A 54,363-nucleotide genomic window follows, 5' to 3' on the forward strand; every position below is an offset into this window, starting at 1 on the left:
CTCATTCTTTCTGATTGCTGAGTAATATTCCATTGTATATATGGACCACAACTTCTTAATCCAGTCATCTGTTGCAGGGCATCTCGGCTCCTTCCACGATTTAGCTATTGTGGACATTGCTGCTATGAACATTGGGGTGCATATGGCCCTTCTCTTCACTACGTCTGTATCTTTGGGGTAAAAACCCAGTAGTGCAATGGCTGGATCATAGGGTAGCTCAATTTTTAACTTTTTAAGGGACCTCCACACGGTTTTCCAGAGTGGCTGTACCAACTTGCATTCCCACCAACAATGTAGGAGGGATCCCCTTTCTCCACATCCTCTCCAACAATTGTTGTTTCTTGCCTTGTCAATTTTTGCCATTCTAACTGGCGTAAGGTGGTATCTCAGTGTGGTTTTGATTTGAATTTCCTTGATGGCTAATGATTTTGAACATTTTTTCATGTGTCTGTTAGCCATTTGTATGTCTTCATTGGAAAAGTGTCTGTTCATATCTTCTGCCCATTTTTTGATTTGTTTATTTGTTTCTCTAAAAGAGACTTTTAAAGTATCCCAACTGCACGCAGTGTGACGTCCTTGTTTGGATCTTGATTCAAATAAACTTTAAAGCAACACAAAACAAAACCAAAACCTAAGGGGCAGCTGGGTGGCTCAGTCGGTTAAGCATCTGACTCTTGATCTCAGCTCAGGTCTTGATCTTGGGGCCGTGAGCTCAAGCCCCGAGTTGGGCTTGATGCTGGGGGTGGAACCTAGTTTAAAAAAAAATAGAAATTTGGGGCGCCTGGGTGGCACAGCGGTTAAGTGTCTGCCTTCGGCTCAGGGCGTGATCCCGGCGTTATGGGATCGAGCCCCACATCAGGCTCCTCCGCTATGAGCCTGCTTCTTCCTCTCCCACTCCCCCTGCTTGTGTTCCCTCTCTCGCTGGCTGTCTCTCTCTCTGTCAAATAAATAAATAAAATCTTTAAATATATATATATATAGAAATTAAAAAACAAACACCCAAAAAACCAACAAAGAAGGACATGTGTAGGATAATTGGGAAATGTGACCACTTGACTACTTGGTGATATTAAGAAATTGTTGATTGTGTGTGTGTGTGAGAATGGAATTGTGTGGGGCGAGGAGGTCAAAGGCAGGATATTTATACAGTGGACCCTTGAACCAGTCAAGGGTTAGAGGTGCCAACTCCACACAGTTGAAAATCCGTATATAATTTTTGAGTAACTATTGACAGCCTAGGTTTGACCAGGACTCTTACAGATAACAGGATCAATTAACGCATATTTGCATGTTATACTTATTATATACCTTATTCTTACAACAAAGTAGGCTAGAGAAAAGAAAATGTTAAGAAAATAGTAAGAGGGGGTGCCTGACTGGCTCAGTCGATAGAGCGCGCAACTCTTGGTCTCAGGGTTGTGAGTTCAAGCCCCACTTTGTGCATGGAGCCTACTTAAAAATAAATAAGTAATTAATTAATTTTTTAAAAATCATAAGAGGAAGTACATTTTATAGTACTCTATGGTAAAAAATCAACATGTAAGTGGACCCGTGGAGCTGAAAACCAAGTTGTTCAAAGGTCAACTGTATTTATAAAGGAGGGGAGGCAGGTCTTTCAACGTTGCAGCCAGAGTAGAATGGGGCAGAACTCCTGGTATATAATAGTTCAGGAGTGACGGGTACAGCCAGAGGAGGTTTGGAAGCAGCCCTGAAGAGTCAACAGGCTTGAAGGCATCCTATTTTGAGCTGTTGTTCCGACGTAGGACTATTCCTTGTGATGGTGGCTCGCTGAGTAACCTATTGTTCAGATAGATGGATTCTCAGGAAGTTCCTGAAAGAAACAATAGAGTTATTCACAACTTCATCCTTCTGGATAAAGTCCTATTCACCTAGTATGGCACAATAAGTTGTCTTGACGGAGACAGTAAACTAAAGTTTAGGATGGCTTCGGTCCTCAAACGCTGGGTGTTTTCTGCATCAATGATAGCATATGTATCTTTCCACAATTTGTCCTTGTCACTTAATAGAAGTTATTGCTACACCCCCGCCCGCCCCAGATCACCTGCTGCAGGTCATTCACAGTAGCAATGAACCGTGGTTTGTTTATGGACATTCACTTTGATTCTGCTTTTTCACAGCTGAAAACATGCTGCAATGAGCATCCTGCACCATGTTGTCTTGCCTCCTTCTGGGAGTGTTTCTCCAATACAGACAGCCAGAAGTGGAATCATTGGTTTGCAGAGAGCCACTTTATATTTTATTTTATTTCTTACTTTTTTAAAAAAAGATTTTATTTATTTATTTATTTGACAGAGAGAGACAGGCAGCGAGAGAGGGAACACAAGCAGGGGGAGTGGGAGAGGAAGAAGCAGGCTCATAGTGGAGGAGCCCGATGTGGGGCTCGATCCCAGAACACCGGGATCACGCCCTGAGCTGAAGGCAGACGCCTAACGACTGCGCTACTCAGGTGCCCCGAGAGCCACTTTATATTTTATTTAAATGTTCATAGCTACTGCCAGTTGTAATGGGGTATTAGTTATTTAATGCTGCTGCATAGCAAATTACTCCACAGCCAAGCTGCTTAAAATGACAGTAATCAACATTTATTATCTTTCACATTTTTTATGGGTCAGGAACTCAGGGGAGGTTTAGCCAGGTCCTGGTTCAGTGTCTCCTGAGGTTCCAGGCAGATGTGGGACTTCAGAAAACTATGGCCTGGCTGAGACGGGGGGATCTGCCTCCAGTGCAGCCCATGCATGGCTGGAAGTCAGTACTGGCTTTGACAGCGATCTCGGTTCCATGGAGGCCTCTCCTTAGGGCTGCTTGCGTGTCTTCATGACATAGTGGCTTGCTTCCTGCAGACTGAGCAAGACAGAAGCTGCAACACCTTTTGTGACCTGGCCTTGAAACCCACAGGCTTTTTCTTCTGCCCCATTCTGTTCCTTAGAAGTCACAGTCACTAAGTCCAGCCCACATTCAAGGGGAGGAGGTTGGGCTTTACCTTTGGAAGGGAAGAGAGTCAAAGAATTTGCAGATATATTTTCAAAACAATGTATGCTCCAAATTAGCTGTTCCGATTTACCTTCTCGTCAGCAATGTGTGTACATTTCCGTCCTCACCAACCAACACTGGATTTCGTCTTATTAATATTTGCCGTGCAGATGTTGACAAAGCTTGACCAAACTTTAGTCAGGTTCGTCTGAGCGCTCTTTTTTTTTTTTTTTCTTTAAAGATTTTATTTTATTTATTTATGTGACAGAGAGACAGCCAGCGAGAGAGGGAACACAGCAGGGGAGTGGGAGAGGAAGAAGCAGGCTCCCAGCGGAGGAGCCCGATGTGGGGACTCAATGTGGGACTCGATCCCAGAACGCCGGGATCACGCCCTGAGCCGAAGGCAGACGCTTAAGGACTGCGCTACCCAGGCGCCCCCGTCTGAGCGCTGTTCTCAACCAGGCCTCAACATTGGCCTGTCTAGGGGAGACCTATCAATCAGCGCTCCTGACTGCAGAGCGCCCCCCCCCCCCCCCCCCGCCTTTGATATCTAGTCAGGTTCCTCATCCTCCAGCTCCGATAAGACCCTTAGGACAGTTTAGCAAGAATCCCCCTCCCCTGAGGTCTAGTGTTAGTAAACTTACATCTGCTGATCCCCTCAGTCCGCTCTTTAGCTATAAATCCCCAGCTGTCTTTCTTGTATTCAGTGTTCAGCCGGATCTCTCTCCCTCTTGACATACCCCTGTTGCGATAGTCTTCCTGAATAGTCTTCCTTCCTGTTTTAACATGATTTTTTTCTTTAACAATGTATGAAAATGTGGTGTATTATTTGCATTTCCAGATGATTAATGAGATTGAACTTGACTTCTTTTGTTTATATCCACTGGGACCTCCTTTTCTGTGAGTTTCTAGTAAATATCTTTTACCAGATATTTAGCCGGTTGACTAATTATTGGTTTTTAGAAGTTCTTTATATATTCTGGATAATAGTCTTTTGTCTGTTGTATATGTCTTTATATCTTTATATATGTTGTAAAATTATTTTTTTTAAAGATTTTATTTATTTATGTGACAGAGAGACAGCCAGTGAGAGAAGGAACACAAGCAGGGGGAGTGGGAGAGGAAGAAGCAGGCTCCCAGCGGAGGAGCCTGATGTGGAACTCGATCCTGGAACGTCGGGATCACGCCCTGAGCCGAAGGCAGACGCTTAATGACTGTGCTACCCAGGCGTCCCATAAAATTATTTTTATATATGTTGTAAAATTATTCACTGATATATTGTATCATTTGCTTTTTTTTTTTTTTTACTTTCACTGATGTTGATGATTCTCTCAGGTATTAAATGATTTGTTTATTCTCTTTTGAGTATTATCTATTCATGTCCATTTCCACCTATCTAATGGAATCCTAATATCCTTTTTATTGTTTTGTATGAATTTTTAAAAAAGATTTTATTTCTTTATTTATTATATTTGAGAGAGAGAATGAGAAAGGGCACAAGCAGGGAGAGGGAGAAGCAGATTTCCTATTGAGCAGGGAAGCCTGATGTGGGGCTTGATTCCAGGACCCCAAGATCATGACCTAAGCTGAAGGCAGACGCTTAACCAACTGAGTCACCCAGGCACCCCTTGCATGAATTTTTTAATATAATATTTGTACTTGCTCTTGAGTTTGTTGCAAATGTTTCCTCAATTGTTTTTCATTTAGGATGTCTGTGATCAAATTGTGTAGCAGACAAGTGTGTTTGTATCTTCCATTGGGTTGAAGCTTGGAAAGTCTTCCATTATCTCTATCAATTCTTTAACCAGTCTCTCAGCTTCTTATTTCTCTCCAATTCCTTCTACTTTTATTTACTTAGAACCTATTGAGTGGTAGCTCTGTTTTAGGTTCTGGGAATATAGCCATAAAGGAGCGGGCAGAAGTTCGTATGCTCAGGGAACACAGGATCTCCTTGGAAGCAAACACATCCATGGGAGGACACCAGATGATCCTGCACACCATTGCACCTGGGCGTCCTCTTATCTTGCCACTCCCCTCCTCTAGAATTTTCCAGCCGGAAAGCTGCTGACTTGATCTGGATGTATTTTGAGGTGATGGTCCCTCTAGCTCTGAAGACTGGGGAATGTCCTGTCCTCTCAGTCCTGGCCAGCACCCCACCTTGCTCCTGGCCTTCTCCCCTTCACTCATCCTCATCCTCACCCTCCAGCTCCTTTCTCTTCCCTGAAGGTGCTCTCTTCATTCTCTCCTCTCAAGCTGTGGTCCCATCTGTCCTCATCTCAGAGGCTAGACCCACCCTGGCAGTCTTCTTGTCCTCCTCTCCTTTCTTACCTCAGTCACTGCAGGCTGGCTTCTGCCACTCCAAGGAAAGTGCTCCTGTGAACACACCAAAGGCCTCCCTGTAGCAGATCCAGGGGCTTTGCCTCCTCTCCCCTCTGGGGCCACCCTCACCCCTAGCCCCATTGGACCTTTGAGATTACTCCTCCCGTCTCCTCTGTGGGTTCCTGCTCTCTGGGTGTCCCCTGGAACACCAGTGCGCCTTGTACCCTGTCCTCAACTTGCTCTCCTTTTCCTCATACTTTTTTTTTTAAGAGATTTCTTTTAAAGATTTTATTTATTTATGTGACAGAGAGACAGCCAGCGAGAGAGGGAACACAAGCAGGGGGAGTGGGAGAGGAAGAAGCAGGCTCCCAGCGAGGAGCCTGATGTGGGGCTCGATCCCAGAACGCCGGGATCACGCCCTGAGCCGAAGGCAGACGCTTAACGACTGTGCTACCCAGGCGCCCCTCCTTTTCCTCATACTTGTTCTGGTTCAGTGCATCACCTCTGGCTGAAGTGTATGCTATGTCCGTGACTTTACCTCAAGCCGAAAAGGTCCTTAGCTGGACATCTGCTGTCTCTTTACCCTGCCTGGGGCCAAAGTGAGCCTTGCCTTCCCCCAAACCTGCTCTTCCTCCAATCTCCTTGTGATGGGGGTAGCCTCATTGTTCCCCATCATCTCTTGGGCTCACTCTTCCTCACCCATCACTCACGTGTAGTGGAGAACTTGCCTCCTTCTCAGGTTTCCAGCCAGCACCTCCCTGTCCCCACTCCCTGCCCACCTGAGGCTATAGCTTCACTGCTGCCCCCATACTCAGCCTCCTCCCACCCTCTAGTCCAGGCTGCAACCTGCTTTGGCATCTGCCAGGACTGGCGGAAGGCCGCCCTCAGAGCCACATCCACCCACACCTCCAGAGGTAGGGTCTGCTTTCCAGTGTTCCCTTCAGACTCAGAAACTTCTGGTGGCCTCGACTACTCACTTTGCAGGATCTCATCTCCATGCTTTTGCTGACACTGCCCTTCCTGGAATGCTTTCCCCATGCCCCAAAAGTTCTCATCCCTTATGTAGCTAGTCTGTCACTTCCTCCAGAGTCTTCTCAGAGGCTCATTCCTGTTGGAACCCCTGGTCCTGGAGTCTGGTCCTACTCTCCTGGCCCTTGTCTGGACCTAGGGCAGCTCTCTGGAATCAGCCAGGATAGTGCTTCTGTTTCATTTACTTTCTTCCTCATTTCCGTACACCTTTTTTAACCATGAGCCATCCCTAGCCACGTCCTTCCCCCACACTCCATAAACGCCTCTTATAAACAGCAGTGCAGGACAGCCCGACTTTATTGATCGGGAGACTCTGCTGGCTGGAACCTCTGGCTGGACACGGCAATTACAAATCAGCCTCGGAGGGCGGGATCCTCTTGCAGGTGAGGCGTAGGAAAATGAATACCAAGAGCCTCCTGGCGGACTTCTGGGTCCAGCCCTTTGGGATGGGAACTGGATTTACTCCAGAATCTCAGTAAACAGGAAAACACCCATTCACACTGGCAGTTTATTCCCTCTCCCCAACATCCAGCAGAGGGCAGGCGATCAGCAGAAGCACTGTGAGCTAATGGGACCGCGAGAGAGGGGCGGAATGAGTGAGTGAGTGAGAGAGCCAATGAATGAGGGAAGGAGTAGGTGAGAGAGGTAATGAGGAGGAAAGGAATAAAGGAGGGAAGGGATGGAAGGAATGAGTGAGTGAGGGAATGAATAAATGAGAGAACGAAGGAGAGGAAACGAGAGAAGGACGGAGGAAATCGATTTATAGGGCGCGACCCTTCCCAAAAGACACTGCTTCATTTATTCACTCATTCATTCGTTCAACCCGCCAGGTGCCAGGAGCTATGCCAGGTGTAGAGACGCACGGTCACCCAGGCGGCTGTAGCTCTTCTCCGCTGAGCCAAGACCAGAGCCGCGCCCACGGAAGAGCTGCTTCGGGCGGCGCCCCTCCCCCAGCCCCCCAGCGAGGCGCCCCCGGCCTCCGTCTACACCCGCCTGGCGCCTGCGCGGCGCGGACACGTGACTCGCCGAGGCCCCGCCCCGCGGCCGCCCGCCCGCCCCGCCCCCGCCTCCGGCGAGTGCGGCCTCGGCTTGCGGCGGCACCAGGTGAACTGCCAGGCGCGGGCCGGGCGGGCGGGATGGCAGCAAGCGCGGGTGGCGGGCAGCGGGCGGCGGGCGGCAGCGGGGCCCGGGCAAGCAGCTCTGGGAGCGCGGGAACGCAGGGGCGGGCGCGGGCGGGAGGCGCGGGAGTGGCGGCCTGAGGCGAGCCCGCGGCCTGACGTGGCGGGGGCGCGGCGGGCGGGACCCCCGGGCGCGGCTGGGCGGGGAGCTGGCGCTAGCAGAGATACTGGGCCTCGGCGCGGCTGCGGGGCCCGCGGGCCTCCTAGCCCTTGGGCTGGCCTGTCGCCCGTGGCGGGACTGAGCGCGGCCTTCCCAGCCGCGACCCTCTGTGCTGTGCGCGGGCGGGTCCTGCAACAGGCGGGTGGGGCGGGGCCGGGCTGCCACCACCTGGTGTGACCTTGGATCTTGGCCTTTGAGCCTCAGTTTCCCCAGCAGCTCACCGGGGCAGGGGGTCGGGGGACCCGCGGGCTGCAGCCGTGGGAGTCCAACCTCGCCAGCTCGCGCGGTTTCCAAAGAGAAGCTGGAGATCGCGCTGTCATTGCAAAATCTTCGGGTCCCGAAGCGTCGGCCGCGATTTCTGACTACTTCCAATGTTGGGCGGGCCGGAGTCTGGGGGTCGCCATCACCTTATGCCTAGGGTCCTTTTCGCGCCGGCCTTGGGCCGCAGGTTTGGCGCGCCAAGATGCCCCAACTCAAGCTTTCTGGATGGAAGACTCATTCCAGAGCTCATTCGAGTTGGCACTCTTGTGATGGCTCCCCATTCTGGAAATTAGTACCTGCTCCTTCCTCTCCTCTTCCCAACTGTCCCTTTTCCCTTTGTTGCAGACTTTGCTTCAGTGCTGCCAAGAATTTGGGTTCGTTGAAGGCAGACAATGTTTTGGGGCGCTTCAGAGGACTGAGGGGTGCCTGCTCAGTAAATGGTGTTGAGTTGAAAATTCTTCAAAAATACTTTTGACTTTGTCATCCATGAATTCACAGAAAATCATTTTACGTCCTTCAGTTTGTACCTACTTGGGACATAAAGCTTCCTTCCTGCTCCCCTCAAAAGCTTTGAACAGCACAGAATGGAGGGGCCTTGCTTGTGATGAGTAGAACAGAAATGTTATGGAGCTGGAGGGAACTCAATCTAGGGAAAGACTTCATGATAGAGTAATCCCTGTAAAATGAATAGGAGAAAGAAGGTGCCACCAAGTGAGCTCCCAAGAACATTCATGGGGAAGGAATCACAAAAGAAGTGTTGCATTTGACTTAATTCTTTATTTTTTGAAATTTTACTAATTACCAAAACGTAGTTGCACTGTGAAATGCTGTTTTTCATCTAAGCATTGGTGGGCTAGATAGTGGTTAGAACTAGGTTCTTTTTTTTTTTTTTTTTAAGATTTTATTTATTTATTTGACAGAGATAGAGACAGCCAGCGAGAGAGGGAACACAAGCAGGGGGAGTGGGAGAGGAAGAAGCGGGCTCATAGCGGAGGAGCCTGATGTGGGGCTCCATCCCATAACACCGGGATCACGCCCTGAGCCGAAGGCAGACGCTTAACTGCTGTGCCACCCAGGTGCCCCTGGAACTAGGTTCTCATACTTTGCTGGTGGGAGAATAAATTAGTATAACCTCTAATGGAGGGCAGTTTGGCAATATACATTCAAATGACAAACATTAAAATTAGTATGATCCAGCAGTTATGTATCTAGACAGTTTTCCTCAGATAACTGCTGCATATGTGGTATATCTAAATGATTTTCAGTGTGTAACTGTTTGCAAAAGCAAACAATTGGAGGAAACCCAGATGTCTCTGTGAAAAGGATTGGTTAAATAACGTGGTTATCCATACAGTGGACTGTGGGAAGGATATTAAGTTTTCATATCCAGAAGTTAACGAAGGGGGGAAATGGTGTAGATTTACAGATGTGCCTTTGAATCTGTAGATGTCCCCTACCAGAGAAGGTAGAATTGTAGTTTTCTTGTGGGAGAGGATCTGGTTGGGGCATAAGTGGAAGGAAAATTTAAGTTTCATAACCTACCTTTCTGTGCCTTTTGAATTTGAATGTGAACATATTAAAAAATAAGTTTGAGAATTTAGTTTTTAAATATTTCGTACTAACGGAAAAGTTACCACCTCTCTCTATCAGATCCTAATGTTTTGTCTTCTTTGTTTTTGTTTGTTTGTTTTGAAGAAATAAAACATTCCCTTTTTCCTTCCTGGAGAAAATCATGATCCTGAATTCCTTTAATGTGCCCATGCTATGTTCTACTGTAACGCCTATCTATAAGCAAAATTGGACGGTATTTTGTTGTGTGATTTCAAACTTTTTGTATTATATGTATTCTGCAGTGTGCTTTTTTTCCCCCTCTGCGTGGCTGTGAGATTTCTGCACATTGATGACCATAGCTTGAGCTCTAGTTTGCCCATTTTAACTGTTGTCTAGTATTCTGTTGGCTCACAGTGTTGCCGCATTCATTCCTCTGAGGATGGACATTTTGGTCGTGGCCGGTGCTTGCTTTATGAACAAGGCTCTGAAGCATGATCTTGAATATGTTGCACTCTGAACTGTGCTCTTGCAGAGCAGGGAATTGGTTCGTTTTCTTCACACCACTCTCAGCACCTAGCTTAGCTCCTTAAATTGTGCTTGATAAATGTGCTTTGCTTGCCCAAGGAGGCAGTCTTCTCCTACTGTATTCTGTACTCTATAGTAAGTGTAGCTGCCACGGGTTCCTTCCCAAAGGGGCAGAAGTGCTAATGTGGGTTGTGGACCCACCACTGATTGATGTCTGTTGGAGCAGTCAGTCCCCGCTGCCACCCTTAGAGAAGGAAGCCCTCTCGACTCCCTGGTGGTCATGGTGGTGAGGAGGAGGCTTAGATTTGGAGATAATGAGCTAAGTGCTCAGAGTCATGTGGTTACAAGCGGTACAAACAGTCATGGAGTTTTGCGATGTGGGTGAGATAAAGCCCTAACTGGTGAGTAGATAGGCCGGCTTCAGTGATGGAGCATGCCTGTTGTGTTCTTGATACAGTGACGGAGAAGTGATCGAACTAGACCTCGACCAATATGAGGTTATAAAGAGGTCTGGTGGGAGTCTGATGGTGTTTAGAGGATGACAGGTGTCCCTTTTGGTCTAAGGGCTAGTGACAGGGTACAGGGGAAAGGAACATTTGAGCCAGATCATGGGGAGACCTAAGCGGAAAGCAGTAGGGAGCCACTGCTTGGGAAGCCAGGCTTCTGGGCATTTGGGGACCCCCTGCGGCCTGAGCAGGGGAGCTGGGGGGGATGGGACAGGAGGACGAAAGCCAGTTGGGAGTGTCATTGCTGTGGTCTGACCCAGAGTGGTGGCCATGGAGAATAAGTGGATGGCATCTGAGATGGGAGAGAATGAATCAGAACTAGAGGGTCTGATAGACACAGGTATAAAAAGGAAAAGTGATCATTGAAACCATGAGGTTTCTAATGTGGAAATCGTGGCTGTATGGATAAGTAAACTAGACCAGTGGGGAAGGGTGTTGGCTGGATTAGGCATCAAGCTGGAGGTGCATTTGGGAATATAGGGTAGATTCTTGGGAAAGAGGGGTGGGCTGGGGTAGAGTGTGTTGGTTGAAGGGATCAGAAAAGAGAGCATTGACATGGGGCAGAGTTTCAAGTCAAGAGAGGTAGTTATTAGGGGGCTACCCCTTGGCCCCGGCTGTCTGTGTGTGAGCCAGTCCAGGGTGCGGACGAAGCAGTGGGTAGGTGGGTGAAGGTCCCAAATCAGGAGGCACACTGAGGGGCCAGCACAGAGAGGAATGGAGCATGTTGGATGGGAAGCAGCAGAGAGTCCAAAGCAGTCAGGTGTGCTCCTAAGCTGTTGTGGTGAGGACAGAGGCCTCTTCTTTTTGGCAAGGTTTTTTTGTTTGTTCGTTTGTTTAAATAGGCTCCACGCCCAGCGTGGAGCCCAATGCGGGGCTTGACCTCTCCACCCTGAAATCAAGACCTGAGCTGAGATCAAGAGTCAGGTGCTTAACCACCTGAGCCACCCAGGCGCCCCAGTTTGGCAAGTTTTATAGTAGAATCTGTTTTTCTCCCCTCCCCCCTTTTTAAAAAATTTTAAGTAGGCTCCACAGCCAGGATGGGACTTGAACTCACAACCCTGAGATTAAGAGTCCCATGCTCTACTGACTGAATTAGCGAGGTGCCCCTTTCATTTTTTTCTCTTAAAGATACAGTAGAGGGAATTGGAGAAGGAACTAATTTGGGAGAGGGGATAGTGGAATGCCATAGGTGGTGAAGGCAGATGTTCACAGGCAGTGTGGCAGGTGACACCTGGCTGGGTGACAGTGCTGTGGCTAGAGTGCTTAGCTAAGGCCCGGAGTGCAGTGCAGGACTGGCTCCCCCTGACTCAGAATGCATGGCCAAAGTGTGTTTAAGGTAGGTTTATTTTACCGATTGGGTTTCTGAGGCTTCAACTCAAATCATTGTGCATGTTTTGAATGTACTCAATTATTACAAAGTAACCTGGAGCTAAAAACATGCTGCAGATGATCTTGAATGCACCAGCTCTAGTTGAAATTACTGTGCTTGACTCTCAGAATCTTGGTAAAAGAAGACAGGTCCTGGACCCTCCCCTGGGTCTCTCTCTTTTTAATTTTTTATTTATTTTTAAGATTTTATTTATTTATTTATTTGACGAGGAGGGGAGAGAGAGAGAATAAGCAGGGGGAGTGGCAGAGGGAGAGGGAGAAGCAGGCTCCCCACTGAGCAGGGAGCCCAACTCAGGGCTCAATCCCAGGACCCTGGGATCATGACCTGAGCTCAAGGCAGACGCTTAACCGATTGAGCCACCCAGGCACCTCTTTCTCTCTCTTTTTTTTAAGTAAACTCTGTTCCCAGTGTGGGGCTCGAACTCACCACCTGGAGATTAAGAGTCGCATGCTCTACCAACTGAGCCAGCCAGGTTTTGTTTCGTTCTTTCTCAATGGGAGAGAGGAAGAGCTGTTGAGAACCTGGTCTGTGCTGGTGCTTTATATTCATCGTTTACCAATTTTAGATTTCCCCAACGGGCAGGGTGCTTTTATTTCCCTTTTTTCATTTGAGGAACCCGAGACTCAGGTTGGTCATGTGGTGAGTCCATGGGAGGGCCGGGGCCCCAACCAAGGTCAGTCTGTCTCCAGAACCCTTCTGTGTCCCAGAGACGTTAAAGGAGATAAAATTTAATGAAGAATTTTGGCGATGAAGGGACATAGGTCTTCAGGAGGGAGTCCCCAAGTCTGGGGAAGCAGTGGGAGGGGAGAGGGAATTTGTGGATTTTAGACCACAGGGAAAGCACAGGTGAGCTGGTGGGAGGAGCAGAAGCGCCGTGAGCAGCACGTGCCACTGGGCCAGTCTGTGCGCTGCGTGGTGTTGCTTCCCCGGCTTACTCCCTGTCCCCTCTGTCTTGCCAGCTGACAGCCGCAGCGGTGAGGTCTGGTGTGGTGGTCAGGATGGCGGAGGAGCAGGCGTTCACCCAGCTGTGCAAGTTGCCTGTGCAGCCCTCACACCCACATTGTGTCAACAACACCTACCGGAGTGCACAGCACTCCCAGGCCTTGCTCCGGGGGCTGCTGGCTCTCCGGGACAGCGGCATCCTCTTTGATGTTGTCCTGGTGGTGGAGGGGAGACACATTGAGGCCCATCGAATCTTGCTGGCTGCGTCCTGTGATTACTTCAGGTGAGTTACATGCACATGTTCTCACAAGTAAAGTAACACAGGTAATCCTCGTTCCACTAGGTGTTTGTGTTGGCACCACAGTGACCGGGTGGGAGGAACCAGTCGGAAGCTGCCAAGTCCCCTGCTCTCCCCGAGCTCCTCCCACTGCTTGTTGTAGTGACTCACCAACACTGAGCGGGACTGAGGGGTCTTTGAATCTGTTTTTCTTTTTTACTTTATTATTTTTTTAACATTTTATTTATTTGAGAGAGAGAGCGAGCGAGAGAGAGCAGAGCACAAGCCAGGGGAAGGGCAGAGGGAGAGGGAAGAGCAGACTCCCTGCTGAGCAGGGAGCCTGACACGGGGCTTGATCCCAGGGATCATGACCTGAGTTGAAGGCAGACGCTTAACTGACTGAGCCACCCAGGCACCCTTGAATCTGTTTTTCTTTCAGCTCTTCTGGGACATGTTCTCCCCCCCCCCTTTTTTTAAGTTTATTTACTTACTTATTTTTAAGTAATCTCTAGCCAGCGTGGGTGGGGCTGGAATTCACAACGCTGAGATCAAGAGTGGCATGCTCTTCCGGCCAGGCAAACCTTCCCCCGCTTTTTTCCTATTTTTTAAAAAGACAACACGCTTGACTTTACTTTTCCTTTTGGATTTTATAAAATGAATTTTCTGTATCTTGGTATAAAACAGATTTTCTTTCTATTTATTCTGGTTTCCCCAGCATTTCATTTTGAGAAATTTCAGATCTGTGGAAAGTTGAAAGAATAATATTACGAACACCTGAATACCAGTTGTTACCATTTTACCATATTTCCTTTCTCTTCACACACAAAGACATATACACGCCTTTTTTAAGATATTGGCGCTTTATGCCTTAGTCTTTCAGTGCCCCCCCCATGCCCCCCCAGTGGTATTCTTATAATGCTAACTGGAAGCCTGGATGAGCCCTGTGGGTGCTGAGGCCAAGGCCAGGTGGTCAGTTGTGTATACACATTGTCCACACAGCCATGTGATGTGTGAAGTTGTGCCTTTTGTGCCCCTTCCCTGGCCCACACCTTCTCATCTTTTTTTTCTTTTTTTGGTTAAGATTGTATTTATTTGAGAGAGAGCGAGCGTGCATGAAACAGGGGAGGGGCAGAGGGACAAGCAGATTCCCTGCTGAGTGCAGAGCCCCACTCAGCCCAGTCTCAGGACCCCGAGATCATGACCCTAGCAGAAGTCAGATGTTAACCGACTGAGCCACCCAGGCGCCCCATACCTTCTCATCTTGAGTGCCTAAGCCTCTGACCTTCCTCCCTGCCCCCCACCGTGGATTCTTGGTCCCTCGGGGTTTCTGTGGCCTCCTTCATCCCAGCCACTGGCATATTGGGAAGATTTGGTGCTGCTACCCTCCTTGTGAGAGGAGGCTCAGGAATGAGCCTCAGCCATGGCCACCTGCTTCCCATTCCAGCTCTGATTCTGTTTTATTGTTTCATCTTCAAGTATTGGTTATAGTTCTCGGCTTGTTGTTTTTTGTTCTTTTTTTTTTTTTTTTTTAAGATTTTGTTTATTTGAGAGAGAGAGGGAGTATGTTGGGGGGGGTGGAAGTGGGAGGGGAGGGGCAGAGGGGGAAGGAGAGAAAATCTGAAGCGGACTATACTCAGCATAGAGCCTGATGTGGGTCTCAGTCCCACGACCGCGAGATCATGACCTGAGCCAAAACCAAGAGTTGGATGCTTAACCTACTGAGCCACTCAGGCGCCCCTGTTTGTTTTTTAAGTAATCGCTATTCCCAGCGTGAGGCTGGAACTCATGACCCTGAGGTCAAGAGTTGCATGCTCCACTGACTGAGCCAGTCAGGCACCCCAGTTCTCATTTTTTGATTTTAGGAACTATCAAGTGAAATATTTCTTCATGATATAAGTACCTCCTGTTCTCCAGAAGGAGTTTATAGAGTATGACCAGTGGTGGCCTAGGACAGATATGGCCAGGCTTTCTTGCCTGTACTTTTGCTGTTACTCAGCAGTGCTGCCCGCCCTTCTCTGCCTTTCCTGCCCTGCAGTGTTATCTTCTGGGTCTGGCTGAGGTGCCTCTTCCTCTGGGTAGCTTTCTCTAGTTGTCCTGTATCCTTTCCCAGCCTCTGGCTCTCAGGGCTGGCTCTTCCCTGCAGGAGGCCGTTGACCCCTTGGGGATGGAGAGCTGCACGGCCCTGGATCACCCTTGTCTTGGGAGGCACCCCCTGCAGAGATCCTCCTTTGGTGTGTACTCTGTGCAGGGTTTAGGGATTGACTAAACCGTGCATCTTGGGTCTTGTTTTTTGATTTGTAATGACTGTCCACTGTACTAATCTTCTGGCTCCCATGGCCCTCTCCTGCTTTGCCCTGTCTACTTCTCCTGTGCTGGTTCCTGTGCTCCCCACCCCTATGTGTCAGGTGGCACAAGTGTTCTGTCCTATGTGTGATGGCCACCCTGGGTCATATATCTCTCCCTCAGTTTTCCTACTGTGAATTATAAGGCAGTCATTTATATTCACCTCAGTGCCTGTGATTTTGAAAATTTGGATAACATTGATGGTTTTGTAGAAAGTGTATATTGACAGAACTTCACTCCTAAAAAGAAAGTTTTATTCTCCACAAAAACACGAGGCCCAGACGTGTCCGGGGAGTTGTACCTTTTATGAACAGACTCTAATGCCATTTAAACTTTCAGAGCAGATAAAGAAAAAAGAAGTCTCCAAAAGATTTTTTCCTTAAGATTTTATTCATTTATTTGACAGCACAGGAAGGGGGAGTGGTGGAAGGAGAGGGAGAAGCAGGTTCCCCGCTGAGCAGGGAGCCAAGGATGAGGGGCTTGATCTCAGGACCCTGGAATCATGACCTGAGCCAAAGGCAGACACTTAACCAACTAAGCCACCCAGGCCTCCCTCCAAAAAAAATTTTTTTAAAGATTTTATTTCTTCATTTATTGAGCAAGTGAGAGAAAGCACGAGTTATGGGGGGAGGAGCAGAGGGAGAGGGACAAGCAGACTCTGTGCTGAGCACCGAGCCTGATGGGGGTTTGTTTCCACTACCCCGAGATCCTGAGTTTGAAATCAGGAGTCAGACACTTAACGGACTGAGCCATCCAGGTGCCCCTGTGAGTTTCTAAATTTCTTTTAAAGAGAGTTACGTAACATTGGCATCAAAATCGGACAGATAGCCAACACACAAGAAGATTGCAGCTCGTTTGTGATTGACAGTGTGGAGTCTTCAGTGAGATCTCGGTGCAGAGCTCTGCAGCAGCACCATCCCGTAGCCCAGGGGGGCTTTGTTCCATGTTGTTCACTCAAAGGGGGACCTTGCCTGTAGCGCTTTACAGATATCAGTATCCATTCCAGGAGCTAAAATGCTTTTTTTTTTTTTTTAAGATTTTATTTATTTATCTTTGGGAGAGTACACGCATGCAGGTGCACAAGCAGGGGGAGCGGCGGGCAGAGGGAGAAGCAGGCTCCCCGCTGAGCAGGGAGCCCGATGCGGGACTCCATCCCAGGACCCTGGGATCATGACCTGAGCTGAAGGCAGACGCTTCACCGACTGAGCCACCCAGGTGTCCCTAAAATACTTTTTGAATTGGTGAAAAAAAGTTGAAGGCACCAGTTTACCCCTGCCCTCCCACATCATCTCCCCACCTCACCGCCCACACCATGGTAACTATTTTCCAAAGTTCCTCTTCATCCATACACTGTTGCTTTTTGCAGATACTAGTCCAGAGTACTGAAACCCCCAAAGCCCCGAAATATGAAAGTTGTTTTATTTTGGTTTTTTGTTCCACTGTGTTGCTAAAACGTCACTAAGTGTATTCAGGGGATCTCCTAGAGCTGTTTTTTGTTAGTTGGTAGCTGTCCAGTCATTAATTTTGTGGGGGGATGGGGAAAGCTGGGTTCTCCCACATTGCCATTTTTTCCATGAGTTTTTATTTTTGTTTTTTAAATTTTGGTACAAGTCTATTAAACTATAAAACCTGCCCTAAACTGATGTGAGGCTAATTTTATGTTTATCCTATTTAGTGTATGTCTTTTACATTTTGCTTCGGAAATACTAAGGAGTCTGGATGTGAGGTACTGACCCAGACCCTGCACGGCTGTGACATCATACACGACATGGGCGCCGTGTTTCTCCAGTGGAAACCTTTTGAATTCTGAGACATACTTGGCCTCCAGGGTTTGGACCAGGGATTGGGGGCCTGAACAAGGTGATGTAGGGAATGTTCCCCACTGTACATCAGAGGGCGCTCACTGGACATCTGGTTATGGTACCCTAGCGGCAGAGGCGGCCCTCATTCTGCAGAGTTTTCTGTGTTGTTCATGCCCTCCACTTACTTTGTTGGTGCCCTGCTGTGATTTTAAACACATGATAAGATTTACCATCTTAACCATTTTTAAGTGTACAGCTGAGTAGTATTAAGTGTGTTCGTGCTGTTGCGGAAGGGGTCTCCAGAACTTTCTCATCTTCCCAAACTGAAACTCTGTACCCATTAAACAACAACTCTCTATACCCCTCCTTTTGGCCCCTGGTAACCACCATTCCACTTTCTGTTTCCATGAATTTGACTACTCTAGGAACATTTTATAAGTGAAATCATATATATTTGTCCTTCTGTGACTGGTTTCTTTCACTTAACATAATGTCCTCAGGGTTCATCCATGTTGTAGCATGTGTCAGAATTTCCTTCCTCTTTAAGGTTGAACAGTATCCCGCTGTGTGAATAGACCATTTTGTTAATCCATTCATCTGTGGAGAGACACTTGCATTGTTTCCACCTCTTGGCTATTGTGAATAATGCTGCTATGAACGTGGATGTTTATATATCTTCTTGAGACCCTGCTTTCAGTTCTTCTGGGTGTATACCCAGAAGTAGAATTGCTGGGTTATATGTTAATTCTGTATCGAATTGAGGAGCGTCTATACTGTTCTCTGCAGTAGCTGCCACCATTTCACATTCCCACCAGCAGTGCACAAGGGTTCCATTATCTCTGTATTCTCACCAACACGTGTTATTTTCTGTTTGTTTGTTTGTGTGTGTGTGTGTGTGTGTGTGTTTTTGTTTTGTTTTGTTTTGTTTTTGGGTAGTGGCCATCCTAATGGTTATGAGGTATGGACATCATTTTTTTCTTTTTTTTTTTTTCTTTTTTTTTTATGATTTATTTATTTTAGAGAGAGGAGCACATTCACGGGGGTGGTGGGTAGAGTCTTAGGCACACTCCACGCTGAGCACAGAGTCCGACACGGGGCTTGATATCACACCCTGAGGTCACAACCTGAGCTGAAATCAAGAGTTGGATGCTTCATTGACTGCGCCACTCAGGCACTCCTGGGCATCATTTTAAAGTTTTTCCCCTTTTCAGTTTTTATCTTCTCATAACTTGAGTGTTACAGAAAAGTAGTAAGACTATGATAAAGAATTAGGCATCCGTTTTTGGTTAAAAACAACAAAAACAAAAGGAGCGGGTATATATTTCATTTTTCTTTTAACCTTTTTTCCTCGCTAACTCTTACTTTGAAGGATGTCAGGGACGCCTGGGTGGCTCAGTTGGTTCGGCTCAGGTCACGATCTCAGGGTCCTGGGATCGAGTCCCAAGTTGGATTCATTGCCCAGTGGTGAGCCTGCTTGTCCCTCTCCCTGCTCTCGTGCTCTTGCCCTCTCTCTCCCTCATCAATAAATAAGTAAATGCTTAAAAAAAACAAAAAGATGTCAATCCTATAGAAAAGCTGAAAGATCGGTATCATGAACAACCTTGCCCTTCACCCAGATTCATCACTTAGCATTTTGCATATTCGCTTCAGAATAACTTGAGGATATAACAGCTTATCTGGAAATACTTCACTGCACTTCCAAGGATAAGAGCCTTCTGTAGGGGCGCCTGGGTGGCGCAGTCGTTAAGCGTCTGCCTTCGGCTCAGGGCGTGATCCCGGCGTTCTGGGATCGAGCCCCACGTCAGGCTCCTCCGCTGGGAGCCTGCTTCTTCCTCTCCCACTCCCCCTGCTTGTGTTCCCTCTCTCGCTGGCTGTCTCTCTCTCTCTGTCGAATAAATAAATAAAATCTTAAAAAAAAAAAGAGCCTTCTGTAATATATCTGTAATAACATTATAAATCTAAGAGCATTTATAGTCCTTCCATAATTTTATCTTATATGGAGTCCATATTCAAATTTTCCAATTGTCCCCAAAATGTCTTCTATCTCCTTCCTTCTTCCCCTCTCCATTCTGGATTCAGTCAAGGTCCACACACTGCATGGACACCCCAAAGAGTGAGTCCATGTACCACAGAGCACAGGAAAGCACCCTGAGGGGGTGCGTGTGGAGTAAAACGTCTAGTAGTAAACGTAACGTGTGAGTGCCAGGTCTGTGAGAGGCTGGCTTGTGAGATAGAAGAGCCCATCGTGTCCATCACAGGGATGCTAGCTCTCGCTCCATCAGTCTATATGTGTAATGCATTCCCAATAAAAATACCAAAAGACTTTATGGGGGGTGGGAGGATTGCACAAACTGATTCTAAAGTCCGAATTTTCAAAAGCAAGCAATGGCCAGGAAATTATTGGGAAGGTAATAAAAGGAGACTGGTTCTACCCTGCGGTCACACGTGTTACGGAGCTGCAGGAATCCAAGCTGCTTCTGGTGCCTGAGGAGATACGGGAACATTGTTGGGAAAGGAGTGACTTTGAACACAGACACAAGCCTGACAGGAGCTTGGTGTTTTATTAAAGATGGCATCCCAGGTGGGGGAAGGTGATGATGGGGTGTCCCTCTCGAAAAACAAAGTTGCCCCTTGTCTCACACGTTGTACCAAAATAAACTTCAGGTGGATCGATTTGTTGTTGTTAAATGATCTGTTATTGAAATATTTTCCTTTGTAGTTCTTAACTAGCTGGCCATTCCAGTAACCTCTGTTGATGTCACCTGTGGTGTCATGAGGGTGGCGGCCAAAGGCATTGCAGGCCCAGCCTGGGCAGTCCCCAGGATCACTTTAATGGCTCCAGAGAATGAGTTCTCTGGCTAAAAACGCTGCCGCATCTATCAGGCAGTGTTGATACTCTCATCAAAAGTGATGGTTCCACTGTGCTTAATGTTTTTCTGCTTCTTTCTGTCTCTTGGTGGTTCCTTGAGGGGTTTGATAATCAGGGCAGAGGTAAAAGGTACCACTTCAATCTAGGCCTATTTGTTCTGTGTTTGTTTGTTTGTTTTAAATTTTAAGTAGGTTCCAAGCCCAGCCTGGGACTCTAACTCACAACCCTGAGATCAAGACCTGGGCGCTTAGCCAACTGAGCCACCCAGGCATCCTGGGGCCTGTGTGTTCTGAACGGTCAGTTTCACTGTAATCCTTAGACCCTTCCAATCACTGGTTGCCTTGGTGATGTCATCACTAACCTTTTTTGGAGACAGCCCCAGGGGGCCGGTCTTGGGGGCCAGGGCAGACATGGCACCGACTTCCCCACCAGCGCACCTCAGGTGTAAGACCTTGATCTCATTGGGGTCAAACTTGGTGGACGGAGCATGGGCGGAGGTGGCTGGTGTTATATGAACCTGGATTCAGGATGACCAAAGAGAGTTGTGCCTCAAGTGGTTCAGCAGTTTTTCTTTTTTTTAAGTAGGCTCCACACCCAACGTGGGGCTTGAACTCAGGACTCTGAGGTCAAGAGTTGCATGCTCTACCAACTGAGCCAGCCCGGTACCCCAATCAACAATTAAAAAAACTATAGAGGATAGCATGGGAAAAATTGTTTTTTAAGATTTATTTATTTATTTGAGAGAGTGCGCTCACAAGCATGCGAGCGGGGGGTGGGTTACAAGGGGCAGAGGGAAAGGGAAAGAGAGAATCCTAAGCAGGTTCCACGCTCAGCACAGAGCTCGACATGGGGGCTTGATGTCACAACCCCGAGATCATGACTGAGCCGAAACCAAGAGTCTGATTTCTCAACTGACCGAGCCACCCCAGCACCCCGGGGAAATGTTTTTTAATGTTATCTCAGAGAGAAAAGCCTTTCTAAGTCTGGCATAAAACTCACAGGCAAAAAAGAAAACGAGAAATTTGCATTCAAAACAGACAAACTTCTGCATGGCAAACAGCATCGTCAAATCAAAAGATCCGAGGGAGGAAAAAAATTTCAACTCATTCGAAAAAGGGCAGATTTTGTCAAATTGACAAGACAGAGTCTAATAGAAATTGGACAAAGAATCTGGACTGTTAAAAAAAAAAAAGCATAGAAATGGCACTTTAAAGGGTGCCTGGCTAGCTCGGTTGGGTCTCAGGGTCATGAGATTGAGCCCCACGTCGGGTTCTGTGCTGAGCGTAGAGCCTGCTTGGGATACTCCCTCCCTTTTCTCTCTAAGGAACAAAAATAGGTAACCTGAGTGTGTTGCAGCCGCAGGTTAAATCAAGCATGACAGCCTTTACAGGAAGAGGGGCAGCCCTATGTATAGCTAAGGAGCCATTTCCAAGATGCATTGTTAAGTCAAAATGGGATGTAGAGTATAAGATACATGGACTGCCTTTGGGTGTAGTGCTGCCCTGGGAAGGGGAGCTGCTGGCCTGGAGCAGAGCAGAGGAGGGAGGGGAAGAGCAAAACTTTCACCCTGGTGTATATTTAAAGTCTTGCACTGCTATATATATTACCTAGTTGAAAAATAAACAGAATGTAAAAATAGCTACTCTGTCCCCTGTATGTGGCTGTCATATTTCAGCCCTGCCGCCTCCCCTGATGACCAGCCGCTTTCCCCCTGAACAACTAATTAACTGGCTTCCCTGGGATGCGTCAGGGGCATCTCACTGATGGTGACTCCGACCTCACTCTCTGACCCCGTTCCTCCCAAGTTCCTGTCAGTCCAGCTAACCCAGCCAAGGGCTCGGGTTCCTCCAGTGCTCTCCTAGATTCAGTCCTTCAGCATGTTCCCTCTGCCACCGCCCCCCCCACCCCGGGCCCGCAAGAACCCTCTTGCCTGAAAAGTCTGCTCACACCACCCTCCTGTGTAAAATTCCCCGACAGCGCTTCATTGTGCTTGGATTTCAATCCTGACTCAGTTTTGACCTGGGGGAAGCAGGCTCTGGCCCTGTCTCACCTGCTCACTTCGTCCTTGTGCTGGTCTTGCTGTCTTGCATACTGAACTCATCCCTGCCCCAGGACTTGAGCTCCTGTCTCCGCCGCCTGGAATGCCATCCACTGGCTGGTGAGGTGCCACCCAACCCCGTCGCGGCCTGTCCTTGCTCCTCATCACAGTCCACCTGCTCCCCCCCTCCCGGCTGGGCACTCCTAGATCCGGTGCCTTGTTGTGCTTCTTTCTAGCATTTCCTCACTCAGAAATGCCCTATTCTCCTCCCTAGCATCAAACTCCTTGTAAGTAGGAGTCTTAACTACTTTACTTGACTATTAATCCTCTGACCCTAAATGGTACTTGGCATTTAGTTTTTCAGTATATTTTGGATGAAATGACTTTTATGACTTGTTTCCCATTTATTTATTCATCCATTCATTCATGACATGCTCTGGGCTGCTGCTGTGATCCAGGAAGTATATTGTGGATGCAGCAGGAAGCAAGCCAGACGTTGTCCTTGGCTCCAGGAGGCTCAGGTGCCACACCCTGCAGCACGTGAAACACAGACAGTGATTTCTAGGATGGCTGTCCAAACTTGATCAGGAGCTGGTGGGCACCTTCTGTGGCTAGACTCAGAGCACAGAGCGAACCAGCGTTCTGTTGCTCATCACTGCTGGGTGATGCTCCCTGCTCCCTCTCACTCTCTGCGGCCTGGGCTGGTGTCCTGATTGATACAGATTTGCTCATTGTGGGGCTTGAACTCATGACCCTGAGATCAAGACCTGAGCTGAGATCAAGAGTCGGACGCTTAACAGACTGAGCCACCCAGGCGCCCTTATCGTTGATAAAGATTGATACGACAGCACTGTTTCATGTTTTTACTTTGCAGAGGAATGTTTGCTGGGGGATTGAAGGAGATGGAGCAGGAAGAGGTCCTGATCCACGGCGTGTCCTACAATGCCATGTGCCAAATCCTGCATTTCATTTATACCTCTGAGTTGGAGCTCAGCCTCAGCAATGTCCAGGAGACGCTGGTCGCCGCCTGCCAGCTGCAGGTGAGGCTGCCCTTGCTCCAGCAAGGCAGACCCAAACCCAGGGGGTGAGCCCCGGGTGTCTGCTGGGCAGTAGCGTGAGCGGGATCAGAGGCGAGGATACCAGGCAGCAAAGGAGACTGCCGGTAGGGCAGAGGCTCTAGGGTGTTGCACGGCTCAGCCAGCCCCGGGCGCCAAACCATAGCTGCTCCAGACCCCTCCAGGCCCAGGCTCCTCTGCCCTCTGCTCTTCTGCTGGTTCCTTTCCTTCTGCCTGGGTCTCCCCGCCCCGGAGAAGATCCCTCATGTAAACATGGGGGCCAACCCCGAGGCAGGTGTGTGGCGTCCCACGTGCCCTGGTGTCTGATGAAGCTGAGCTGTCCCCACAGCTGTGCAGGCCTTTTCGCTCATCCACTTGGCCTCGTCAGTCTCTTCGAACCTACTTTCCTTTTTGTCATTGAATGTTGAATACTTGTGTTCCTACAGAACTCAGAAAGTTTTCTGAGGCTTTGACAGCGTGACTTACGTTTTGGAAGGCTGTGTTACCTCGGTGCGTTGGTGCAGTCACTCAAGGGCTGGGCCTACACGTGCCTTTGCTTTCAGGAGCCGTTGTCAGACGGTCTCATCTGGCTGAAGAGACGTCTCATCTTACATTTGTTGAAAATGAAAATGAAATACTATGCTGAATTCATTATCCTGACCTTTTTTCAGGTCAGAACACGTTTGGGGCCATCAAAAAAACCTCAAGTCAGGAAAACCAACCTGTTCAAGGGTGTTCGGGGCCCCAGCAGTTCCTGCGCCGTTCCTCTCAGATGGGCAGGGGGAGGTGCTTGGCCTGTGCTTGTTGGGTTGGTTTGACCATGGCTCACCATATGCAGTGAGTAGATGGAGTTGAGCCAGTGCTCCTGAGCACTTCAGCACTTTCTGAGGCCATTGCGGGGGGCAGCATGGGATGGGGAGCCCCTGCTTTACCTTGAGCAGCCCAGCTTTTGGGGATTTTATTTTTAACATAGTGGGCTTATCTATGCAGTGTTGTTTTTAAAGCGAGTGTTACTTGGTATACCAGTTCCAAGTCCATAGGCCCACGAGGGTCATGTTTGTTCGTGTAGCCAGTACCACATGCCCCCACATGCTGTGCCTTGCACTCACTAGCTCAGGATCAGACTATTGGTGGTGTCCCCAGAGACCTGGATCTGAATCCCGGCAAGACTGTCACACAGGGTAACCCGCAGCAAGGGTTCCTTTCTCCGAGCCTCTCCTGGGACTCCTGCACTGGGCAGACCTGCGGTGATTACTCTGCAAGTGTCCCTAGCAGAGGGCCCCCTGCTGTGACAATGAGGATGGGAAGGAGAGGGTGACACGGTCCCTGGGTTCTTCAGGAGCTGCTTCTCATGCCCACTGAGGGCTGTTTGCTCTCACTTCCTCCCCAGAACCTGGTCCTCAGTGTCCTGGCCCACGACAGATCAGAAGTAGTATTTTAGGAAGAAGAGGCAAAGCACAAGTGCCTGCCGAGGGAGAAAATGGGTAGTTGAGTGAAGACTTTCAGGACCTAACAGAGCCCTATGGGGATGTTCCATCTGGGGCAGACACATGCCTGGCACTTTGCAGGTTTCCATTGAGTGCTTAGCTAATGACCTGGCAAGCATGGAGTATCTTTGGAATGAGAAAAAAATAAAGATAAAAAGATTTTAAACGTGTATTAATAAGCTTCACATACCAGCAGAATCACTGTATGTGTACTGGTTAATTTGTTGATGATGAGTGAGGTATTCCCATTTTTAGAGCAATTTCAAAATCCTGTTTTTCTAAACAACTTAGCAACGTCTGGGCCGCTTTCCCTAGAGCCCTCCTCTCTGTCTCCTTCACCTTGCCAGCCTCTGACTGTCTAATCGTGGGATGGCCTCTAAGCCTGTGGCTCATTTCTCGGCTCCCACCTCAGCACTATTCTGTCTTGCCCTCTTTTCAAACCACCAGTTCTTCTGCATGATGGGAAAAGGGCAGATGTCAGCCACCCGGGACCCCTGTGCTAGCCAGAGTCATGCAGGCCTCTGCCCAGGCAGGATGGCCTCCAGCCTTTCAAGAACTGTGTGGGGTTCCCAGGAAGGGTGCTGGGTGAGCATCTGAAATGCCATACTGGCAGTTCTTAGCTTGTGGGTGGTTCAGGGCCCTGCTCCTGGGGTGGAGGGTGGGTTCCCTGGGGCTGCAGGCTGCAGCTGCGGGGGTTGTGGCAGGAGAAGAGAACTGGATGTCTCGTAGAAAGCCTGGGCTCCCAGGTGCCTTCCAGAGCATGGGTGGCTAATGTGGTGGCCACTGTGCTGCTTCCTGATTCTCTGGAGATTCACTGCTTTTGATCTGAAAGGGTCCGCTCTGTGCCAGGTAGTTTCTGGGTACGGTCTCGTTTTCAATTTATTCCTCTCTGCTTATAGAGGAGGAAACCGAGGCTCAGAGCAGTTAAGAACGTGCCACAGACCTCTTCCAAGCCTGGATTTAAACCCAGTCAGTCTGCAGTGAGTCCCCGTCGCCTCTAGAGTTGGGGGAGAGCAGCTGCGCCACGCCTCCACTTCAGGAAAGGTTGGGGGGTGTGGCGAGGGGCCAGCTGTAGCCAACGGCTGTTATCCTCTGTCTCCCTCACCCAGACACTGTTCCCAGCCCGGGCTTGAACGGGGCTTATTCTCTTCACAGATTCCAGAAATCATCCATTTCTGCTGTGATTTTCTCATGTCCTGGGTGGATGAAGAGAACATCCTTGATGTCTACCGGCTGGCGGAGCTGTTTGACTTGAGCCGTCTGACCGAGCAGCTGGACACCTACATCCTCAAAAACTTCGTGGCCTTCTCTCGGACTGACAAGTACCGCCAGCTTCCCCTGGAGAAGGTCTATTCCCTCCTCAGCAGCAACCGTCTGGAGGTCTCCTGCGAGACCGAGGTTTACGAGGGCGCCCTGCTCTACCATTACACCCTGGAGCAGGTGCAGGCCGACCAGATCTCACTGCACGAGCCCCCCAAGCTCCTCGAGACAGTGCGTTTTCCTCTGATGGAAGCTGAGGTCCTCCAGCGGCTGCACGATAAGCTGGACCCCAGCCCGCTGAGGGACACAGTGGCCAACGCCCTCATGTACCACCGCAACGAGAGCCTGCAGCCCAGCTTGCAGGGCCCTCAGACAGAGCTGCGGTCGGACTTCCAGTGCGTCGTGGGCTTTGGGGGCATTCACTCCACACCGTCCACTGTCCTCAGTGACCAGGCCAAGTACCTGAACCCCCTACTGGGAGAGTGGAAGCACTTCACCGCCTCCCTGGCCCCCCGCATGTCCAACCAGGGCATCGCGGTGCTCAACAACTTTGTGTACCTGATTGGAGGGGACAACAATGTCCAGGGCTTCCGCGCCGAGTCCCGGTGCTGGAGGTAGGCAAGGGTGCTGGGCTGAGACGTGGTCTGTGGATGACGCTGTGGTGCGGGAGTTATGGGCTCAAGAGACTGCTCATGGGGTGGGTTCTGCGAGGGCTGAGGCACTAGCCTTTTAAGTTCATCTTGTGGCTTGTCGGGGTACACCTGTCTTATGAAGTAAAGTCCAGGTTAATTTGGAGAGTACGGGCCACGATGAGGCAAGGAAGAGGGGACCGGGCATGCTTGTTTTCGCTCTTGTCCTCTTCTCAGACCCACTCACCGTGCGTCACACCCCGCTGTCTTGTGGGTGAGGAGCTAGGTTGTGAATGACTGTGCACTTGGACTGGCTGAGCACAGGGATCAGCCTCGGAAAGAGGGGACCGTGTTGCCAGGAGCACTGGGCGGGGCAGCTGCTCCTTCCATCTTGCCCTCTCCAGCTTTGACATGTCTCATCCCAGGCTCCCTTTGCCCATCAGCTGTGCTCTGCTCTCTTAACCACAAGCCCTTGGTGGAAGAGGGCGTCCTGTCCTCCCTCCCTCTTTGGTAGTATACAGTCCTCAGCCCAGGGTACCCAAAAAGCCAACAGGCATGGCTGAGCCTCATACCAGATTTCATTACCCCTGCCTGCCCTAGCATCAGTAGTGTTGGCGGGCATGGGGTCCCCCTGAGGTCTTCTGAGCAGGCAGTTTTCCAAGAGCAGGAGGGTTATTATGAGGTACTATATATGTTTTTTTCTATATCTGAGGTCTTTATACAGAATTCCTGGTTCATAGCTTCCAAAACCCTTGGAATTTCCTGAGAGGAGCCGCTAATTTGTCTTTTGTTATGTTAATGAGAGAGTTAATGCGAGAGTGGCACCTCCAGGCGCCTTCCCTAGGAACTACACTCAGCATTTCAGCATCAAGTGGCCAGAGCTTTGAACTCTGTGACTCTAAGAATCCCGAGTGCGAGGGGTTGCTGGTCACCAGAAGAACCAGTCCTGCCGTTAGAGGGTTGGAATTTTAGTCGTGCCCTCTGACCTTGGGGAGAGGAGAAGGGACTGTGGTTGAATCAGTTGCCAATGGCCAGTGATTTAATCAACAGTGCCTCCGTAGTGAAGCCTTTAAAAACCCAAAAGGAGAGGGTTGGGGTAGGTGACCACCCGGTGGTTGGAGGTGCCGGGAGAGTGGCGCATCTACCTGGAGGGGGCATGGAACTCTCTGCCCATTCCGCAGACCTTGCTCTGTGCATCTCTTCTGTTTGGCTGTTTCTCATTTATATCTTTTTATAATAAATGGGTAATCTAGTAAGTGTAATGTTTCTCTGAGTTCTGTGAACTGCTCTAGCAGATTAAGGAAACCCAAGGAAGGAGGTCTTGGGAACCTCTGATTTATAGCCAGTTGGTTGGAGGCACAGCCTGGTGCTTATGATTGGCATTCTGAGCTGGAGGGGGTCGTTGGAACCTCCCGTTGGTAGCCTGTAGGTCAGAGCATAGGTAACAGCCTGGGCTTGTGACTAGTGTCTGAAATGGGGACAGGTGGGGCGGGGTGGTACCGTCTTGTAGAGTGAGCCCTCACCCTGTGGGATCTGATGCTATCTCCAGGTCGATAGTGTTGGGATTGAGTTGAATTGTGGGCACTTAGTTGGTGTCTACAGAATTGCTTATTGGTGTGGAGAAAATGTCATGCCCCCCGCCCCAACATGCACATTGGAGTTGAGTACAGGAACCCAAAAGGAGGGGTTTTGTGGACTGTCCTGTCTGTAGGATGCTTCCAGCTCTGTCAGCGTATCGAGCTGTGATCCCACAAATCCATTTTTGGGGGTAGAACAAAGGAATCAGGGTAGGTCCCCACAGCCTCAGCCACCATTAGGTGTCCAGGGCCCCTCCACTGTGCTTTGGTTTGATTTCGTGGGATTCGACGTATGTGGGAAGTCTCCATCTTCTGCAAGCTGAAAGGAAGCTGGGTATTGCGGGGAGATTGCCAGCTGCTTCCGTGGCTGTGCGTTAGGTACTGACCAAGTTCATGTTCACGTTTCCATCTTCGAGGGCGGGGGTGGGGTCTGGCCTGCCCATGCCTCTCGGAAGTGAGCATGAGGTGACCATGGCCCAGCTGCTTCTGCTTTCTGGACCCCAGGAAGCAGCCACCCCTGTTAAACTGAAGAGACCCAAAGCTTGGCACCTCAACTGCAGTTAAATACAGGACAGGCTGAGTTCAGAAAGGAGGAAACAGTATGTTCATTTTCTCCCTAACCAAATACCCTCCACAGTGGGGGTGGCAGCACCAGGTTCAGCCTTCCCTTGAAAAGCCTTCAAAGCTTCTTATTTAGGGGCCTATTTCCCCGTTAGAGGGCCAAGGCGAAACCTCTCTGCTGAGAGCAACCCACAGACCTGCAAAAGAGACCTCTCTAGGGTGTTGTGGTCACCAGCCCTTAGCATACAGTGGGGTGGTTGTGTGCCCACAGGGAGGCCGTGGAGCTTTCCCACAGGGGGGGCCACTGCCTGCCCTTTGTCTGCCCTTTTACTGCCTTGCTGTCAGTTTCACTCAAGACCGGTCCAAATCTCTCGTTGGTGAACATGTGCTGTGAGCGCCATGCCAAACTCTGGACAATGCTAGTATCAGCACCAGTGTTTGATAACCGCAGCTTCAAACTCCAGTGACAAGGTTGGATCATTGTAGCCGGTGGGGTGGGTGAGACCTGCCTGGCAGGGGAGGCAGTGCAAAGGGGTTGGGGTGCAGTGTCTGCCTGGGTGGTGGGGAGGACCCTGGGGTGTCATCTCTACAGGGTGAGAGTTCCATTAATCCCCTCATAGACTTAAAACTGCCAGATGGATCTTAACTTGAATGGTCTAAAGAGTGTGGTCGTCTCCCTTCTCCCCTTCCTTAATTTTCGAGCCTTGGGATCTACAGACTCTCGGAATACAAGAAGACAAAATTTGCAGTTAGGGTTTGCATTTGGGGTGTTGGAGACTTACCAGGTTGTATCAGAGCATCGGTACAACGGGAACTGCATATGAGAAGTTAGATGTCTTGGAGCAAATTGTATTTGTACTCCCCCCCCCCGCTTTTCAAAGTCTGCGTTACTCCACTTTGCTTTTGTGAAAGACCTACATTAGTGCCTGTTGTCGCTAGCCAGTAGATTCCAAAGAGGATTTTCGCTTTTACAAAAAGAAGATGAAAAGCGAAGATAGCGTTTCAGCATTGGTTTTACAGCGAGCTTTTACAGAGAGACAGCACGCACCCTGAGCGAGAGTGGCACCTCCAGGCGCCTTCCCTAGGAACCACGCTCAGCATTTCAGCGTCCAGCTGTGAGTTTTGAACTCTGTGAGCATCTGTGGTTATCTCTGTGCGTCTGTTAGCAAGGAGTGACCTAAGGTATCAGAAAAGCCCTGAGAGTGGTTATTTTTTGGGTCTGGGAACGCTCAAATTTTTTTCCACGTGAATTAATGCTGTTTGCTTTGTTTTATGCCATTTCAGCTTTTGAGAGGTTTCCAAGGAACAGCCTGCTTTCAGATGGGGGGACCTGTACTGACTGCCCGCCTTGCCCATGGCCTGTTGGACTCTACTTAGGGTAGCAACTTGTTTTCGCCCTTAGGCATTTCCGTGGCTGTTCATATTTCAAAAGATATTTTTAAAAATTTCTTGGATTGTAATGGACTTCATTACTAGTCATGGAAATGCTTAAGTTGTGGAAACACAGAAGAAAAATGGTCTGCTCAATTTAACAAAGACCTCCGAGCATCTTGTATTAACTCTAGCTTGCGCTTCTGAGTTTGCAGTAAGGCGATCCAAAATCTGCCTTAAAGTGACGAAAACGGTTGATATCCTTATATAGCTAGTTTTTATTAGAAAAAACATTACTTGAGGATTTATTCCAACACAGTAGAAAATCAATCCAATAAAGAGGGAAATCTGGGGAGTAAGAAGTGGGCGCAACTGTGGTTGCGTCTAAATTATGGATGTATGGTGTATGTGTAGTGCGTGTGTGGTGTGTGCTCATGTGTGTTAAATCTGAAACCACAAATCCATATGAATGCATCCGAGGAAGCTGTGAGGTCAGGAGACCAGAAGGAAGCAAGCGGAACTATCTGGTGGGTCTTGTCTCACTCTGGTGGAAGATGCTGACTTGCACTTGACTGGAAGCGGGGGTGGGGGGGACATGTACGTGAATGAGTGTCGTGCACAGGAAAGGTAGTGGGAAGTGCCCATCCCAGTCAGTTGGCAGGGCCTCCATGAGTGCTGAGCCCCTGGACTAGCCTGGGCTGCCTGTCCCCACCTAGACCTTCAACTGGCTGAGTCCCTGGCCAGTGAGTTCTTAAATGGCAGGCCCTTCCTGGTCTCCATGAGAGAGCTCTGCCCTCCCAGCCCCTGCTGCCCAGTAGATCATGACTTCTGGATAGATCACCCCATCTGTACCTCCACAGTGGCAAGAAGGGTACTTGTCTGGCGTTTCCCTTGGGATTCCCTGCACTGAGCACCATGCCTGAGCCACGTTGGGTGGCCAGCGAATATTTGCAGAGTGACCAAATGGTTTCACTGCTGGTAATCTTTGTTTAGTTCATCGAGTAGACGGTGAGTGATCTGCCCTGAGCTACATTGAAGTCTAGGAATACAGACCTGAACCAGTCCTTTACAAACTCCCTTCTGGTTTAACAAGGACCCTTTTCATGTGCATTGTCCTTTCTGAGCCCTCGTGATAGCTTTTGTAGGCAGGTGGCATCCTCCCCTCGGCCAGGTGTGGAAACTAATGCCGGAGAGGAGAACCAATACCTGCGTGCATCCGACTGGACAGGGACAGACAGCTCTCGAACCTGGGTCTGCGTGACCCGTGCGCATGTTTTTTCTCTCCTGTTAGCCCCAGCCCCTGAGGTTTCCTGTCATTCCAAGAGCTGGCCAAAAGGCGCGGGCAGGAAGGAGCAGCTGCAGAGCACATCTAACCTGTGCTTTGGGGTAAAGGATGAAACCCGTCTCTTCACCGACCCGTATATGGCATTGATCAAAGAAAACTCTGTTCGTTCTCTAATGAGCCAGTTGAAGTTCAGCTTATCCCCTTGGAGTTGGTCTGTCTGTGGAGAAATAAAAACTACTTATCTGAAAGTGGCTATAATTATGCACGAGCTGTTGAGCAGGGAGGCTTCAGAAGCAGGCACTCAGGTGCTGGTGCCTGAGTGAATGTCCAGTGGAAAGGGCCTGACACAGGTTGGGGGGAGAGTGGACTTTGGGGCTCGGGCTGATAGGGTCCTGGTCACTCAAGGCTCTGTAATCCTCTGTATTCATCCAAATAGCAGAGTGCCATGCCATTCACCATGTCCTGCAGAGTGCCAGGCCTGGGGCATGGAGTGGGGCAGGGCTGAGTGCTGGCAAGGTCAGTGTGGACTGGCTTGTGAAGGGCCTCAGGTGCTAGGCTAAGTGAGGATTTTGGTATGAGTGGGGGCTTGCTGGTGAGTGTGGGATCGGGTGAGCAGAGGGAGCACGGGGTTCCATTCAGGACCAGTGAGCAGCCAGCTGGAGATGGCTAGGAGGACTTTGCTCTGTGGGTCCGACATGCGGGAGGAAGAAGTGAGGGGTGATAGTTGGTCTCCTGGGATGGCTGAAATCGCATGGGTTGAGCATGTGAAGGCCTTCATTAGCGAACGAAGGGCAGAGCGGCCTCAGGGGTGTGGGAGGGGGTAGTTGCACAAAAGAGCTCAGAATGAAGCTGCTGCTTGGGGATATGACTTTTTTAAAAGGTTGATGGAGAAAGAGGCAGGGTTGGGGACAGCTGTGTCTCCCAGGAAAGGGGCGTGAATGTGGCCCTAGTGTCGGGAGAGCGAGCTTTGCAGCGCTGGGGCTCAGCAGGAGCTCCGGAGAAGCTCAGCGGTGGTCAGCTTCCCTGACCGCCTCTAGCTGCTCTCCTGGGAAGCCCTTCAGTACAGCAGTGCTCCTCTGGCCTCGTGGGCCTGCTGCAGCCAGTCCAGCATGGGAGATAATTCTCACTCCTGGCAACAGGACAGCTTAGGAGAGGCACATGAATTGATGGAGGAGTGGGCTGTGACAGGAGCCTGGCAGACCACCCCAGAGGGAGTGTTGGCATTGACTGGAGGCTGGGAGGTGTTGTGTCTGTCCAGGGGCGGGGCCATAAGTGGGCGTTCCTGAATGAGAACAGGGCCATGGGGACCATGGATTTGGATAGGTGAGATGGAGGTGGCTGTAGGAACAGCCATGGGACAACCTGGGGTGGACAGATGAGTGGGCTAGAAACCACCCCCCCATGAGATTGCCCCTAGAAGGTGCTGGCATTTTGGGCAGAAACCCGAGGGGCTCCTGGCCATGCCTTCCAGGCTCAGTGCTGGGGACACACCCATGTTCCGGCATGTAGTGGCCTGCTGGTATGGTTGTGGGTAGGCATGTGCTGGTGTGTCAGGGCAGCTGGTGGGGGTGTGCTTCGGCGTACAGTGGCGGGCTTTCTGGCCTATCAGTGATGCAGCTGCCCTCATGTTCTCTCAAAAGGTATGACCCAAGGCACAACCGCTGGTTCCAGATCCAGTCGCTGCAGCAGGAGCACGCCGACCTGTGTGTGTGTGTTGTGGGCAGGTACATCTATGCGGTGGCGGGCCGAGACTACCATAATGATCTGAATGCTGTGGAGCGCTACGATCCCGCCACCAACTCCTGGGCTTACGTGGCTCCGCTCAAGAGGGAGGTAAGGAAACCCCTCCAAGGGGGGCCTTTTCCTGCCCGCTTTCCTTCCGGGGTATGCAGAGAGTGGATGGTCAAGCCAGGAAACCGGGCCTAGTGGGCACCTCCAAAGACTCTGCACTGTGATTGGGGCAGGGGACCCCTGAGGTTCGGCCAGCCCCCTGGGGAGATCCTCCCCAAGTGTACACCAGATCCCATTCCCCAGAATTTCATCCCCATCTTGGTCTCACCACCTTGGTCCCAGGAAGCTGCTTTATTTTTTATTTTTTTATTTTCTTAAAGATCTTATTTATTTGAGAGAGAGAATCTGAGGCAGACTCAGATCATGGAGCCCGACACGGGGCTCGATCATGGAGCCTGACACGGGGCTCCATCCTATCACTGCAAGATCAGAACCTGAGCTGAAACCAAGAGTTGGAGTTTCACCCAACTGAGCCACCCAGGTGCCCCCCCCCCCCGGAAGCTGCTTTAACCTTGCAGTTCAAATGTAGACAGAAGCCTTCCCCTGGTCTGTCCCTCAGCACAGCTGAGCTGAGGTGAAATGTGTCCAAAGATGTTGTCAAACAGGAGGGAAACTGTGATAGAGGAGGGCTCAGGAGCCTCAGACTTCTCCATGGGCCTCCTGGAAGGTGAGGCCTTTGAAAAGCCAAAAACCCACTTTAGAAGTTGTAGTTCATATTTGTTTGCTTGGTTTTAAAGATCAGGTGTACCCAGGGGTACCCCTGGGCACTCCAGAGGTAGAGGATGGCGTGGGGACCCATGTGGGGGCTGTTGTCCGGGCTCTGCCACAAGAGCTCCTGCCTTTCTGAACCTCTTTCCACATCTCCTCTCTTTATCTCTCACCCCTCTCCAATCCCCCCCAAGGCTGTAGTCTTTGACGTCAGGGGGCTGAGGTCTCCTTGATGGGTGCAGCTCTTCTCCATGGCCCATAAGGCCTCTGAGGCCAGGGGTTCTCTCCCAGGCAGGGAAAGCTGGTCTGCTCTGTGCTCCTCTGCTTCCCTGGGGAAGGAAACGCCTCTGCTGGGGTACTCCCTACCCTTATTCTGGAGAAAGAAAGAGATTTTTGCATGGGAAAGATCAGGGGGTCCTTGAGACCTGGTAGACCTCTGAATTCTGTTCTGGAAAGGAGTGAGTAGGAATGGGTGGTGTTGGGCTCCAGGGAGTGTTTGTCTGGAAGCTGCAGTTCTCCGATGTGGCCACAGAGGGGCAGCCTCGGCCTTCAACCAGGTTCATTCTGTCACTGTTCTTCCTTCTTTCATACCATTCATTTATACAGCTACTATTTATTAAGCACCTACCATATACCAAGCCCGGGGATCCAATGGTGATAAAAGATGAGAAAAGTTCCCCTCCAGATCACGGTGTCCACAGCCTAATAGGAGAGACCACTCTTAACCACTGAACAAATCAGTGAAGTAATTGCCGATTGTGCTAAGTGTGATGAAGGAAATGGAGAGGGTTGAGCTCAGCATTGCGCAGGGTGGGGGCTCTGGCAGGACTAATCTGAAAAGACTGGGGAAGGTCCATCTGAAGAGATGTTGAGTAGACCAAGGGAGAGGGAAGAAGGAGCTCCCAGGCTAGGAGGGGGACTTCCCAATTCTGAGAAAGAGGGTTGGCATGAGGAGGGATTGTGAAGAGACAGGATGGAGAGGAGCAGCTCCTGAGCCATCTGGTGGACCAGGTGGGGGCGATGGTGGCTTGTCCTAGGGTAGAGGCTATGGGGAAGAAGAGAGATGGGCAGGTTCGAGGTGTAGTTTGGAGGTAAACGGACCAGACTTGTTGATGGATCAGATGTTAGAGAATGAAAGATAGATCATGGAAGACACCCAGGCTCCAGATTTGAGCACCTGGGTGGATGGCTAAGCCGCTGACCAGGAGGACAAATGGGTTTGGGAATGAAAAAGAAAAGGAAGGGTTCCATGTAGAACATGATAACTATTCCAATGGGAAATGTCAGTTTGACATTAAAAGTCAAGCTCGGGAGTGGTCAGCCAGGAGATAGGTGGAGGATTTGTCAGGACATGATGGTGTGCTGGCAGTGGGAACAGCTGTGATCAGCTCAGAGGAGGAGGGACTATGAGAGGGTTGTGGAGGGGCGGCCAGGGAGATAGATGGGAAACCTGCCAGAGAGCAAGGGCATTTTCTCCTGTGTGCAGAGGGGGCCCACAGGTCCTGGAGAAGGCAGATAGGCAGCCCACATTGCTAATTTAGAACCCACAGTCAGACATAGTAAATGACTGAGGGAAAAGGCTGTCACACAGCCTCATCAGTTTGTCACATTCTCTTACCTGTTTCTTAGGGACCCATATAATGCCGAGTCCCACCAGTGTGGCATTATTAACAACTGGTTGCTGACATGCCCCCCACAGACCATGAACTCCCTGGCCTACTTCCTGTGTTCCAGAGGAGAAAAAGGGGATCTCTGCAGGGAACTCTCTCACTTAAAAACCTCCCCAGAGAACTCACACCTCTGGGAAGATAGAGTAGATGTATTCTTCCTAATTAATTCCTCTTGCTAAGTACAACTCAAAACTCTGGACACTAGAGTTTTGCTGGACACTCTCTCTATATATACATAAAAAACCCTTAAGATCATAATGGTTGAGAGAAGACAGTTCATCTAGGGATCTCAGGACCTGAGAAACAACACCGTACAGTAATGTGTTCCCTGGGTTTTCTTTTTGTCTCGTATACCCCAGTCTTGTAAGTACAGAGGCTGATAGCACCCATGGGAGGCCAACTTTGATAAATGTATAAAAATTGAAACCCTCACTGTGTTCTCTGTCTCAGATGGACTCAGACTAGAAATCACCAACAGAAAGTTAACAGGGGGAAAAAAAGTTAACAGGAAAATCTCCAAACAGTCGGAAACTAAACACACGTCTAAATAATCCACAGGTCAAGGGGGAATAATAAAATACCATGAAGCGAATGAAAATGGAAAGTGAGCATGTCAGCATTGGTGGCATCAAGCTATAGCTGTGCTGAGAGAGAAATTTGTGACACTAAAAGCATACATTAAAGAAGAAAAATCAACAATATAAGCTGCTATCTTAAGAACTTGGGGGGGGGGAGAGCAAAATAAAACCAAACCAAGCAAAAGAAATATTAAAGAGCAGAAATCAGTGAAGTTCAAACCATAAAAACAAGAGAGAAAATCAATGAAACAACTGGCTCTTAGGGCGCCTGGGTGGCTCAGTCGTTAAGCGTCTGCCTTTGGCTCAGGTCATGATCCCAGGGTCCTGGGATCGAGCCCTGCATCGTGCTCCCTGCTCAGTGGGAAGCCTGCTTCTCCCTTTTCTACTCCCCCTGCTTGTGTTCCCTCTCTCACTGTGTCTCTCTGTCAAATAAATAAAATCTTACAAAGAAAAAAAAAAAAAAAAGAACTGGCTCTTAACAAGATAAATAAAATTGACAAACCTCTAGAAAGAGAAGTCACAATTTAAAATATCAAGAGAAATGGGACATTACTACAAACCCTGCAGACATCAAAGTATGAGAAGGGAATACTGTGAACAACCCTACACGTGTAAACTTGGTTACAGATGAATTCCTCAAAAAGTACAATGTAACACAACTGACTCAAAGCTAAATAGATAATTTGAATAATCCTCTACCTGTTAAGGAAATTGAACTTCCCAAAAAGAAATATCCAGGCCTAGATAGTTTTATTGAGGAATTCTACTAAACATTTGAAAGTTAACAATTCTGCATATTTTTTTTTTCCAGAAAATGGAAGAGGAGGGAATACTTCCCAGTTCATCTTATGAGGTTAACATTAACTTGATAACAAAACCACACAAAGACAGCCCCCAAAAAAGACAAATCTCCCATAAATCTACATATGAATGTCCTTCCTTAAATCTTAGCAAATAGAATTATCCCCCTCAATAAAAGAAATGCATGACAAATGGAGTTGATTACAGAGATGGGAGGCTAGTTCCACATTTGAAATTAAATCAGTGTATAATCCACCATGTTAAAAATCATACAATCAGGGGCGCCTGGGTGGCACAGAGGTTAAGCGTCTGCCTTCGGCTCAGGGCGTGATCCCGGTGTTATGGGATCGAGCCCCACATCAGGCTCTTCTGCTATGAGCCTGCTTCTTCCTCTCCCACTCCCCCTGCTTGTGTTCCCTCTCTCGCTGGCTGTCTCTATCTCTGTCAAATAAATAAATAAAATCTTTTTTAAAAAATCATGCAATCATATCAGTCAAAGCAGGAAAAGGATTTGACAATATTTTGCCTCCGTTCATGATCAAACTAAAAAAATAAGAATAGAGACTAGTTTCCTTAACTTGATGAAGAACATCTACTAAAATCCTACTGCTAATATTGTGTTTAATGGTGAAAGACTGAGTTGAATGTTTTTCCTAAGATGGGGAGCAGGGCAAGGATGTCTGCTCTCACCACTCTTATCCGTCATAGTCCTGGAGGGTCTAGCCAGTGAAACATGGCAAGAAAAGAAAAAAATACATCCAGATTGAAAAGGAAGAAGTAAAACTGACCCTAAAGATGAATAAATTGTCCAAAGTGTAACGGAATCTACAGGGGCACCTGGGTGGCTCAGTTAGTTAGGTGTCCAACTCTTGATTTCGGTTCAGGTCGTGATCTCAGGGTCATGAGATCGATTCCCACATCGGGCTCCACACTCAGCACAGAGTCTGCCTGAGGTTCTCTCTCTCCCTCTCCCCCTCCCCTGCTTACATATTTTCTCTTTCTCTCAAATAAGTAAATAAATAAAAATCTTAAAGGAATCTATAAAAAAAAAAATCCTAGCACTAATAAGGGAGTTCAGTGAGATTGTAGGATATGAGATAAACCTGCAGAAATGAATTGCATTTTTGTATATTTAGCAATGAATATGTGGACACTGAAATGGAAAGTACTATTTATAATTGCTCAAAAAAATGAAATGCTTAGGTGTAAATTTAACAACACATAGAATTTATATGCTCAAAGTTATAAAATGCTGATGAAAGAAATAAAAGAAGATGTAAATAAGGGGGGAGACATACCATGTACATGGATTGGAAGACTCAAGTAATAAAGATGTCGTTCTTCCCAAATTGATATATGGTGTTTAACTCAATTCCTATCAAAATTCCAGCAGCAGTTTTTATAAATATAGATGAGACTATTCTGAGATTTATGTGGAAAGGCAAAGGATCTAGAATACCTCAGTTTTGTAAAGGAATAAAGTGGGAAGGGGGTGGTTGGGTGGCTCAGTCTGTTAAGTGTCTGCCTTCAGCTCAGGTCGTGATCTCGGGGTCCTGGGATCGAGTCCTGCATCGGGCTCCCTGCTCAGTGGGGAGTCTGCTTCTCCCTCTGCCTTCCCCCCTGGCTTGTGCTCTCTCTCTCACTCACTCTCTGTCTGTCTCAAATAAATATTTGACAGAGACACAGTGAGAGAAGGAACACAAGCAGGGGGAGTAGGAGAGGCAGATGCATAACGACTGAGCCACCCAGGGGACCCTAAGTAAAATCTTCAAAAAGCAAAGAATGTAAAGGAATACAATGGGAAGAATCAATCTACCCAATTTCAAGACTTACTACATAGCTACGGTGTCACAACCGTGGTGTTGGCACAGGGATGCACACGTAGATCAGTGCAACAGAATGGAGAGCCCACACAGATGTGTCCCTCTGATTTTTGACAAAGGTGCAAAAGCAATTGAATGGAAAAAAGATAACTTTCCAACAAATTATACGAGAACAGCTGGAATCCACAAGCAGAGAAAATGAACATCGACCCAAGTCTCATACTTCATACAAAAATTAACTCAAAGTGGTTTACGAGCTTAGCTGTAAAATGTAAATCTATACAGTACTTAGGGGAAAAAAGTAGAAGAAAATCTTTGGGATCTAGGCCTGGGCCACAAGTACTTAGACATGACCCCCAAATCATGAGCCATAAAAAGAAAAACCGATAAATGGGACTTCATGAGAACTACGGAGGGGGGATATCAGACGGCAAACAAGCACGTGAGAAGATGTTCAACATCATTAGCCATTAGGGAAGCGCATTTCAGACCCACAGTGAGAAAACCCCGCCATCGGGGTGGCTAAACGAAAAACTAGTGGCAGCAGCCAGTGCTGGCGGGGCTGCAGAGGAGCCAGGTGGCCCGTACGTGGCTGTTGGGAATGTAAAATGGCACAGCTGCACTGGGAAGGAATAACACAAGGTCTTTAAATAGTTAACTTGCAACTACCATGCAGCCCAGCAGTTGCCATCCTGGGCATTTATCCCAGAAAGATGGAAACTGTATGCAAACATGTATAGCGGTTTAGTGGTAACAGCCAGAAACTGGAAACAAAGCTGGTGTCCTGCAACAGGTGAATGGCTAAGCAAAGTGTAGCAGATGCGCAGCTGGAATTCTACTGAGCAATAAAAACGGACAACGGTCTAAACCCGAGGTAGCGTAGAAAGCCCGTTTCAAAAGGTTACGTGCTGCGTGATTCCATTCATATGATACTCTTGAAATGACGGAATTATAGAAATAGGGAAACAGATTGGTGGTTGACAGGGATTAAAGAGGGGGTTCGGGGCGGGGGGAGGGTTGTGGCTGTGATTACGAACAGGCAGCAGAAGGGAGCCTAGTGGAGATGGAGGTGTCCTGTGTCTTGACTGTGTCAGCGTCAGCATCCTGGTTGTGTCCTTGTGCTAGAGTTATGCCAGCTCCTGTCATTGGGGAGCCTGGGTAAAGGGTACGTGGGCATCTGTAGTATTTTCTTACAACTACGTGTGAATCTACGCTTACTTCAAAATGAAAAGCTTAGTTAAACAAACAAACCCAAGGGACGCCTGGGTGGCTCAGTCGGTTAAGCATCTGCTTTTGGCTCAGGTCATGATCCCGGGGTTCTAGGATCGAGTCCTGCATCAGGCTCCTTGCTCAGTGAGGAGCCTGCCTGTCCCCTGCCTGCCTGTCCCTCTGCTTGTACGCTCCTCTCCTTCTCCCTCTCTCTCTCTCTCTCTCTCTCTCTCTCTCCGTGTGTGTCAAATCAATCAATCAGATAAATCTTAAACAAAAACGCAAACACCAAAACCTCCCTAGGTCCCCACCATTGGTGAGAGAAGACCCAAGCCCTTGGTTTATGTCCTGCCCACTGCTCTGTCCCCTGCCTAAGTCTGAGGACCAAAATCAAAAGCAGGGTGGTGTATTTTCTTCCCCCACACATAACCATCACTAAAATGGCGTTGTTCTCTGTGTTTGATTTTGCATCTCACTTTCCTCCTCACCATATCGTTAGATATTATTTGTGAACAGATTGTGAAAGTGGAGTCAACAGGCCTGGAGGATTGGCTGGTCATGGGGAGTGGGGGAGAAGTGGAGGCCACTGAAGGTGGGTTAGGTAATCGCAGAAGTGCTGTCTCCTCCTGTGACGGGCTCAACAGGCTGTGCTTTGATTGCTTTGAGCCCCCCTGCAGATGTCTCCTTTAAGGCAAGGGAAAGGGGGGCGCCTGGGTGGCTCAGTCGTTAAGCGTCTGCCTTCGGCTCAGGGCGTGATCCTGGCGTTCTGGGATCGAGCCCCACATCAGGCTCCTCCGCTGGGGGCCTGCTTCTTCCTCTCCCACTCCCCCTGCTTGTGTTCCCTCTCTCGCTGGCTGTTTTCTGTCAAATAAATAAAATCTTTTTAAAAAAAAAAATAAGGCAAGGGACAGGCATAGATTTTGTTCTCCCCCTTGTAGAAGCTCAGAGTCACTTCTGGGTCCGTAGACTCATCCCCTATTGGGGTAAGGTCAGGCTGGATGACTAGGACCGAATCAGGGAGCGTTCTCAGCAGAATGTGAGGTGGAAGCTGGGGACACCACGAGGGATGGTGTGCAGCTGTGGGGTATGAGCGGCCTCAGTGAGGGCCCCTGGTTGCCTTCCCTCACGGCACTCTTACCCCCTCCCCACACACCCCCGGTTCTTTGGTGGCAGGTGTATGCCCACGCGGGCGCCACGCTGGAGGGGAAGATGTACGTTACCTGTGGTCGCAGAGGAGAGGACTACCTGAAGGAGACGCACTGCTATGACCCCGACAGCAACACCTGGCACAGCCTGGCTGATGGGCCCGTGCGGCGGGCCTGGCACGGCATGGCCACGCTCCTGGACAAGCTGTACGTGATCGGGGGCAGCAACAATGACGCTGGCTACAGGAGAGATGTGCACCAGGTGAGCAGAGCTGGGCTGCCCGTGCGCGTGTTCTTCTCATCCCTTCCAGTTGTTCCAGGTGAAAAATTAATTGCAGCATGTATGCCTTTGTATTAAATAGGCTGTATTTTTTATAGCAGTTTTAGGTTCCCAGCAAAACTGAACAGAAGGTGCAGAGATTTGCCATATACCCCCATCCCTGCACACGTGGTCTCCCCCACCATCAACATCCCCCACCAGAGTGGGACATTTGTTACAATCCATGAACCCACCATGACACGTTCTACGCCAAACCCATAGTTTACATCAGGGTTCGCTCTTGGGTGGTCTGCATTCCCTGGATTTGGACCAATGACATGTATCCACCATCATAGCATCAGGCAGGGTGCTTTCATTTGTTTTTATTATTAAAAACATTAATTATAAAGTTAGTATAACCGCATTGCAGGTCCTTTGAATAATGGATAAGGCTGAGGAAAAGCACCCATAATTCTGCTCAGTGCCACTGCTTTTTAGTCCTGCCTGTGCATGGTTTCCACCTAATTGTAGGTAAAGAGCATTCCATTCTGCTTCTGGCTGAAGTTTGTCGTTTTACAACTGTTGTCCAGTTTAATACTCGATTTCCATAGCCTACCTCAGCGGCCATGCAGTATTCTGTCACGTGGGTACGTCATTTGGCTTGGTCCAAGTTTTGACTATTCCAAGTAACAAAAGTAATATTTACTTTGTAGTGCGTTTCAGGTATTTTGGATTGCTTTCTTAGGTGAGAGCTCTGTTTCTCAAAGTGTGGTCCCAGACCAGCAGCATCCGCATCACTGGGAACTTGTTAGAAATGCAGGTTCTCAGGCCCCAGCCCAGACCCACTGACCTGGAAGGTCCAGGGGCGGGGCACAGCGGTGTGTCTTAACAGGCCCCAAGTGGAGAGAAGCCCTGGGCCCTCCTGGATCAGTTTCCTATGGCTGCCATGACAAATCACCACCAACTTACTAACTTGACACAATGTAAGCGTATTCTTACAGTTTGTACATCCTAAGTCTGATGTGGTCTCACTGGCTAAAATCCAGATGTCCTTTTTGGGGCACCAGGGGAGAATCTGGCTCCTTGCTCACTCAGGTTATCAGTTCACTTCCCTGCGTGTGTAGAACTAAGGTCCCTGTTTCTTTGCTGGCTGTCGGCTAAAGGCCCTTCTTGGCTTCTAGAGGTCTCTGCGTTCCCTGGCCTGGGCCCGCTTCGTCCTCAGCCAGCAACGGCAGGTTGTCCTTCTGACTTCTCTTCTCTCCTGGTAGACTTTCCCCTCTGCTTTCAAGGACTTGTGCAATTAGACGGGCTGCCCGGCGAGTCCAGGATAACCTCCCCACCTCGAGGTCCATACCCTGAAGCATGTTTGCAGAGTTCCTTTTGCCACGTAAAGTAACACAAGTTCTAGAGATTTAGGACACGGACTTCTTTAGAGGTCATTTCTTTGCCTACCACGGAGGGAGAACCAAAGGTGGTTATTAAGTCAAAAAGATAAGATTTTTGTGGCTCTTAATACATATTGTCAGACAGCTTTCCCGGAGTGTCAGACCAGCACAGAGATGAACGGCTTCATTGCGCATCTGTCAGCACTGGGCCTTGTGATTTTTCTTACCCCAGTGGCAGCTAGTTGTCAGGGACACATTTAACTCCGGTTTTCCATTTCTTGATTACGAGTAAGTGAAACATTTTCCCACGTGTTTGTTTACCGTTTGGGGGAATTTTGGAGACGTGAGACCGTTGATGGTCAGCAAGCTGACTATTTCCACATTTTATCTGCACTTCCCCCTGGAGTTGGTGCTGTGAGGGAGTTAGCTGGGGCCCATGTCTTTGGTCAGTTTCAGTCTTGTGGAGGGGAGAGAACCCCAGACCTTAGAGAAGAACAGCGTGCCAGTGGGGAGGTGCCACACACCTGAGTCCGCAGGCTGGCTGAGGGCCCTGGAGGCGGGACAGAGCGTCAGCCTGGCCCATGGACAGGACATTTTGACGCTGGCCCCAGACTCTTCCTCCAGGGGAGCCTGGCTGTGTCCCTCAGCCTTGGTCTGAATCCAGGATCTGGCCGAGAGTGCTGCCCTGCCCAGCTGGCCCAGGGCGGCCCGGCAGCCCTGTCCTGGCAGGTGCCCAGCTTTACTGTGACCTTGGCTTTGCAGGTGGCTTGCTACAGCTGCACGTCTGGGCAGTGGTCATCCGTGTGCCCGCTCCCAGCCGGGCACGGTGAGCCTGGCATTGCTGTGCTGGACACCAGGATCTACGTGCTGGGTGGCCGCTCACACAACCGAGGCAGCCGCACGGGCTACGTGCACATCTACGATGTGGAGAAGGACTGTTGGGAGGAGGGGCCGCAGCTAGACAACTCCATCTCAGGCCTGGCAGCCTGCGTACTCACCCTGCCCCGCTCCCTGCTCCTGGAGCCACCTCGTGGGACCCCTGACCGCAGCCAGGCCGACCCGGACTTTGCCTCCGAGGTGATGAGCGTGTCTGACTGGGAGGAATTTGACAACTCAAGCGAGGACTAGGGCTCTGGCACCTGGTGTCACAGGGGAAGGTGGCAGGAGCTCTGAGGGCAGTGGGCCCCCAGGCGGCCCCCCCTGCTGGCACTGCCTGCTTGCCGGCTTCTGCTACCCATCCTTCCCACCAGTCTGCCCGCCAGTCTACAGCGGTGATTTGGGGAGCTCAGCGGACCCGGGGCTGTGATCACCCTGCAGTGGGGAATGCTTGCGGAGGGCTCTGGTTCTCTGGAGGAGTTTACCGGGCCCACTCCTCAGCTTGGACTGGGCATGGTGTCACCAGCTGTCTTGGACTCCCCAGTGCCTGGTTCTACTCCCTGCTGGGCTGAGAGGGCACCCTTCTCCAAAGGGACCCGGGGACTGGCCCCGTGGGTGAGGGGGCCGAGGCACACCGCGCCCCTTTCCATGGGCAGGGAAGGGGTCGAGTGAGCCTGTGGCCTGCCTAGCATCCAGAGGCTCGAGCTATTGCAAGCTCCCAAAGCTTGGAAAAGGAACAGAGTTACATAGAGTTGCCCGAGACTGGTTCTAGTAATAAAAGGATCCCCTACAGCTGGGCTTTTCTGACCCCATGTTGTTGATAAGTGAAATAAATCATCTTACAAAAGGTGTGAATTGTCTTCCTGTGGCCGTGGCCTCACCACCATCCATTCACAGCCTGTGCAAGGCCATCGTCTATGGGTGCCTGTGGGCTTCCGGGCTCAGAGCTGCTGAGTGGCAGTGGCACGCCAGGAGCCCCCACCCGGGGGAAAAGCACAGTACACCCCCAACTAGCAAGGCTGTTACTGGGATACCTGGAAACCCACCCTGGTCTGCTGAGAGGCAGTCACCCGGCCTGCCCGAGCACCTTCTCTGGTGAGGTGCTCTTTGAACCTCAGTCCAGCTCGGGGAGCAATCTCGTGGCCCCGAGTAAAGCCCAGCCCCATGCCTGGGGAGGGAGACCCAGTCACCACAGGCTCCTGCCTGCTTGCTGGATCTGAGTGTGGCCGCTGCATTTCCTATAGGTTCGCTGGCTGAGTTCTCAGCACATCGTCTCAAGGGTCATGCTGGTACAGCGGATGGCAGCCTCGGAGGCACCCGGGAATGGGCTGGGCTTCCAGCACCTACCTGGCTTCTGCACAGCCGAGCTTCCACCTGAACACCCTCTCCTCCCCCTCCCGCCGCAGCTTCTGCTCTTGCAAACCCTCCACGGCGGGGAGCAACCTGCAGATGATCTGTGACTTCCCAAGTCTCCCGGGCAGAGCATGAGGACTCCTGGGTCTACTTTCAGTACCCCAGTGCCTTGCCCAGAGCCTGTGGCAGCTGACACTCTGTCGTGGGTGGGGGAGAGCAGAGGGGCAGTATGTGCCGCTTGATGGGAGGAAGGGGGTAGGGTCCAGATGCCCTAAAGACTTTGGGGGGTGGTATGAGGCCAGTGGGAGTTGCTTCGTGCCCCTCAGGACCATGTGTGTGATCTTCCTGTCTGTCTCCTGGGGCTTGTACACCTGCAAAAATAAACCCCCATTCCCCAACCCCAGTGCGACATCATGCATTTCTAGCTCGGGTGGCAGTCCCAGTATTAACCCTAATGGGTCACTTCCAGTATGACAGGGTGGCCACATTCTTCAGGGTCATCTCCCCTGCTCAGGGGCTCACAGTAGGGAGCCAGCATTTCCTGTCTCTGCCACTACCTTGCAGGCCAGGGCAGCAGTTCTTGCAGACCCCAGAATTCCTGGGAAGAAGCACCAGAGATGCCCACCCCCCTCCAGTGGTGTCATCGCCCCCACCCAGAGCCATCAGGGTGCGGCCACAGCTTTGTAAGAGCTCTGCTCTGCGGTGGGGGAGAGGAGAGGAGGGTCTGTGAGGCCCTGTGGAGCATGGGGTGTGGTAGACAACGAGCCCTGAAAGGAGTCCCGCCACTGTGCAGCCTGGAGGCCTTCATGGCTTTCCCGCCCAGCACCTGTCCCAGGACCTAGGCAGCCCGGGCTCTCCAGCCTGGCGGGCTCTCAGAGAGGCCCTGCAGCATTTCTTCACTCAGCTCGGTGCTCATCCCCTTCCTCCTGCAAAATCCTCACCCTCTCAACTCCCCCTGGGAAGCCATCCTTCCTGGAACCAGTCAGCCCAGGCTCCAGACCCCTATGGTGTGTCTGTGTGGTGGTGAGTCGTCTGTGGGTGCCTGTGAAGCCACAGCTTCCTCATCGTGTTATTCACCTGGCACCAGGCCAGCCATACGGATGGTCGCTGACCCGCACTGCTCAGTGTCCTGGTCAGGGTGTGATGGTGGCTGGGACAGCCATGAGCCCTGCATTCGACACCTGCATTTGCCATCAACGGGGAGGTGGCTGTGATGGGACACATGTGGAGGACTGCCGTGGGTCTTGAGTGAGATAAGGCTGGGGACAGTCCTGTGAGCAGTGGGGGGGTAGCCAGATGTGATTGGAAAGACTGCTCTGGGTGAAACAGTGATGGGGTAGGTAGAGATTTGAGATATTTGTGAGGTCCAGGTGTTGGCATGGAGTGGGGGCATCATCCAGCCGGTGCCCTTCACAGAGGAGGGGATTTGGGGGTGGCAAGCCACTCTGAGGGAAGGGAAAGGAAGGTGAGGAAGTTTGAGGTGCCTGTCCATGAACTCAGTCCTGCTGGGGTGAGCGCCCGAAGCCCTGGGGCGCGTGCTTCTAAAGCCAGGAGCTCGGCTGCCATGAGCTGCTGGGCAGACCCTGAAGCCACATGGACCTCTGTTGGCCCCTCTTGCTGGCAGTCTATGGGGGCCTCTTGGGAGGGCCCCCGGCACTGGGAGGCCACCGCTGAGGTCAGGGCCATGCCCAGGCGGAGCTGCCCACAAGTGGCTGGCCTGTTTACTTGTCCCCAAGAAGTGTTTGCATTTGTGATCTCAGGCGTGCAACTTCCCCTTCCAGTCCACCCAGCTGTTGCCTGCCTCTGACCTCCCTTCTGCACCAGCATAGCTGAGGGAGGGGCCCTAACCTCCCAAGTTCCCTATTCTGCTCCTACCCTCCACCAGCCTGCCCTGGACAGGCCTCTGGCCCAGCCAGCCTGGTGATGTCCACAGCCTTAGGCCTTTCAGTGGCCGTTATCGCAAGCCCCTCCTTCAGCCCCCCCTTCCACTCTGACCACCTCCACCTGACTGAGGAAGGACACCATCTCTCCCTCCTCCTCAGGGAGCCTGTATGCAGCCTGTTCTCCAAGAAAAGGCAGGTGCCCTCTCCCCGCACAGGCCTTCCCAAGTCTGCAAAAGACAAGTTCATCTTTTTGCTGGGACCTGGATGCCCCCCTTTTTGTTCCATACCCTGGCCTGCCCACCTTTTCCCAATCCATGGTCTCTGGGATTGGGTCTGTGTCCCAGAGCACCGGCAACTCCTCTGCTTGGCAGGCCCCAGTTCTCTTCCTCACTGTCCCCTTTCGCCCTGTTCCTCTCCCCATTGCTCCCCTCCCCCACTGCCCCTGCTCTATGCTGTCACTCCACTCTTCCTGATGCAGGAGCCCCCAAGCCGCCACCCCTGATGCCGCCTTCTGGACTTTTACCTCTGGTGATCCAACAGCCTTCTCAAGTAGAATTTCTCTCCCAAACTCCCCTTTCACCACTGGAGGAGGATTGCAGGGTCTCTCAGTCCTGGAGAACCCCCTCCTCCTCTCTCTGCCTTTGCCCCCACCTGCCTTTCCCTCCACATTCTATCAGAGCCCACTGCTGGGCCATTCTACCTTCCGCTGAGACACCCTTTGCCCAGGTCTCAGGTGCAGACCGAGTGGACCCATAGGCCTCTAGCATCCTGTTCGGGGGCCCTCTGCAGCCTTCGTGAGCCTGAGGAGCCAACATCACAGCCCCGCTCTACAAGGGATTCGCGTGTGGGAGCGGAGGCCGGCTTGCGGCCTCAATCGGCGGTCCTCGGGCCGCCCTCCCCGGGCCGGTTCCGAGGCGCAGCGGGCCGGGGGAGCTTTGGGGCGTCGCGTTCTTGTCCCCCACCCCCTTTCCCGCCCCGGGCCTGGCCGCGCATTGAGCGCGCAGGGGTGACTTCTCTGTTGGGTGTCTGGAGAGGGAAGGGAAAGGCTCGGGGACAGGGGGATTCCTTGGGCGGGCCCCCCTCCCGCCTCGGCCCCTCCCTCTCCCAATGCTCCGCGGGCCTCCTCCAAGTTCGCCCCCAAGTTTGCTAGCGGCCGCGTGGAGGCGGGGGCCGCGCGGAGGGGCGGCGGCGCGGCCGGAGGGTGGGGTCTGGCGCGCGGGGCGGGCGCTGCCGCCTGGCCGGCCGCGGCTGGCCCGGGATCAGGGAGCCGATGTGGAATTTCCTGCCCGGCCCGGCGCCCCTCCTGCCGCCCCCCGCCCGGCCGCGCACTCCGCTTCCGGCCGCTCTCGCTGCGGCCGCACCCGCGCCCGCCCCGCGCCTGCCCCGCGCCGCATGGAGGGCGCAGGGCCCCGGGGGGCCGGGCCGGCGCGGCGCCGGCGAGCCGGGGGGCCGCCGTCGCCGCTGCTGCCGCCGCTGCTGCTGCTGCTGCTCTGGCTGCTGCCCGGCCCCGCGGCGCCCCAGGAGCTGAACCCGCGCGGCCGCAACGTGTGCCGCGCGCCCGGGTAGGAGCCCGGCCTGGCTGGGGGAGGGGGCCGAGGGGGACGCTAGGGGCCGAGGGGAGGGGGGCGTCCGGAACCTTCCTAAGCTAAACGCTCTAGTCCTTTCCGCCGCCCTCGCCGACGCCGACCCCTCTCCAGGCCGAGCCTGGGCGCCGGGCCACGACGGTGCATCCGAGGATACCCCAGACGCGAAGTCAGCCGAGGGGAGAACGGAGTGCAGTGGGCGCCCCGAGGGGTGACATACCGTGTCTGAGATTTCAGACCTCGAAAAAAGGAGTGCTTGGGCTGAATTGCGAAGGCGTAGGGAGAAGTCGGGGAAGGGCGTTCCAAGCCGATGGAAGGGCATTTGCAAAGGCCCCGGGCACGAGTGTGGCTCGAGTTTGGAGGGTGGGTGAGGGTCGAGTGGAGATGGAGCAGCGCTCCTGAGAGGTGGGAGCCGGTGGATCTTGACGCTGGCGCGACTCGGAAGGACGGATTTGTGTCTTAGAGGTAGGCGCGGGTGGGAAGAGGGTGGTGATGGAGGTGGGCACTGAGGAGCCTGCGCTCAAAGTGGACCAGAGGCAGGATTCGAAAGGACAATGACGTGCACTGGGGTCCGACGGATATGGAACTCCCGGGTGGGGATACTGAGTGCTCGGAGGGGCCGCGCAGACGTGGGACTCCACGAGGTGCCGGCTGGGGAAGCCAGCGTGGGACAGGCAGCGGGCAGGCCCGGCCGGAGAGCGGCCGGCCGAAGACCTTGCGCCGAGGGAAAAGAGCGGAGGACAGGACGCTAGGAGTGGGCGCAGGGGTCGGAGGACTTGGTCGGCCGGTCAGAGGCCACAGCGAGGTCAAGGGCATCTCCACCCGGGGCCAAGGAGCCGGCGTGTGGGGGTGCCTTGGCGCAAGCCGGGGGGGTGGGGAGATGGCGCCGGGCGGGCGGTAAGCTGGAGAGGCGGCCCCAGGCTGCGTCCCGTCGGGGAGCCCTGAGCCGCAGGGCCCTGGGAGGCCGCGTCCGGGGGCTTGGCGGTCGCCGCAGACAAGGGGCTGCGAGGGGGCCGCGCGGGGTTTCCGAGCTCGGATCCCGAGGCACGCAGACCCCTCCCCACTGCGAGCCCCGCCTCCGGGGCGGGGGCCGGCCTGGCCCGCCATCTGCTTCACATCGATGCCGCCGCCGCCTCCCGGGCCTCCCCGGCCCCAGGAATGCAGTGGCAGTGGCGGGCGGGGCCGTGTCTGGAGAGGGGGAGGGCGCGATCGCTGCCGGCCCTGTCTCTCCGCCTCAGCTCTCCTTCCCCGATGGGGCTCCGTGCTGGGGGATCTGGTGGCAGGCTCGAGCTGTCGGGAGCCTGAACCCTTCGCTCCCCCGTCCCGTTGCCCGGGCACCTCCGCAAGAGGAGGCCTGTTTCAGTAGCCCAGACACCGGGTTTGGGTTTCCGGTCCTGGTGCCACTGCTCCCCACCTGTGCGGACCAGGACAAATCGCTTAACCTTTCTGGGACTGTCTCTGCCTCTGTCAAATGGGGTTGTTGGTAGTACCCCCCTCATGGAGGGGAGAGGGGATGATTGTGATGATGTGTGGAGCTGGTTTATGGGAAGGACAGCCACCTCTGGGCACTGCCCACCCAGGGTCTGGGCCATCTCCTTCATTACTGGTCCAAGGCTTCCACCAGGGGTTCCTCTTCCCCAGGGGCAGGAGAACTGGAAGAGGGGAGCATACACCCAGCCAGTAAAATCCCATGCACCTACTGTATGTGCCAGGCCTGTGGTTTGTGCAGCCATAGAGCGGCTGAGACAAATACCACTGTCCCTGCAGTGGCGGAGACTTACAGCAAGTCATCTGACACCTAGCAAGGTGTTCAGTTGGGGAGTGCTGTGTGCTTTAGGGTGATCTGGGGAGACCCACTGAGGGGTGATGAGTGGGCAGGAGAGAAGGTGGAGCTGTTCGGTGTCTGGGGGCAAGCTCTAAGTGCAAAGGGCTTCTGGAAGCACAGAAAAGAGCCATAGGGGCTGGGCAGAGCCTGGGAGGGGGATGGTGGAGGAGAGGCCAAAGAATGAGGGTGGGCAGGCCATAGAGGGTCTGCCCCACTGCTCTGACGACCTGGGCTTTTTCTTTGAGGGCTGTGGGAATCCCCAGGGGCATTACACGGAGGAGGGGTGGGATCTGACCAGGTTTGGCTGCCAGGTGGGAGATAAACTTGGCTCAGGAGGGTAAAGGAGAAACCAGTTAGGAAGTCAGTCAGGAGAAACCGGGAAGAGTGAGGGAGGCTCTCGCAAGGATGGGGCAGAGTAGGGAGAAGTGGCTCATCCCATCCGAGATCCAGTTTGGAAGGTAGAGCGGCGTGTTTCTCCATGAATCAGGGGTGTGCTGTCTGAATCACTGTAGAGCTGATGCCTCCGGGGTTTCAGGCTCCCAACCTGGAAGGACAGCACTACCTGAGATGGGGAAGGCTTCGGCTGCGGCTGCGGGAGGCTAGGCATTCAGTCTGGGGAGGTGGGCCCCACTGGAAGGCTCCGAGGGTTTTCAGCATCTCGTCTAGCTCCCCGGGGAGCTGCCTGAGGGAGATGACAGAGGCAAGGAGGGGGGCAGAAACTGGAGGAGGGGTTTTGGGGGGGTGCAGGAGGAGAGCAGGGAAGTATGGGAACCCCAGTGGTACGGTGGGCAGAGGAGCTCCAGGCTGGGTTGGAGAGAGAATGGGGACTTTGGCATAGGGAGTGAGCGGTTCTCCCGGGCTGCTTTGCTGCATTGGCATGGGCAGGTTCAAGATCACACAGTTTGAATCATGACGGTTTTGTTTGCAATGATTGTGATCTCTAGAGGGGGCAGCCCGAAGCAAGGCCTGCTTGCTAAGGGGCCTGGCCCCGCCTTTGGCCTGGCTCCCTAGGGTCTCGCTAACTTCTAGCTCAAGTGTGGGAACTGTCCTCTGCGCCAGGCCATTTTTCTCCTCATCTCACTTTTGTAAGCTCTTGAGAGGGTGGGCTTGCCACCCAGCCCGGCCTCGTCTGCCAGCCCTCCCAGAAGGAAAGACAGCCTCCCACGGCCTCACCCTCATGTTCTTGCTGAACCCACGTGCGCTCCATCCTGCCCGGGATAGAGGGTGTTAGCTCTGCTGGGTGGGGCCTAGGTGCCAGCCATGCTGGGGGGGGGGACCAGGGGAACTCAGGGGCTTCCTTGAACCTCAGGGCATGGGCTGGAGAGCAGTCTGCAGCCTTGGCTGAGCTCTTCGCTTGTGCCAAACGCTTGACATCTTGGCTTTCTTAATACTCCCTCCAGACCCGTGGGCCCCATTCTACAAATAAGGAGTCTGAAAGTCAGAGAGGTTAAGTTCTGTGCCCAAAGTCACACAGGCATTAAATCCAGCTTCGTGTGGCTGTAAAACCAGACCCCCAACCACAGGGCCATGTGGCCAGGGCCACCCCAGCTGGCTATCTGGCAAGGCCGCCTATAGGAGGGACACCTGCAAAGGTCTGCACCCAGGGATCTAGGTTCAGAACTAGCGGGAAGGGCAGGAGGGTGATAGGCTGGCACATCTGGCTCTACCTGCAGATGGGCACCTACGAGTCCTGTGGCTGGGCTGGGTGGCTGGAAACAATGGTGGGGGCCAAGCCTGCTTTGTGTTCTCGGGCCTGGTTTCCTGTTTCATTTGTAGAAAAGAAGCTGGGTCCACCCCTTGCAGTTCGGGATTTTATGGTTCCTGTTCCCAAGGTTCCTCCTCTTTGGCCTGAAGGACAATCAAACCCTTTGGGTTTGGGGGAGCCCATCCAGGGTGTGGTGATGCTCTGGGGTGGGGAATGGCCGGGGTGGGCACTTCCCAGCCAGTTCTACCCACCAGGGTCTCAGGCCTCTTTCCAACTTCCTTCCAACACCACATGCTGGTTCTGGATCAGACCCCTCTGAAGGAGCACCCTCCTTTTTCTCTGAAGTATGAATGGCTGCTGTGGGCCTTTAGGATCTGGGCGAAGTTCTAGGTCTGATGGGACCCACAAACCTGCAGCCTGAGTGTCTTTTCCTTCTCAGACTCCTTGGCTCCCCAAATGTGGGCACAGCCCATCTCAACCTTCACGCGCCCTCTCCGGTGGTATGCGTCACTCTGGCAGGGCCTCCAGACTTCTGTGCCCCAAGTTGGGGAGGCCGTACTACCCTGAAATGCAACAGGCCCAAGTTATTTCCCTCCTACTGAGGTAACCATGTACCTTGTAAAACCAAATAAAATTAAAACAAGATTTTTAAAACACATAAGTAGAGGCTGTAATATCTCCCCTCCTCGATTCCAAGTCTTGCCCTGGTGCTCTGGACCCCTCACGTTTTGCTTTCCTTGCTGCCGTGGAGGACTCGCCCCGGGGTGCCCTGCCCCTCCACTGAGTGACACCTCTATCAGAGGCTGCACATCTGACAACTGGGTATCCAGGTGTGCGCATCGGGTCCCACCAGTCCCTGCTGTCCAGGACATGTCACATCTAGATCCTGACACCCATCTGGCCGCGCCCCCACAGCCTGCGATGCCGCTTTAAGCAGGTCCCAGAGATTCAAGGACCTCTCACCAGCCCCTTTTGGGATACCTGGGGTTCTTTTCTCAGGCCTAGTTGGGGAGGGGTGGTGTCACAGAGGAGTTAGGTGGAATGGGGAGGGGAGGGAAGGCCCTTCCTAGAGGGGACTGCGAAGTTCTTGGAGGTTAGATCCCTTGGTGGTCCGTCCTCTGCTGCCTCCCAGTGTCTGCTCCGCAGGGCTGGAGTCTGTGTCTCATTTGCTGGGAGTCTCCCGAACTTATATCGGTCCCTGGCATGTGGCAGGGCCTCCATAACCACCTCCTGTGGGTAGGGTGGAGGTTGCTGGGGAGCCCTAGCAAGCACAGAGCTTGGGGCTCAGGCTCAGGAGCCCTTTCTCTGCCTGCAGCTCCCAGGAGCCCACATGCTGTGCCGGATGGAGGCAGCAGGGCGACGAGTGTGGGGTCGGTGAGTGGGGCACCCTGGGGACCTGGGCAGTGGGCAGGGACACGGAAAGGAGGGGATAGTTTGGGGGCAGGTCACCCACAGCAGCTCAGGCGCGTCTTGTCCGCAGCGGTGTGCGAAGGCAACTCCACGTGCTCGGAGAATGAAGTGTGCGTGCGGCCGGGCGAGTGCCGCTGCCGCCATGGCTACTTCGGTGCCAACTGTGACACCAGTGAGCAAGGGTGGGGGGGGGGCGCTGGGCAGTGGGGCAGGGCCCGTGAATGGGGAGGGATCTGATCCGGAGAGGGGATCCAGCATGGGGGAGGGTCCCCAAAGGCGGAGGGCGGGACGCTGGTAGGTTTGGGCTGGCTCCGGGCTCCCTCGCGAGCACCCTGGCCTGACAACCTCCGTGCCCGGCCCTGCAGAGTGCCCGCGCCAGTTCTGGGGCCCCGACTGCAAGGAGCTGTGTATCTGCCACCCGCATGGGCAGTGCGAGGACGTGACAGGCCAGTGTACGTGTCACGCGCGGCGCTGGGGCGCACGCTGCGAGCATGCGTGCCAGTGCCAGCATGGCGTGTGCCACCCGCGGAGCGGCGCGTGTCGCTGCGAGCCTGGCTGGTGGGGCGCGCAGTGCGCCAGCGCGTGTTACTGCAGCGCCACGTCGCGCTGTGACCCACAGACGGGCGCGTGCCTGTGCCACGCAGGCTGGTGGGGCCGCAGCTGCAACAATCAGTGCGCCTGCAACACGTCTCCGTGCGAGCAACAGAGCGGCCGCTGCCAGTGCCGCGAGCGCACGTTTGGCGCGCGCTGCGAGCGCTACTGCCAGTGCTTTCGCGGCCGCTGCCACCCTGTGGACGGCACGTGCGCCTGCGAGCCGGGCTACCGGGGCAAGTACTGCCGGGAGCCGTGCCCTGCCGGCTTCTACGGCCTGGGCTGCCGCCGCCGGTAAGCGCGGGCCCCTGACCTGGGAGGAGGGGAGCGGGGCGGGGCGCCGAAGGGGACTGGGGGGGGGG

General features: G+C 51.9%; 2 protein-coding genes across 5 annotated transcripts in view; both read left to right on the top strand.

Moving 5' to 3' along the window:
• The first annotated feature begins 7,395 nt into the window (after nt 1-7,395).
• On the top strand, nt 7,396-44,500 carry KLHL22 (kelch like family member 22). 2 transcript variants are annotated; one of them, XM_040619561.1, is made up of 8 exons: nt 7,396-7,443; nt 12,870-13,135; nt 23,056-23,221; nt 25,879-26,597; nt 33,047-33,239; nt 36,965-37,006; nt 41,160-41,393; nt 43,538-44,500. In XM_040619561.1, exons 2-8 carry the CDS (start codon nt 12,909-12,911, stop codon nt 43,901-43,903), a joined length of 1,947 nt encoding a protein of 648 aa, XP_040475495.1. In that variant the 5' UTR covers nt 7,396-7,443; nt 12,870-12,908; the 3' UTR covers nt 43,904-44,500. The 2 variants fall into 2 exon arrangements, with proteins under 2 accessions (XP_040475495.1, XP_008695786.2); XM_008697564.2 differs by lacking the exons at nt 7,396-7,443; nt 36,965-37,006 and having other exon boundaries at nt 12,719-13,135.
• A 3,779-nt stretch (nt 44,501-48,279) lies between these two features.
• Nucleotides 48,280-54,363, top strand: part of SCARF2 (scavenger receptor class F member 2) — a 13,821-nt gene continuing 7,737 nt past the window's right edge. For 2 of the 3 annotated variants that reach the window (XM_040619562.1, XM_040619563.1), the window contains exons 1-4: nt 48,280-48,449; nt 53,316-53,374; nt 53,481-53,582; nt 53,776-54,295. In XM_040619562.1, coding sequence (XP_040475496.1) covers nt 48,280-48,449; nt 53,316-53,374; nt 53,481-53,582; nt 53,776-54,295 — 851 coding nt within the window. Of the gene's footprint in view, nt 48,450-51,647; nt 52,604-53,315; nt 53,375-53,480; nt 53,583-53,775; nt 54,296-54,363 lie in introns of those variants that run through there. The other variant, XM_040619564.1, reaches the window with a different exon arrangement.

The sequence above is a fragment of the Ursus maritimus genome, unplaced genomic scaffold (genome assembly GCF_017311325.1).
Source record: "Ursus maritimus isolate PB19 unplaced genomic scaffold, ASM1731132v1 scaffold_33, whole genome shotgun sequence".
NCBI lineage: Eukaryota > Metazoa > Chordata > Mammalia > Carnivora > Ursidae > Ursus > Ursus maritimus.

Bases quoted from the DNA above. Each gene is read 5' to 3' on its own strand.
- KLHL22 (XM_040619561.1), top strand. From the start codon at position 12,909: ATGGCGGAGGAGCAGGCGTTCACCCAGCTGTGCAAGTTGCCTGTGCAG. The intron at 33,240-36,964 runs GTAAGGAAACCC...TTTTTTTTCCAG, and splicing joins TGGCTCCGCTCAAGAGGGAG to AAAATGGAAGAGGAGGGAAT. The intron at 37,007-41,159 runs GTTAACATTAAC...CTTTGGTGGCAG, and splicing joins TTCCCAGTTCATCTTATGAG to GTGTATGCCCACGCGGGCGC.